The 72089-nt window shown below is 37.2% G+C and overlaps 2 pseudogenes; both read right to left on the reverse strand.

Annotated features, from left to right (window-relative positions):
* Positions 1 to 15594: 15594 nt before the first annotated feature.
* On the reverse strand, positions 15595 to 16503 carry LOC140663479 (uncharacterized; annotated as a pseudogene).
* A 22388-nt stretch (positions 16504 to 38891) lies between these two features.
* LOC140663649 (uncharacterized) lies at positions 38892 to 39634 on the reverse strand (annotated as a pseudogene).
* Positions 39635 to 72089: the final 32455 nt, after the last annotated feature.

Here is a 72089-nt window from a genome sequence, read left to right on the forward strand (position 1 = left end):
AAGATATAAAAATTTATAAAACTAAAAATCTGTTGGAGCAAGGCGGAGGGGGAACTCGTGACGGCTGCGTCTGTAAAGAAAAGAAAATGAACATTTTTTATTAGTACTTTTAAAAAAAATCTCTCTATACCGCGTTGCGAACGCCTATCGCGTCGTTACCATGGGGATATAAAAAATTTATTAATATTAATCTAATTATTTATTGCAAATATACATTATGAATAAACAAAGTGGGGTGAATATTTTATCTATAACAGTTGACATTCCTCTCTCTCACCATCAGACCTCCGCAATCAGTCGGAGAGAACACTTCCTCCACCTGCGGAGGCATATGTACCCCCTCCCTTCCCCTTCCCCCTCAATCTGGGGGACATTTGGTACCTCCCCGCCCATATCAGTACCGGAGGTAATCAGTTCCCCCGCTTACCTCACCCCCCTCAGATCCCAGTATTAGTACTCTCTTATTATATCTACTAACATAGATTCCTAAAATTAATTCTTCGTTCTTCTTTTTAAATAAGCATTGTTCACTTTTTAATTGTTGGAATCCTTTTTCTTTTAAAAAATTTGTAAATCTCAAATTCCATCTTAACGGTACTTGTTTAAGACCGTATAGCGTCTTTTTTAATTTAAATACTTTATTGTTACAACTATATCCTTCTGAAAGATACAAATATACTTCATCTTGTATGTCTCCATATAGAAAAGCAGTTTTTCACATCAAATGTTACTGTTTGATATTTATTCAATGTTGCAACAGCAAACAAGCTTCTTATTGCTGTTGTTCCTATCACTGAACTAAAAATTTCATTTTAATCTATTCCATGTTGTTCATAGCCCTTTACTACTAGTCTTGCTTTATACCTTCCATCTTGTTTTATTCTAAAAATCCACTTGCTATGTAATGGTTTTTCTCCTTTTAATTCTTTAATGTCCATAATTTCCCAAGTATTATTTTCTTTTAAAGATTCTTTTTCTTCATTTATTGCTTCAATCCATTTTTCTTTATCTAAACTATTGATTGCTTCTTTTTGTGTTAAATATGTATAGTCTGTATACCAATCTGGTTTAATACGTATTCTTTTAGATCTTTTTAATTCCTGTTCTTGATTTTCGTTTTCAATCTTTTCTTCTTCGATATCTATTTTTTCTGTATTTACAAATTCATCTTCTTCATTTTCTCTCTCTACGGAAGTTTGATCTTCTTCTTCTTCGTTTTCATCCTCGTTAAATAAATTTATTGTTTTTCTTTTGAAGGTTGTTTCAGATATATCTTCTTTAAATTTTATGTCTCTAGCTATTTTAATTTTACGTTTTTCTTTATCCCAAAATCTATATCCTGTTGGTGCATATCCTACAAGAATGTAAGTTTTACTTCTTTCATCTAATTTTTTTAATGGTTTTAATATTTTAGCATATGCATCACAACCAAATATTTGTAGATTTTTTAAATTTGGCCTTTTTTTCCCACATTTCGTAAGGTGTAGATTTTAATGTATCTGTAGGAGATCTATTTGTTAAATAAACAGCTATGTATAAAGCTTTTCCCCACATTTCTTTTTTTTTAATTTTGACTCGAATAACAGAGCTCTTGTTTTACTCATTAAGGTTCGATTTAATCTTTTCGCTTTTCCATTGAGTTGGGGTGTGTATGGTACAGTTCTATCGAGTTCTACACCTCTGTTCTTGCACCAAGTTATTACTTTTTCATTTATATACTCTCTTCCGTTGTCGCATTTCAATTTTGATACTCGTGTATTCCATTTTGCCTCTATTCTTTCTATGTATTCTTTAATTTTTTGAGGAATTTCTTCTTTACTCTTTACTGAGAAAGCTATTGTAAAGTGAGTGAAATCATCTAAGAAAGTGGTGAAGTATCTATTTCCATCCCATGTAGGCGGATTTATTGGGCCACACACATCACTATGTATTATTTGTAAAGGTCTTTTGGCTTTTATTCTTGATTCTTCAAATTTTGTCCTATTCTGCTTCGCCTTTTGGCAAATTTCACATACCTCTTCTAGTTCGGTTAGATTTTTGGAAGTTAAATTTATTCCATCGCTGATCTGAAAAAGAATCTTTAGATTTTCATTGTTTATGTGTCCGAGTTTTCTGTGCCAGTTTCTTGCAATATTACTTGATCCATCGGTTAGTAAGATTCATTTTGTTTTGCTGTTTTTAATTTTACCTGAAACAGACCATTTTGCTTTTTTGTCTTTTTATTATTACTTTATTATTATGTTTTATTAATACTTCATCTTTTGTGAATAATACTTCTCCGCTTTCCGTAATAGCATGAACTGATAAAAGATTTGTACTTAAATCTGGTACGTACAAAACTTCTTTTAATTTACAATTTTTGAATTCCATTGATTCTAATTCTTTTGATGTCATCGATTCGTTTACTTTAGCTACTCCAATCGACGATTGTTTTTCCGTAAATTCTTCCATATTCTTCACATGATCTTGTTTGTTAGTCATGTTAGAAGTAGTTCCTGAATCCACAATCCACGCTTCTTCTATTTTTGATGCATTTGCAAGAAATGCTACTTTATCTATTTTATCTTCTTTATTCTTCTTCTTTTTTCTGAAGAACCAATCTTACAGATGTTACATATTCTTTCGTTTTTAGTCTGTTTACCGTTGCAAGTTCTTGCTAAATGTCCTGTTTTGTTACATTTAAAACAGCGTATTTTTTTATTATTAATTTTTGATTTTGATTTACAATCCTTTGCTAAATTCCTAATTTATCACATTTATGACATTTTTTATTTGTTACCTTAAATGCTACTGCTTTCTCTTCAGATTATCTTTCAGAATTTCTCATTTCCTCCGTTATTAATCGTGCAGTTAGATTATCCAGTGTCTTTTCATTTCTGTTAGTTGATTCCCATGCGCTTGCGAAGTATTTATATTCTTCTGAAAAAGTTGCTAATATCTTTGAAATAATCATCTCATTTTCTATTTTAGTATTAAGAGCAGTTAATCTAGTGGAGTATCAATATTTTTTAATTTACTTACATAAGTTGCTATCTGTAGTTTTATCGAAATTCAAACTGTAGAACGTTTGAAGAAGATTGCATTTCTGTTGTTCATTGTCTCTTTCATAAATCGCATTGATCTTTGTCCATATCTCATATTCAGTGTTACAGTTCAATAGATACATCAGGGATTTTTTGTCGACTGTTGTAACAATTATTTTTTGTGCGATAGCATCCTTTTTCTTCCACGCGTTGTCTTTGTTGTTTACTGGAGTATCAACAGCTACGATATCGTATAATTCATTTGCTTTAAATAATATGCCTACTTGAAAGTCCCATAATTGAAAATTTTTAGTATCAGTAAGCTTCTCTACGTTAGCAGAATTTTCTGTTAGTGTTTTTGCCATTTTTTTAATTATGTTATTTGTTTTATCTGTTCGATATATGTAAGCTACGTGTTATACTAACCTATACATATATTTGCTTCGTGTCATCTAATCTTAAGTCTAATGTCTCATATAATTTTGTTAGTGTGTTTTTAATATGTTTTTACGCGACTGTCTTTACGTTTTGTATTTTTTTTTAATGTCTTTTGCAACTTTTTACGTTTCTTAATCTTTTACACTTATATGATATCTATGCCCGTTTCCTTTTTTTTAATATACTTATCTTGGTTTTGCTTTCTTTTTTATTATATATAATTTATTATTTTGTCTTTATTTACTATTATTATTACGACTTAAGTGAGCATCTGGGCCCATAACCTGTTAGAACGTATTTATATTTGACAGAATATCAATCAAACCATAACACGCTTTTGTACATAAAAGACTTCAACTATATTATGTCTCTTTAATAAATACCAACAATAAAACACATACAATTACTATTAAAGCAGAAATAAGCAAATTACAGAAACATAACCAATATTTAACTAATAACATAACTTGAAATAAACGTACGTGTCTCTTATATATTATGTAGTATTCAAATTAGTGTAATTACAATATATGTCTGTGTAGTGTTAATTTATCGAAATATAAATATGTAAATAACTTATCTGTAAATATATAATTAAGACGAAGCGCACAGGTCGACAGTCGCAGAAGGAAAGGGGACGAGTCCACAACGACGACGACCTATATTACGTTTCTCTTTTATTTTATTTTATGTATAGTGTGTATGGAATGTGTTCTTAAAAATGTAGTACAAAATTATATTAATACAATTTTGATTTTAACAAAAAGCATCTCAGATATCAATCTCTTATTATAAAATGGAACCTCCTCTAACACCTTAACTCGTTCCAACAAAAATCGTGATTCTGAGAAGATAGTCTATGATTAGTATGATAGAAAAGTTGCGGACATTTGTGTTGATCTGCGATTTATGTTTGGCTATTCTAATTTTTAACATTCTTGATGTTTGTCCAACATACGAGGCATCACAATCAGAACAATTAATTTTATAGACCACGTTAGTTTTACAATTGTTCGGAATAATACTTTTTTGCACCTTGATAAATCTATCTATTTTATTCATGCTACAGAATGATAATTTGACATCCGTATTTTTGAAAATGGTTTTAAATTGTTCCGTAATCTTTGGTAAATACGGAACGGTAAAGTAAGAAGGAGAACTCTTATGTGTAATATTAGTAACAGAATCAGGTTTGTTGATTAAGTATTAAATTCGTTGATGGATGACGTCAAAAGTCAATTTGAGCGAGTAGTTATTGTCTAGGAGTATTCTAATAATGATGTCAATATTTTTGCATGGAATTTTGGATGTGATGGAGTAAAAGCTCTATCGATAAGACCAATAATTGTGCCCTTCTTTTGACAAAGCGAATGTTGTGAATAAAAATTCAAGTATCTACCTGAAAAAGTCGATTTATGGTACCAGTCAAATGTTAAAAAATTGTTTTGTACTATAAGCGTTACATCAAAAAAACTGATTTTACGGTCATGTTCGATTTCTAAAGTAAACTGCAGTCGTTCATGAAATGAATTAAAACAAGAGAGGGTCAAATCTATAGAATCAAAAGGAACTGCCATTAAAATGTCATCCACATATCTAAAATAAAAAGGATAGAAAGATAAAGTATTCAGAGCATGATTTTCCAGATCCTGCAAAACAATATCGGCTATGATAGGGGACAATGGGGAAACCCATGGGGGTACCAAAAGATTTTCGGTATATGATGTTATTGAAAGTGAAGAATGTTGAATTTAGAACCAATTTAATTCCATTTGGGACATCACCTTCCGGCAGATTGCAGTTATCTTATACGAAGGCCTATCTATTTGAGACGCTTTCAATCGCTAAATTAATTGGAACATTAGTAAAAAAAGACACGACATCTAAAGAAATAAGTCGAAAATCTTCGTTTAATTTTATCTTTGATAGACTATTAACAAGTTCAAAGATATTGTTGATATGGCTCTGTGCTGTGGGAAGATTTTTCTTCAAGATCTTGTGTAGGAATAATGCAAGGGAACGAAATAAAGTGTTTATGGTGGAAACAATGAGAGTAGTAATGGGGCAGGTATGGCCCGTCAAAACAAACCCCCACCACCGCGCCCTCGGGCACCGCGGGGGGTGTCTGGTGTTTTCCCCCACCACCACCGGGACTGACAGAAAAAAAAGTTGGAGGGGCAAGGGTTAGCGCTCAGAAAAATTTATTTTTTGGAAAAATTTTCTGGTTTTCTCGGGACTTGAACCTAGGTTCTTCGTATTGCTGATCCTGGTCCTGGTGTGCTGGACTAAATAAGAACTTACTAGAGTAAAGGTTAGAAAAGGCATTTATGTTACGTAGTGGGGCAGGTATGGCTCTTGGGCCGATATCGGTTACGGTGCTGGTGAAGGGAGGAAAAAGCGCTTTGACGTTCTGCAAGCGGGACAGGTATGGCTCTTGGGGTGATATCGGTTACGGTGACGGTGGTGGAACAAAAAAGCGCCTTGGCGTTCTGCACGTGGGGCAGGAATGGCCCGTCAAAACAAATGACGTCACATGGTAGGCGACCGTGTATAACGTCATGCCTGTGAAGATAAAAAAAGGATAATAACACAGGAACGTGCAGGTTCTGTCAAACGCGACGGTATGACGCAACAAAAAAAATAGTATTATCGGTGGCTTATATTACGATGCGTGCCTATTGTTGAAAGAGGTTGCGGAACATCCTCTTTCAACAATAAATTAACGGAATTACTTATATGTAAAATAGGAAAGAGGAGTGGGTGAAAGAAATACACTACGCAAAAAAATTAAGGGATCACTTTAAAACTTGCAAATTTTGCCGATTTTTAAATAGCTATATCTCAGCTTCGAAAGGTCGTAGGACGGTGTTTCAAAGCGCATTTTAATGGGCGAAGTGTCAACTTTAAGATGTGTGAGGTCGCATTGCTCGCCTCATCGAATTGTATTATGTCTGAGGTCTAAAGTGAGATCATAAAAAAATTCTAAAAATTTCATGACTTTATGATCATGCACGGAAAAAGCAGGGATAGGATAAAATATGCCTCTACATTAGCTTTAAAGTGGGCACCTTCCCCTTTAAAATGCGACCAGGCGCAATGCTCTATCGTGTCTAGAAGTCGAGTTATCGAATTTTATATTTACCCCTGCATTTTACACGAATTTTGGCAATACCTTCAGCATTCGCGTTATCCAATGTGCACCGGGGAGGTTGCTCGGTCGAATTTTGCACATCATGTGTATGGTGTATGTGTGTGTTAAGTGCGTGTTAATTATGATGCGTGCGTATGTGTGACTTGCGTGAAATTGTATGTGTTGAGTGTTTCTTGTTGTCTTTTTCAATATGTGTAGTAATGTTGAATGCATGAATGAGAATGTTTGTGTGCGTGTCTGTTTGCGTGATTGTGGGGGTACTATTTAATTTAAAATGAGGTGTTGTCACCCTGTCGGTTAATTCTCATTTTAAACCTCATTTAATCTCTCATATTGATGCAGCTACTGATTTCTGCTTGAGGAATTTCCTGCCAGATCTCTTGGAGGACTCTTTCCAGCTCGGCTAATGTCGTTGGTTGTCTTGAACGATTTCTCAACTGCTGACCTATCAAATCTCAAACGTGTTCGATGGGATTCAAGTCCGGGCTCATCACTGGGTGATCGAGGACAGTGATGTTATGATCCCGCAAAAATTCTCTTGTCACCGCAGCAGTATGCGGACGAGCGTTATCATGCATCAGGATAAACTGACCTCCAATTCTTTCCCGGAATGGCAAAACCTGTGGACGGAGAATCTCATTAATGTATCGGATTGCTGTCATGCCTGGAGGAGGTATCAACACTAGGTCCGTACGTTGAGTTTGTGTCAGGCATCAACGTAAAGAAGGTATCGCATTAGCTCTCAAGTTTCTAGATTTTAATACGAGAGACGCAGTTCATTAAAAAAATGAGACGACATCTCAACGAAAATCAAGTGGCTCAAGTAATCGCTTTATTAGAAAATGGTAAATCTCAGCGATATGTTGCTAACAGATTTGATGTAAGTCAATCTGTCATAGCTCGTGCTTGGACTCGCTACCAAGAAACTGGGCTTTACCAACGAAGAGAAGGCCAGGGTTGTAGGCGTGCGACATCCGATCGAGAGGACCGTAACATTGTTAATGCAGCTCTGAGAGAACGTACAGTAAGTGCTCATTACATCAAAGCCAATGTGTTTCCAAATCGGTACATAACCGATTAAACCATCCAAAATCGTCTAAGAGAAGCTGGCCTAAGATCACGAAACAGAGCGCGTGTGCCAATGTTGACGGCTATTCATCGACGAGATCGTCTGGAATATGTCAGAGTTCACGTCAACTGGACTCAGAGGCAGTGGATTTGAGTCCTTTTCACAGATGAGTCTCGTTTTTCTCTCTTCACTAATGATATACGAATTTGTGTCTGGCGTCGACGTGGAGATAGATTCGACCGTGCCTGTGTAGCACCAGTTCGAGCGTTTAATGGAGGCTCAGTGATGGTTTGGGCAAGGATCACTATGACTCAACGTACGGACCTAGTTGTGATACCTCCTCCAGGCATGACAGCAATCCGATACATTAATGAGATTCTCCGTCCACAGGTTTTGCCATTCCGGGAAAGAATTGGAGGTCAGTTTATCCTGATGCATGATAACGCTCGTCCGCATACCGCTGCGGTGACAAGAGAATTTTTGCGGGATCATAACATCACTGTCCTCGATCACCCAGCGATGAGCCCGGACTTGAATCCCATCGAACACGTTTGGGATTTGATAGGTCGGCAGTTGAGAAATCGTTCAAGACAACCAACGACATTAGCCGAGCTGGAAAGAGTCCTCCAAGAGATCTGGCAGGAAATTCCTCAAGCAGAAATCAGTAGCTGCATCAATATGAGGGATAGATTAAATGAGGTTTAAAATGAGAATTAACCGACAGGGTGGCAACATCTCATTTTAAATTAAATAGCACCCCCACAATCACGCAAACAGACACGCACACAAACATTCTCATTCATGCATTCAACATTACTACACATATTGAAAAAGACAACAAGAAACACTCAACACATACAATTTCACGCAAGTCATACATACGCACGCATCATAATTAACACGCACTTAACACACACATACACCATACACATAATGTGCAAAATCCGACCGAGCAACCTCCCCGTGGTGCACATTGAATAACCCGAATGCCGGCGGTATTGCCAAAATTCGTGTAAAATGCAGGGGTGACTATAAAATTCGATAACTCGGCTTCTAAACACGATAGAGCATTGCGCCTTTATTGTCGCATTTTAAAGGGGAAGGTGCTCACTTTAAAGCTAATGTAGAGGCATATTTTATCCGATCCCTGCTTTCTCCGCGCATGATCATAAAGTCATGAAATTTTTAGAATTTTTTTATGATCTCACTTTAGACCTCTGACATAATACAATTCGATGAGGCGAGCAATGCGACCTCACACATCTTAAAGTTGACACTTCGCCCATTAAAATGCGCTTTGGAACACCGTCCTACGACCTTTCGAAGCTGAGATATAGCTATTTAAAAATCGGCAAAATTTGCAAGTTTTAAAGTGATCCCTTAATTTTTTTGCGTAGTGTAGATGATTAAAAATAAAATTGCTCAAATTTATTTATGCAGATTTTTACTACAAAAATCAATATTCTTATTACATATAATTGAGGTAATAATTAATTTTTATTAAGTAATAGTACAATGTATTTTTTTATATTTTATTACACAAAGATTTACATGTTTAAACATTACATGTCGGTATGTTTAATACGTTTTTCGTGAAAGAAAATTTTATTAAATGGACCATTTATTTTGAAAGTGGTGTAAGTCCATTTTTAAAAAAAATGAGATATGACGTATTTCATGCTTAATTTAATGTAAATTTTTTATGTATAACTAGTCCGTGTTTAATTTCTTTAAAAATTCCCATGTTTTGTACAACTTAAAATCGGTCGGTAAATGAAATTGCATACTCATCGATTATGAAAGTGGTGTAAGTCCAATTGACAGAGGTAGGTGGCTTAACAGGTGGTTGCCGATTAGTAGTCTGTTATTTTTAATTTCATTTGTTTTATCGTACGTGTCATCCTACGTGTCAAGAGTTGCTAATTTAGGTTGCTTATTCTATTTTTTTCTTAAAATGGATAACTTCATACTAACATCAGATAGTGATATAGGTAAGAACGAATGGTAAATCAATTGTTATTTTATAACGATTGAAAATATTTATTTTACTCAATTATAAATAAATTCACGCAGACATAAAGCCCATGAATATAAACAGAAGAATAATAAAAGATTCAGAGGATGAAAACAATTCCGCTATAAACAATAAATTAACGACCCGTAAAAAGAGAAGAAGAATAATAGAGGTAGGATCTTCATCAGATGAGGATATTGTTATTGAGAACTTAGATTCTGCAGAACCAAATAAAGAAAAATATTTGCAACAAGTAAACAAAATTAAGCGAAATAGTGGACAAAAGTATTATACAAAAAGAGGAAAATTCATTCTAGCAAAACAATTTGAATCCAAAAATTGTAATTGCTCAAAGAAATGTATTGAACGTATTAATGAAACACAACGTATAAAAATTTTTAATAAGTTTTGGAATATAGATGATTTTAATAAGCAAAATGTATTTCTATATGCTAGTGTTCAACGAGAATCTGTCAATAGAAGAAGGCCTAGAAATAATTCGGGCAGTAAAAGGGCATATGCTTATAAATTTTACCTAGTCACTTCTGGTGGAAACATTTTAGTATGTAAGAAGTTTTTCATAAACACTTTCCAAATATCTACTGGACGAATTGATCGTATCCTAAAATCGCATGAGAACATTCCGAAAGACATGCGTGGAAAAATGGTTGGCTCTTGCAGAAGAACTAGTGAGCTACTGACGAATACAGTGATAGACCACATAAAAAGCTTTCCGGCATTTGAAAGTCACTATACTCGATCACAAAATCCAGAACGGATGTTTTTAAATCCTGAATTAAATATAAGAAAAATGTATGATTTATACTTGGAAAAATGCAATGAAAATAACCTGAGTTCAGTAGTTAATGAATGGACATATAGGAAAATCTTTAAACGAGATTTCAAGTTACACTTCCATTTGCCACGTAAAGATACCTGTGCGAAATGCGATTTCTTAAACATGAAAATTAAGACAACAACTGATGACGAAGAGAAAACGATTCTTGTAGAAAGACATGATGTTCACTTGCAAAATGCTGAATTAGCAAGAAAAGCATTACAAGAAGATAAAATTCTGGCATCAGAAAATCCTGATACATACTTTGCCTTCTCTTTTGACCTACAAAAAGCCTTACCTTACCCGAAATTATCTGTCTCAATCGCATATTACAAGCGAAATATGTATGTTTTAAACGAGGGTTTTCACAATTTCCACGATAATAAAATTAATATGTATGTGTGGGACGAAACTGTTGCTTCGAGGGGATCACAAGAAGTAGCTTCTTGTTGTTTGAAACATTTAGAAAACGTATCGACCCAAAGCCATGTTATTGCCTACAGCGACATGTGTACTGGGCAAAATCGAAATTTACAGATGGCATTGATGTGGTTGAAGGTTACCCAGTCGAATGAAAATAACATTGATATAATTGACCACAAATTTTTACTTTCGGGGCATTCATATCTTCCGAACGATGCAGATTTTGGCATCATCGAAATGGTATTGCGAAAAAAAAATGTTCTGTACACACCACAGGATTATTATGAGGAAATAAAACAATGTAGAAAACATAACAAATTTATTTTACACGAAATGAAACGAGAGAATTTCGTTTCAACAAAAAACCTTCAAAATGCAATTAGAAAACAGATAAAAAAAAACACTAATGGCGAACAGGTCAACTGGTTGCAAATATGTTGGTTGAGGTTTCTCAGAAGTGCCCCATATACTATTTTATATAAAACATCAATGAAGGATCCAGAATTTAAAACTATAAATTTATTACCCACACGTCCTGGAAGACCGCTAAAGTTTGAAAAAATCGCCCTGGCGCCTTTGTACGAAAATGCCAGGCCTATTACTTACGAAAAATATAAAGACATGAAGCAGTTACTACCGTATATACCTCCGGTGCATCATGCATATTTCGAAACACTGCCACATGCAGAGCATAAATAAATACTATCAGTATCATGTAATTTTGACAACGTAATTAGTGTCTACAATTAAATTTTATGTCTTCTCATGAGTATTTGTAAACAAAATCGAATTAAAATGAAGTATATTTAAGTGCTTTTTCATTTTTTTAAATTGAAATTAAACGATATTTACAGTTGTCTAATTTTGAAAGTGGTATAAGTCCATTTACAGCCCATAAATATGTATTATTGTAGTCTAATTCGCCTAAAACAAATCTATATAATGAAATTAAATATTTATAAAACAATAGAGACATTGCCAGACTTAATACAATTTGCCTAAATTTTTGAATTGACAGATATGCTAACATCCAATTTTCTCCAAACATGAGAATATGGACTTACACCACTTTCAAAATAAACGGTCCAAATAATCATACAATCAAGCGATCGTTACGTTCGCAATCTTCGGTAAGAAGAGTAAGAAACTGATTAAGATCGTAACCACTACACATATAATATAAAATACGTAGCAGTATTGCCCGCAAGTTTGAGAAAAAATTCCTTGTAATTGCTGGGTATTCCAATGGATGGTGAAATTTCGCCACAGTCGGAGTAAAAATCCGGAATACAAAGAGGGTAATTCGTAGCTATCGAAGTAAGTGCCTATACTTATCGAGGAAGTACCGTATTTATCGAGGAAGAAAGCGACCCAATGTTCTCCAGGTCGAGTATTGTTGTCGGTGTTAGCAACAATGGCCATCGACCTCGTCCACACCCTCGGAACTCTGTCGGCATAATACACTCCCACATGTCTGGCATCGAGATGGTGGAGTGCTTGCAAAATTTCGCGAGAGTTCATTTTTTTCCAACAAAAGCGAACGAACATACGGTATTATTTGAATAACGTTTTTACCTCTTTTTTTTTTGATAATGCGATTTTATCAATATCGGCTTTCGGGTTTTCAATGTCGGTTTGCGTAGAAATGTTAACAATTTTGAACTTGTTTCCATCCAGTAACGTTTTTGATTTCATCAATTTCACGAATCCCTCTTCTTCTTCTTTTTCAATTAGATGTTCGATTTTTTGCAGGTTTTGTTTCTCTATTTCATTACTCGATTTAATATTTTCATTCATGTCACAAAAAACATAATCTTTGCTTTCGATTTTCTCGGCGATTTCGTCGTCTGTGTTCTCGGAGTATATTTCACAATCTTTCTCAGTACTACAACTAACTTGAGTACTAAACGTAACGTCGATATCACGATTATTTTGTGTAACTATCCAACATTTAGTTTATAGTATAAGCATTGTGTATGCGCAACGGAAGATTCCAAAATTCCAAAATCCGTGGTGAGAGCAATATCGTCTGTCTTCTTCTTTTGACGTTAGGTTTTTAAAGTAGGAAAGTATATTCCGCAAGTAGCTTGCTTTTTCGTTGCCTCTAACGTAAATGTAACGCACACGTCTTGTAATTTCGCGCAAATGTGAAATAAAATATTTCAGATTAGTTTCACCGTCGAACCACTCGATACCGTGATAATTTTGCGAGAGCCAATTGTTTTCTCGTCTTGCTTTTGCGGATAATTCTTCAAATGGATGTGGAGGCATCATAATCCAATGGTCAACGATTGGGGCGTCAGTCGAGACAATGGTGACTTCCTTTGGGATAAATTTATCGTTGACATCACGGAAGCTTTGTATGTCGATGACTATGTCCATATTGTGAAAATTTATGTGTTTACAATGACAAAGTATAACCTCTTCACGAAACGCTCGCGTTCACGTCTCGAATGAAACTAAATCTTCTTTTGTTGCAATACACGTTTTTGGAAAACACGGTGATATCGATATTTTATTCGAAAGTGGAGGGGGAATTTTTAACCGAGTATTACACTACGAGGCATAAATCGCGCATAGATAAACTAGCCGGAAAAATCGACGATGACTTGACGCGACGCGTCGATTTCTATCACATTTCTATCACATTATCACAACTCTGCGTAAACAATACAGTTAACGGTCTCGGCGAGAGCTCTCTCGAATCGCACTTCTAATCGCAAACTTCCATGTTTCACAAGATTCCAATGACCGGCACAATTAGCGGACAAATTGGGTGTAAGTTCAAAGGCAAATAACGTATATCTCTTGAAATAATCCTCTCTGGTTATAGAATTTCCTTCATTCAAAAAATGGATACCTGTTCCCGAATAAAGCATTTGATAAGTTTCAACATAAAGCAGTTCTTCAACTGAGAAAACCGGCTGTAACGGTCTACTGGGAATTTGCATACCATCGACATACATCGAGAAGAAATTTATATCCCAATTTTTAAAATTAAACGGATTTAATTTTCTATCACCATTAAATGTTTTATTATTGACGAAGCCGACTATTATTCGTTTCAGTAGTTGACCTAATATTGCATTATCTATTGATGCTATGTCGTAATATGAATCGTAAAAGTTTTAACCTCGACTCTCGTAAGTGGATACTTGGCAGTAACTTTACTCAACATTCTAGCATGTGCGAGTAACACCCCGGCGCTTATTTTTGCTCTTCTCACAAGTAAGCTCGCATCCAATATATGAATTTTCGATAAACTGTTACTTTCCATGAGACAAACTGAATCTTTCGAACGTACGAGTCGTAAGCGTACTTCTACTCCGTTAATTAAAAATTTGTCTTGATTGAAAACGTCGCAATGAAGATGTCCTATAAGATCTAGCGCTCGTTCTCCGTGAATGCATCGTGCTCCTCTCACGAGCGCGGCGTTGCCTTTTGATTCCAATAGATCGTCCATGTATCCGGGTGTATCCGCGTCCCACTGACTCGAGGTTAGATGGGTAGTTTTGCGGGTGAAGAGTAATTTAACAACGCCTCGATGTACGCGTAAGCGTTGTTCGGAGGGGACACGAGCTTTTGATTGAAATACACGTCGATCTGATTGAAGATGGAGTGGAGTAAATGATTTACGGGCCCTACTTTGACCTCTGCGGCGGCGGCGGTATCTCCCGTTCGCGGCGCGAGGTCGCCGTTGGTTTCCACGCGCACTCGAAGACTCAGCATGGTATGCGTGAGATCTAAATATTCTTCTCCATGGCCTGGGATGACGAATTCTATCGGCGAGTTGTCCGAGAGAGAGCTGACGGGTTTGTAATAGATCCATTGTGAACTTTCGATGCTAGTCTGCGTGGGCGGTAAAGAAAAAAATCGAGTTCACTTTTTAAACACTCGCTCGAATGCGTATGAAGAAAAGACATGATTATTTACCGTAAATTTTTTATCAATATCTTTTACCGATATTTTCGTTGTCTACTGTGTTTAGCGTGATATCGTTTAAGAAAATATATCGGATACGGTGTGCTTTCTAGAAGTTTTACGTCGTTTCGTGGACGAGTCAAGTCTTTTCTTTGACTTGCGATTTTTCTTTTTCCCCTTGCTTTTTAATGTTTTATTCCTTGCTTTGGTTTTCTTTGGTAATCTTTTCTTATTTGATCGCCGACGTTTACGTGACGACGTTACCGCGGATTTAACGATACGCGCGTTAAGCCCGGCGAAAGGAAACTGAGCTGCGTGCATTTTCGCATCTGTCTTATATCCCGAGCCTTTCATCAGACTATTTATTTTTTCTTTAGCTTTTCTCTTGAGATTGTCGCGCGATTCTTTAAAACGGTTTTCGGCCGACACCTTTAGCGGTATATTATTTTCAATATCACCGATTATATTAACACCGGCTTGTAAAGCTTCTTTCCCTACTGCACGCGCTCCTCTCCTTAGATAAGGTAGTATACGTCTAAATAATCCTCCTAGAAAACTTCCGATTCCATGACCGCGTTGATAAGGTGCGCCGACGAAAACTCTCGGAATTCCACCACCTGTGCCGCTTTGTAAATTGTAATACTCGTAGTAGTCTATCATGTTGCATTTGAGAACTTAATTTTTATCTTTTTCCCTATGATACCGACGTTCACAATACTAACGGGTTCGCCTAAAGTGTAACGTCACAGTCGATGTTCCGGATTCGAATGCTATTTTTTTTCCGAACTGATCTCATATCGATTTCAACCCTACTAAAATTTGTTCGTCGTAACAGGATATAATGCAGAGAAGAGAAATGTTTCACTTGATTCGTTCCGTACTCGTAATCGCGACCATGCCCCTCGACCGACACTATTCGGAGAAGAGGAGACTGCACATCGCCTGTTATATAAGGTTCGCAAATATCACAATAAACGAATAGTTTATCAGGAATACCGCGAGCCAAACTACAGGGTTCGTAACTATAGAATCCAAAGTGTCCCTTTTCAAAACCGAGTTTAACAAAAATTGATGTAGATTTTTTTTTTGAATCAGAATTATACGTCGTAAGCATAGTATAGTATCGACCTTCCCGCTTAGGAGCATTATAAAGTGCATCCCCTAAACCGAGTATTCGTAGAAGTTTATCGTAAAAGTTTACATAATGATTTAGTTTGCATTTATTTTCATCACACTCGAGGTAAAACTTTATACTATCGGCGGATAACTCCCGTCGATCCAGACGAAAATGCGAACCGGCTCCTTTACACGTCGTATTAATCGCGGCGAGAAGTTCGTCCATATTTTTATAAATGCCAGCCCGTATTTCGTCTTCCCTCAAAGTTATCACAGAATCTTTTTCCTCGTTACCTCGAATGTCAACATCAGCGAATGTGGGTATATTCTCACCGCATTGTATATGAAAAAAGTATTGGAGAATTGATTATCGCTGAGCGCGACTTCCCATTCGCCGTGTAACTGTATCGATTGAGGCAATTCCATAATAAATGACGAGGTAGTATTGTCCGGAAAATAACGCATACTGCTATTGCTCGGAAGAACCAGTAGAAATTGGTCTTTCTTCATCTCAAAGATTTGTTAAACTTGAAGCGGGAATCCAACTATCGAACTAGCTAGGATAACCACGCCAGCTAACTAACAGCTGTTTATTATCACCACGTCCTCTGCTCTTTATCACGCGATCGACGATAAATTCTTCCTCCTGTAAATTTTGTCAACTCGGGCTAATTCTTGCTCGTAAAAAATACCGTCTATGACCTCGCCGGCTAAGTCACTTAGTTCGTACACTCGCGGTTTTCGCCAATCAAGAACCCGATGAATTCGAAATATCTCCTCACTCCACTTCGCCTCGTATCCTTTCTCGAAGGTGACTTTTGCTCTACTGATCCGTACGAGTTCGCCAACGCAATATTTAGCCTTTTGTTTTTCCAACGAAGAGTTATATTTTCGCGCGCGATGCGGGCATTTTCCCGCGTAACGACCGCAGGTTGCATTTTGATACTGGAATGACGCGCGTGATTATAAGCGTGAACGATATCCTGCAAAACATTTATGTAACGTCGTGTATTTTTATGCGTAAAATAACGCCACATACGTTCCTTGAGTGTTCTATTAAAACGCTCCACTATAGCTGCTTTAATATCAGGATTGCGAGTTACGCGAAAGCGAATGTCTTTTTCTTTTAAGAATTTTTGTACAGGATGCGCAATAAATTCTTTACCCATGTCGGTCTATAGGTAAACCAGTAGACGACCATTGTTTCTCGAGAATATACGCTTAAAAGCTCGTATTACACAGATACCTGTTTTGTCACATTTCAATAGAGCGCGTGCTTTGTCACGATAAGATTTTGGCACGGAGACGACTATTTGTTTTATCATTTCCACCGATTGAGCGCGTTTTTTCCCGACTGCTACTAGCATTACTACCGCTAATGTTACCGTCGCTGCTAATTAAAGTTTGCGTTTCCAAAAGTTCATCGTTATCGTCATCATACATTACTTTCATGTCTTCGTTCTGCTTTTCATCTACCTCGCCATTATCTTTGCGTTTTCTCGCAGCTCGTACAAAGTGAAGATAACGTTGAAGTACTTCCTTATACATTTTCCATCTTTCCCCCTCGTCGCGGGGAGTCGCGAGATTAAGAATACGGCACATCTCAGTATCGAGTCGCGATAAAGTAGTTCCAGGCGTCTGCACCGAATTATTATTTTCGTTAACATTTTCCAGATTTTTTTTTTATCGAATTATCCGACGATGATGTGCTACTTCCGGATGTTGATGCGCTACATTCTCTCGAGATTTTCCGTAGAAATTAAAACCATTTTTTTAGCTCTTTCCATTATTCAAATATCATAATCGTTAATGCTTTACTTTTTATTCTGAAAAAAACAGATATAAAAAGTTGTATATTTTTTTCATTTCCCGATAATCCGTGATAATATAACTTCGAGTAAAGGAGCAATAAGATAGGGTAAGAATCCTCCCCGTTGTACCAGTAGCTTTCTTCTGCCTCTCTAATTACCTCGTTTTGTCGCGACGCATTGTAAGATGGTTTTATGCTTAGCTAATCGTCTTTTTTCGTTACTTCCAAGCGGTACGTTTCCTTTGAGCGTATTATAAGCGCACTTTTGTATGCACTTTATTAGTTTATTATCTGCACTGCGTAAGAAAGACACTCTTTGATTTTTTTCAGATAGCACAAAGTTTTCAAAAGACATGCGTGCTCCGTCCGACGAATTCCGCGACGTCAGTGACGAAGGATATTTATTCTCTTTTACCATTACGATATAATAGCGCGACTGGCAAGATGCGTATGTAATCACCTTCCTTTTATATACTCCCTCCTCTATTGCTCGATCTACGAGGGACGTAATGCAGTGAATCGTCGGGAAAGATACACGTCCGAAATCGATATTCGTCTGGAGTCGATTGTTTCAAATCAAGCAATAAATACCCATGCGGTCTCGAGGTTGCGTCTTAGTATGCTTCTTCCATAAACTTTGGGTCGTCGGGATATACTTGACGTGCTAAATGACGAATTTGGGCACGATTACGCGGATTTTTGGAAACAACTATATAGTTCGCATTGAGAGATATGTCACGCTGTCCACGCTCCTGATGAAACAGATTTTGCGAGATAAGAATAACACTGAGATTCTTATGACGGCTTCCTTTCGTAAACAGATCCACGATAGCACGATAATGATTCTCTCATAAGATCGTCGATTATTACCAATTTCGGAGAAAGTGGATCGTTGGAATAATCTTCCGGGCGCGACAATCCCTCTCGAAATTCGATTATATTTTTTTTCGCGTTTCTCAAAGTATTATTACCGCTGAAGAATCCGCTTCTTTGTGCGCTTTTCTCTTCTTCTTCTCTTTCACTCACAGCGTGTTGTAAGCGCTGATACACATCTTGCCACTCGGCGTAATAAAATAAAATTCTCTCGAATCGTACATCGGACATGATTGATAAACTTCGAAGGAAAGTTTCCACAAAAATTGTTTTTCCGCATCCCGTAGGACCGCAGACGATCGACGTCTAAGGATGTTTCCAGCGTACATCCATTTTGCAAAATGAGTGATTGCGCATTTACACACAAATTCATAAATGAAATAAGTTCAGCGTCACTCTTACAAATAATGATAAGCTTGTTAAAAATGCGCATGCGCAATAGATTTTTAATGTTAAACGTTGGAATGCAGAGGAATAAGCTTATTCACGCTTCGGGGCCCTCCACCCGCGGCGGTCGCGTGCTCGCGCTAGCGAATATCTCGGTGAGCGTAATGACGCCGTGATAATCTGTATCTTTAGTAAAAATGCTCTCACCAGCATATATATGCTCGCGATAACAAGTGATTGAGCGTACACGCTGTTTTTAAAAAAATTATTGTTTTACTAAATAAAAAATATACCGCTTAAAAACTAAATTAATAAAACTAAAAAATATAAAAAGTTGGGAGGAAATATGAGCAGTATTTTTATTAAAAATAAATTTTTTATTTTTATATTTGCATTTACATAGCATTTTTCTTATTAACTATATTTACATTTTTCAACTAAACTAAGATTTACATTTTATTATAAAAAAAAATTACAACTATATTTAAAACTAAAATTTTATTTTACAAAACTTTACATTTTTAAAATATTTATATTTTACGCAGGATGGGCGAAAAACGTGCGCAATTCTATATTTTTACACGCAAAGTTAGAGGAGTGAACAGGAAAGTATGCTAATATCTATTGTTACGTCAAACGGGGTCGCGGCTCCTAAGAGTGGTCGGACCTTTCGCCTGACCGGTCGCGTATTTCAGAAGCTAAGCTTCTGGGGATTCCTCGCGACTAGGCTTATCCGGACGATGGATGTTTTTCCTTACCAACGGCGAAGTAATAGGGATATGGCGATTACTGACTAAGGGAAGTCGCGTGATGTGAACTTTTTCGGTGAGCAGGTGGAATTCGTCGAAAGTTCGCACATTCTCTTGATGCTTTTGTCGGGCTTCTTCTAATTCCTTGGCTTGGCGCGCCAATGATTCTTCTTTTAGTTTTAGTCTAACTTGTATCGCTTCCAGTTCCTGACTACTCAGAACGGTGTCATTCCCACTCGATGCACTACTTTCCGGAGTTGTTGAAGCCTTCTTGGAGCGAGTTTCCATCGTGCCGGATTTTCTCGTATCCCACCGCTGTCACCAATTTTGTTACGTCAAACGGGGTCGCGGCTCCTAAGAGTGGTCGGACCTTTCGCCTGACCGGTCGCGTATTTCAGAAGCTAAGCTTCTGGGGATTCCTCGCGACTAGGCTTATCCGGACGATGGATGTTTTTCCTTACCAACGGCGAAGTAATAGGGATATGGCGATTACTGACTAAGGGAAGTCGCGTGATGTGAACTCCTCGGGGATGGTTCCGCTAACGAAGACTTTAATAGATGTTTCTATTTCTCAAATCTCTGAGGAAGTCGGCGTAGGTGTTAACGCACCGGTCGCAGTCGAACGGGAAAAACTCTGCTAGATTACGAGAGCAGACCGTGCAATACACGCCGGAATAGCGCGTGCTGTCGAGCGCGAGGTGTACGTTAAAGTACGCGCAAGAATCTCTATCAATGTCGTCGCAATTTACAAAGCAAGATGCGCAATACGGGGTAAGTTCTAATTTATGAGCGAATCCCGAGATGTAAGTGCAACGGACGTTTCCTAATCGGTGACGCGCTTCGACGGCGGGAGGGGAGGGGTGGCCCTCCCGTATGGGCGCAGTTGTCCGTAACACATGTAGGTGTATTGTCAATAGGTCATGGTTAAATAAGGAAGGAGTAAAAAATAATTGAATAACGAAAAATAGGTTTCCTATATTTATTCGGTTTAAATATTAATTGTTTACAAATTAATGAATAAAATAACACGCGCGTTATACAATATTTGAATCGAGTATTAACTTGGAAACAAGTATTGTCTTCGAGAAAATCTCGACGAGAGAGAGAACGGTCAACGCGAAGTGCAGGAAATAATAAAAAAAGGGTCGGTCGTAAACCGGTCTCTGCAGCGCGGGGCGAAAATACTATTTTGGAAGGGTTTAGCGGAGGGCGAGCTGGCCCAAGCGAAACGCAGGAAGCAAAAAAAAAGGGTCGGTCGTAAAAGTGCAGGCACGAGAAAACTCTAGGTTTTCCTAGCTTCGTATTTTGAGTGACGCTGCTACGAGATATCGTTATATTTCGTTCCGTGTAATATTAATCTATTACTATCGGTTGTTCCGCGGAACCCCAGTGCTCGGGGGTGGAACACCCGTAATTTAGGTATAATATTTCGTCGCGTATCTGGAGGTAGCGGGTCTTCCTCGGATCTCCCGGTACGTAATTCGGCAGAGGGGGGAACAGTAGCTGTGTGTCCAACTGTATCAGTTTGCGCGGCCACGGAAAATATCCCATAGACTTTATGCGGATGTCCGTCCTCAGAGGTTTGATCTGCTTTGTTCGTAGCGTCGGGTTAAAGTACGCCTCGTACTCTAAGTCAAAATATAGACGATCCGTCCCGAGGAATTCACTATCCGCTTCACTGACGGGGGCGTATTTGTATTCGTAATACAAACGTCGCGCGTGGAATTTGTGTCCGCCTCTTCTTATTTTTGGCATCTACAAAAAGATCAAGTTAATTTTGCGTGTTCGCTGGGTTCGACCATTGGTTTTGAGGTAGGGAGGTGGCATGTGCAGAATATTAGCACGATGCTTCCAGGAGAAGGTATAAGTTGGTCTTAGGGTAGGAGTACCGTATGTGCAGAGTATTAGCACGATATCGGCTGGGGAGAGGAGTAACGAGCGTGCAATTGTTTGCACCGCTACGTCGTTAATTTGGTTAATGGTCGAAACCAGATCGGTTGAGGGTCGGATTGGAACTTAATATGACGCCAAACGTAGAAAATGCGGACTGGGTTCAGGTACGTTTCGGTATTAATGCACAGTGAGATTTTGTAGATATATGTATATTTTGACTAAACTTACATTGAATGGTTACGGTGGTGACGCGTGAATATGAACCGGAGAGCTATCGGCGCGGAGAACTGACGCAGGGTGTACAGACGTAGTATAATAAAGTAACGATATAGCAGGCGCTCGCATGAAGTAGAATGACGTTGCAGAGGAACTGTATGAAATAGAATCGCGTACCGAAATGGAAACGAATGTGGATATGGAAAGCGTGCTGATTTGGAACAGTGTTTGGAAATGGAATCGCGTATGGAAATAGAATCGCAAGGATGAGGAGCACTTCTAGAGAGAGAAGTGCATCGCTCAGTTTGTGCGGGTCAGGGTTGAAAAGTGGGGTGGGCGCGTAGGAAGGGTTATCTAAGGGTTCGGAGTAGCGGGAGAGTCTTATGGTGGTGGGAGAGCAGCTATTTTATGATTAACGTTTCGTACTGTCGGTTAGAGTCGGTAACGGTTATAATGGGTAACTTGTCTTAGTGAATAACTTATCGGCTAAAATGTAGTCGGTAACTTGTCGTTTGGCTTTATATTATAAGTTTAGTATTTTTTAGAAGTAAATGAGAAAAATTTTGGTGCCGGGACGTAACACTATCAAGTTTCTGATAAATATCCGTACGGTAGAGAATATCGTTTTGTTTTTATAAATCTTCGTTTTAATAGCACAGGCGCACATCTTTTTGTTTCATCACACGTAATTATATCATGAAACACTGTGCGCCGAATGGCTTTAAACCAAAGATTTATCCTCGATTCAGGGGTTGTTTCTTCTACTTGTTTCTCTGCCTGTTCCCCTTTTTCTCTTTGTAATAATTGTTTTCTAATGCTAATAAAATTAACTAAGCGCGAGTTTTCGAAGTTCAGAGTTATACCCTTTATTTTACAAACTTCACGAGTGAGTCTATCGAGTGTACAAACCACATACGCGTAAAATTTCGGTCCACCGGATACGAACTTTATGTAGCTACCCTCGCTGTAGTTTGCGAGTTCATCCGTCATATCGGCTAAAAAATTACCCGTACGCGGTTCGTATTCCTGAGGATTGCCGGTACTCACGTATATACATGAATCGGTATCATAATACAAAACGCGGCTTTCTAATTTTTCTAAATATCCGTATAATTTTAATCTTGCTTGTGCCGTTGTGTAAGCTGCTATTACTACATTAGTAAGAGGTGATGGTACGATTGCTTCTTGTCGCATTTGTGACGAAACATATATTACCTCGTCGTTTACGGGCAATATATCGGTTATTTCATGTTGCAGGCTAGTGAGTAGGCTCATTAATTTCTGCTGCGTTTTAACGATGTCAGTATGTGGCAAGTTTTTGCGTTGACCAAATTTTTCCCAAAAAGAATTTAACGCTAGTTTCGCGACCGAACGTAAACCGCGGTTGTGTACGATGTTATTTTTCTCAAGAGTAATACCTTCTATTTCCTCGTACTTACAAAGATATCGCTCTTTAGCATCGTCATCCGTGCATTCGCTCGGCCAACCACTAACCTCCTGCTTTAATTGTAAAAATGTGTTTATATATCCGGCGAATAGACCTCCCTGGCGCGTGGTGTGATTATAACGAGTGACATTATACTGCCAAATCTCACTAACCTCTGTCACAAAATAACCTTTCTCAATAGCTTTCTTTAATTCGCATATCCATGTACCTTCGAATTCGCGTTCGGAAGGTTCATGAGCGCACGTGGATTGAGAAAATGTTTCGCAACAAGCACGACACAAGGCGAATAATAATTTACCCTGCACGCAATAGGGTAATACAGGGTGAAAAAAATTGCGGGGAGGAAGTACTCTGCAACGAACGATTCCTTCGACCGACTCGAAATTATATCCGGCGATATTCCGATTAATTCCACGCATTCCTCACCTACGTATATCGTTGGATGCCCGATCGGAAAAGCACCGGTTTTCAACACATACGAGTACAGTGAACATACATCAACATATCGTATCTTCTCCGTTCCCGTAATCTCGTAGCGCGTCACAATATTTTCCGTGCGCCCTCCGTAGAAGGAGTGTCGAGGATCGAGCGGTTTGTTGTCTAACATTTGATGATGTAAATATTTACGCATCTCAATATTTTCATTTATATCGTGATCAAAGTTGCACTCCCATTTCTCTATCACCCTGTATCCCCGTGTTTGAAGATAAGATGTTGCGACGGTATGCTTATAACGTAAATCGTTTGTATCTGTATGATCTGAAGAAAGCGGTTTATCGCGATTGACTCGAAAACATTTTGAACAACCAGAAACATCCGTGAAACTGTAACACGTAATATTGCGTTACTCCGTTTTCCACAAACTCGTAGTACCCATCGACAAGCGTGCCATCGGATAAACGATATTCCCTGCTTCGCCCTGCGTGGATAATGCGATGACCGAGCTCACGCTCCTTCCACACTAACCGCTGTAGAGCTTTGCGCGACTGAATATTTACACGTCTGTAACCACCCACAGGAATAACACCTATCTCTCTTTTGCGCAAGTTTTTTCTGAATACTCTCATGCACGTAGAAGCAATAGTTGTACATTCCTTGAATGGACACACATCCCCGTACTGTAAAAAGATCTTTTTAAAAGCCATGCACGCTTGTCTAAGAATATCTACGTCATTACGGCGATAATCCAATATTTCGCGTTGAAAATCAAACACATAGTTTGCACGCGTCATCTCGGAGTGCCATGCCAAAAATTTTTCGCGTTCTTTCACCTGTATGGAATCAGGTGAATAATATTGTACATTGGGCAGTGGACCGACATAAACTTGATTATCGATAGTATTAAATAAGTGAGGAAAAATACCTTTATTCGAAATATCCGTCAGACCGAAAGCCTTGGGTAATTCGGATAAACGCATCGGCATATAATTAACCCTATCGATAAATTTTGTACGTTTCACCGTTAATACAACTATTTTCGTTCCGTTTAAAATTACTCGCGGCTCTAACGAGATACGGTTTTCCACGATATGATGTAAAATAAATTGAGTATCAAACGATTTAGCGTTATGTGCGATACAAAATATTTGTTTAAAATATTTTGTCGGACGCATTACAAAATCTACAAATTCCTGTACGGGATTACGATGAAATATATATTCCCGAATCCCGCACCAACGACATCACACCGAGGTTTCATTTATTTTCGCGCATGACTCGCAATTTGATGAGCGACGCAGAGCGTAGGCACGTGAATTTTTACATTCGTGGTACCTTGGAGCGTTTCGTCTTGCCTCGTCTCAAAGTCGTAAAACACGAATGCTACGCGGCTTTTTTTACGTGCGGGTATACAATTATTTTCGCCGCCGTTCCTCCGTTGTTCTTGCTCCCTATTCTCTTCGATAAATTCCGCACAATAAGGATTGGAATTATCGTCGCGCCGAATAGGTAACATATAACAAAGGTGATTCAGCGATTGTAAAGAATGACACACGCCGCAATAAGCCATGTCGCATTCGTGTTATTTATTTCTTTGAATTAACCGACCGCAATCATTACAAAATCGTACAATTTCGCAAACGCTTTTTTGCGATTTTCCATCGTATGATTTCCGCGCACGGTGACGCTTCAAGCACTCACGATTAAAAAATCCCCGTCCACAATTATCGCATCTAATATGTGGCGTATCTGTTTGCTCGCACGGCGGCATCGCGTTACATCGCGGACATTTGTTAGAGCATCGATGGACCCCTTATCGGAGCGATAACTTAAATTACACGGAACGCAGTATCCTCGCCCACCCGCGACGGCCCTTAAATTTAAAATTACGTCGAAATGCTTTATATCCAGATGAAATAATATATTTAGGCACGTTCTTGTCTCTCGCTGTAGTGCGGCTAAGAATTCAACCCCATTGTACAACGGTTTACCGCCCCGACTAAAAGTAACGATATTATATATCACTATAGCAATATTATCCCCGGCGAGATATTGTTGAAAGCGCTCGATTTCGGGAATTCCGCTTCCTTCCTCTGGAATCGTGACACCTGCATTCCTCGTAAGTTACAACGCTAAGTCGCGTTGTAACACAGAGTTTTGTCGTCTCACTGCGTTCCATTTTTCATGTAACTCTCCCGTGCGCAAATTTCCACGCTCGTTAAAAATTTGAGCGGATACAAGCGCACGAGGGAGACAAAAATTGTCCGAATTGGAAATCGTTAAAATCGAACGCTTAACAATAATATTCCATGTAAGTGCCTTATGTCCGCGTTCCTGAGGAGGAGTAACTTTAGAAACGCGGATATTAAACGCTAGAGCTATATCATGATCGTCGCAACTTTGCGCTAACGAACTTACAAGATTCCAAATATTCTCGTTAATCAAGTCGCGAAATGGTCGGAACGATATACCTGCGGATCCACGCGTAAAATTTCCGGAATCAAAAGTCATCCCGACGTAATCACCTGGTACGCACGAACGCGTTACGTACGTGTGAAGTTCCCGAAACGCATTCTCTAGCCAGTTATATACATTAGCCCCCTCGGGTACGGGTTGGATACGAAAACTAATTTTGCGTCCCTCTATACCGAAATTTCTAAATTGGCGCACGTTTTCCGATAATAATACAATATTTCTAAAATTATTTTCTACCTGATCGCCAGTATATACACCCTCCTCTTCTCTTCTATCGGGCTCGTTTTCCACAGCGTCAAGTGTTTCCTTATCTGCATGCGACTGATTTTCTTCTTCTCCTACGCGTACTTACTGATGTTGATGTTGTTGACGTTGTATTACGCCTTCTTCCACTCCCGATCTGTACTGTGAAAAATAAGAATAATTAAATTATTTTGATGAAATATTTTGTAAAATATTTCTTTCTTACGTTTAAATTTTGTTAATAATGTAAAATTATTATGTTATTATTTATTTATGTTAAGCTAACTTACTCGTTTTAATATTCTCCCTTCTGTTACGTCGGTATATGTTTAGGGATCGTACACCGGCATGTATGAAATGTCGGAGACGATAATTGTTGAGTAAAAGTTTCTTAGTAAAATTTTTTCAATTAAAATAAAATTTAAACGTAAGAGAAGAACTAAAGAATGTGTTAAGTTATTACCTTCTTCTATCATCGACACGTCATTTATATCATTTTCTTTTTCTTCCTCCTCCTCGCTTTCCGCTTCTTCTTCCTCTTCTCTCATTTCTTCTTCTTCTTCTTCTTCTTTTTCTTCCTCAATCATTTCGCCCGATTCTATTTCTGACTCTTCATTTCCCTCCCTCAGGTCTTCATTCCGTACTTCTTCGTTTGCTGCGATGTAATCTAAAAAATATTGTATTATTTCTCTTGTTTAAAAAAATCTTTTGCGCTATTTTTTTTATTCGATGTAATATTTTTTACTTACTTGCAAACTGGGAGAATATGACCACTTTGTCAATCGAGCTAACTTCTCCGGAAAGCGGTTCCTCTGCGTCATTCTCATCCCCCTCCGTTAAATCGATAACAGGAGGTTCTGAAGTTAACACTATGCGAGCCCGTCCTGAAATGTACGGTATTTAAAAATTTGAAAAATAATATTTTGTTTTTCATCATCGCTATAAAATATGTGTTAAAACTTACGTGAAGGTCCTGCCTCTGGCGACGTGTCTGCTTGACGTCTCCTGCGTAAACTTAATCTACCGGTTCGATCTTCGTTTATTCGAGGATGACGATTTCCTTCGACTGTCGCGATCGCGATCGCGTTGGGTCTAAAAATTGTTTGATTTAAATAACATATTTTATAATTTTAAAACCGATAAAAGTAAAAATAAAAACTTACCATTCGAATTCTGGAGAAATCGATGAAAATGCAGCCGAAGAAATTCTATATGCCCACCAGCATTGCTCTCTTTTTCACCAAAACAGATCCGCGATTCGATAACTTCTTTGGCGATATTCAAAAGTTCGCGAAAATTGCAAAAATGCCCTAGGCGGAATAATACCGCGAGCACCACGCTAGGACACTCACCAGCGAACTTTCCGGAGACGCGATAATTTTTTTCGTCGTCGCTTGTTAATCCCGATAACAATTTGTCAAATTTCTTGCCGCACAAACTCTGTGCCAGTGAAAGGCAAATTTCTACAACGTTTTTAAGATTCGTCATGATAATTAATTATTTGCACTGTAACTCACGTGATGAATACAATTCAAATTCGGAACTTGAAATGTACTTTTTCCAATACGGAGAACCATATTTATACATTTTAAAGAAAACGCCTCTTTAGGAAGAGGGGAAAATTCTTTGATTTTGCATTGGTCAGGTTATTAAACAAAATGCAATAGGACAATACAATGCAAAACCTTCAAAAGAATGTTTTATTATTATATTTTCTTCTTTTATGATGGATTAACGGTAAGTTCAAAGAAAGTTTTGGAAATAATCTATTTCCCACGTTTACATTTCTTTTTTTGTTACGTACAGTAATAACGATTATTCCTTTTTTGTTACGTGAAGTAATCTTTATTATTTTCTTTATTTCCGCGGCGGCTCGTTATAAGAAATATGTCGTGAAAAAATTTCGGTAATGTTTATTATTTTCTTTATTTTCTCGTCGACTATTTATAAGAAATATATCGTGAAAAAAATTTCGGAAAAACCAACAAGCAATAAACACTTATTCCTTTTTTTTTGTTACGTGAAGTAATCTTTATTATTTTCTTTATTTTCCCGGCGGCACTTTATAAGAAATATGTCGTGAAAAAATTTCGGAAAAACCAGCAAGCAATAAACGATTATTCCTTTTTTGTTACGTGAAGTAATCTTTATTATTTTCTTTATTTCCGCGTCGGCTCGTTATAAGAAATATGTCGTGAAAAAATTTCGGTAATCTTTATTATTTTCTTTATTTTCTCGGCGGCTTGCTATAAGAAATGTGTCGTGAAAAAATTTTGGAAAAACCAACAAGCAATAAATAAATATCTTTTTTTTATAACTTTTATATGTGACGCAAGGTTTTGTTTTTTTTCTTGGCACGTTTTAGAAATTCTTTCTCTAAATTTATATTGAATACAATTTTATATATAAATATATATATATATATATATATATATATATATATATATATATATATGTGTATACCGGGTGTCCCAGAACAACCTTCCGTCCGTAAAATGACGTATTTCTGACACAATTCTAAGACAATTTTTCCTTTACCAAAATTTTATTTGAAGCTTAGTTTTTGAGTTAAATCAATTGTCATCGACATTGTCAACGACTTCAGACTGATCGATATATTGATTTTTCGGCTCAGCTGAGAGACACATCGCGTGTAGCAATCAGCTGATCGCAGCGTCCAATGTTATTTTAAGAAACACTTATTCCTGACGTAATTATAAGACATTTTCTTCTTTACCAAAATTTTATTTAAAGCATAATTTTATGCTATAAGATAAAATAGTTAGCAACTCATGCGGCGGTAATCACCCGTCGGACGGTCAGCTGCGGCCGCGCTCGCGGTGCGCCGCGCCGCGCCGCTCCTGCCTGCCTTCTATACTCGACGCGTGATTTGCTAGCTATTTTTGCTTATAACACAAAAACTACGCTTCAAATCAAATTTTGGTAAAGGAAAAATTGTCTTAGAATTGTGTCAGAAATACGTCATTTTACGGACGGAAGGTTGTTCTGGGACACCCTGTATATACATATACAGGGTGGACCATTTTAATCCATCCAGTCGAATATCTCAAAAACCAAGCCCGGGAGAAAAAAATGTTTCAGACAAAAGTTGTATGGTTTCGAGGGGGCCATAAAGTGGTACCATTGGTTTGACCTTGAAAAGTCATTTAAAGGTCACTTTAAGTTTTTTAAATGGAACACCCTATATATTTTTACATATTCTTGTAGCTCGTCTCGAGAGCTTTTCAAAACACTTATGACAAAGTATTTTTCATTAAGCATTTTTTGAGTTATAAGGCTTCAAAGTTGCAATATTTTGACATAAAATACAAAATATCTCATAAAATATTCATTTTTTTATTATCTTATTCTAATACTTTTATGCACAGAATAACGAGACGAATCAATTGGCATAATTAAAACACATAATTATGTTAAAGTAAAAATCTGAATTTGCAACTAACAGTTACACATTTTTACTTTAACATAATTATGTGTTTTCTTTACACCAATTGATTTGTCTCATTATTCTGTGCATAAAAGTATTAGAGTAAGATAATAAAAAAATGAATTTTTTATGAGATATTTTGTATTTTATGTCAAAATACTGCAACTTTGAAGCCTTATAACTCAAAAAATACTTTGTCATAAGTGTTTTGAAAAGCTCTCGAGATGAGCTACAAGAATATGTAAAAATATATAGGGTGTTCCATTTAAAAAACTTGGAGTGACCTTTAAATGACTTTTCAAGGTCAAACCAATGGTACCATCTTATGGCCCCCTCGAAACCATACAACTTTTGTCTGAAACATTTTTCTCTCCCGGGCTTGGTTTTCGAGATATTCAACTGGATGGATTAAAATAGTCCACCCTGTATATGAAAAATTTTCTTTTATTATATTTTTCACGATTTTTGTAAAACTACGTTATAAAAATATTATTCTCTGAACTTTACGCGACACAATGCAAACTATGGAAGGTAACGCACATTTTTATAATCTATTTTTTAAATTGATTTAAAATTCCATACACATAATTTTTTATTACTCAGCGCGCGCATTTTTCCCATCACTTTTCTATTTCATCTTTCTAATTTAAGTATTCGGGAAAATTAAGTTCAGTCGTTTCCTGCCATCCGAACTAGCAAGTTCAACTGTAAAAGTTCGTTGTTTTTGTTTGTACTCTGAGCGCGATTATTCGAACTTCGATTTTCTACGCAGAAGCAGCTATCATGGATAAACGTAAGGAAATTTCAAATTTCAAGAAATCCTTGTATTCAGTCAGCGCTTCTAAGTCAGAATGCAATTTCGTGGGAAAAATCGAACTGCAACGTATGTTGTTATCTACAACATATGGCCTGAAATCATCCTATACGAAGAAAATTCATGTGGGCCTTATGGCGATGGATGGAGAGGAACTGGATTTTCTACCGATTGTTAAATTATCATCTCATAGCGCTGAAGGAATTTGCTTCGATATGGAATCGTGGCAGAAATTTCAAGAAAACATGGAACAGATGTCTTTGTACTTAAACGGTGATAAAATTAAGCAGAGTACGATTATCATCGACAAAATAATTATAAATTTTACTACCGCATATGGTGCTAGAGCTGTGCTAGTAGCGTATCGCGAAAACGTACAAGAAGATCTTCCTTCCGAAAACATCGAAGATACGAACGCAAACGGACCTACACCGAAGAAACGGAAAACTTACAGCGTTGCGATAGTAATGCAGAGAGCAATCTTTCTGGGACTGGAAAATATAGTTGGATGTGTAAACGCTCGTTTGAATCAACTAAATTTAATTTCCAACAGTGTCAACGAATGTGCGCGATATTTAATGAACGAAATAGAGATAAATCTTTCTATCAATAGTAACATTAATAGCAGTATTATAAAACTTCTGATCAAGAGTAATAGCAAGGAAATAGAACGTAACGTTCGCATTCAGCTAAAAGATTTATCATTTCTCGATATATACTTTTGTAGTGTTAAAAGAGATTCTAACCCAGGTGCTTGAGGGGGGTGCGGGGGCGGGGGAAACCGCGGGCGCGGGGGATGACGTCACGCAGGTCCGCGGCGCGGTTTGTAGACGAGGGATACGCGGGGAGGGGGAGAGGTCCGCGACGCGGCCAGTAGGCGAGGGGTTTGCGGAGAGGAGGGAGAGGTCCGCAACACGGTCGTAGACGAGGGGTTTGCGGAGAGGGAAGAGAGGTCCGCGAGTAGGATGATGGATAGAGAGAGAGAGAGACAGCGCGATAGGCGTTCGCAACGCGGTAGAGAGAGACGGCGCGATAGGCGTTCGCAACGCGATAGACGGAAACGCGTAGTATAGGATAGGATAAGGAGAGCGCTATGCACATTGTACATAGCGTAGGACAATGAGAGCATGAGTGGTGGGAAAAGGAGAAGATTACAATAGAAAGATAGTGTGAGAGAGAAAGAAGAAGGATGAGGGGAAAGAATAGCGGGAGCGCGATAAGACGGAGGCTAAGGCGTACGCGAGAAAACAGATTAAATTTTTTATATATTATATTATTATATTATTATATTATTATTATTATTATTATTATTATTATTATATCTTATTTTTTATATATATTAAATATTATCTAATTAATCCTAAGAAGAGGAAGAAGGATGGGATAGATAATGAAGACGCAAAACTCAATACACATATTTACCATTAACAAAATTTTTAATCATAAAAAATGTGTATGTGTGTACATATAAAGTGTGTGTGTTTTTTTTAAATATAAAATATAAAAAGATATAAAATATAAAAAAATCTAAAATCTAATATATAAAATATAATAAAAAAGATATAAAATATAATATATATAAAATCTAAAATATAAAAAGATATAAAATATAAAATTTTAAATATAAAAAAGAAAAGATAAAATATAAAATATGAAAAATCTACGATCTAATATATGTATATATATATATATATATATATATATATATATAAAATTGAAAATTATAAAATATAAAATTTAATAAAAACTAAAAATCGGCGGGAGAGAGACGGAGGGGGAACTCGCGACGGCTGCTTTTGTAACAGAAAAGAAAATGTACATTTTTATTAACATTTTTTAAAAAATATTTAAAATTTGAGCATACTCACAGTATGAGGGGCTCCTCTCCGAACAATCTGCGGAGACAGAAAATGTCAACGTACATTTTCGGGTACTCCGCGTCTAAAAAGCGGGAGCAGGGGCTGTAACAGAAAAGAAAATGAACATTTTTATTAGTATTTTAAAATAAATATTTAAAATTTGAGCATACTTACGATAGGACTCCTCTCCGAACAGCCTGCGGAGACAGAAAATGTCGACGTACATGTGTAAATAGACCTCGTCTAACATTCGAGAGCGGGGGCCATCGCTCCACAAATTCTCCCACTCCGCGCACTCCTAGTGATAGGCCCGCACCCAGCGCACCTCCTCCATGTGCGCTATGCTAATGTATCCAAGCACAGGATAGCTTCTATTTCGAAAATCTATAAAAAAACATAAATATATTATAAATAAAAAAAGCGTATAAAAATAATAATAAAAACTACTTACATTTCTAAACAGGACCTCCAGTAGCGCCTGGAATAAGGCGCGGGCCATATTTCGCGCTTGCCGAAGTGCGCGGCGATGGTACCGGCGATAAGTAACCCACTCGGGTAGCCGTATGCGGCAGAATCCCGTCTCAAACATTGCATGCATAAATGAAACAATTTGTGACATGTTTAACTTTAAACTTTTTTTATTCACTCCACAAATGTACTCACTGGATCACGGTCAGATATTTTATGCTAGCTCCAGCGAGAGCTAGGTAACGTCTCGATGAAAAAAATGGGTAGGGGATGAGCATGACATAAGAATTAGTACGAATGCTTACTCTTCACAGCTGATAAAAAAATTAAAAGCTGACTGACGCGAACTGTCGCTCCACACGGCATTCATACAGATAATTCTAATTGAACAGCATAAAAAATATAAAATATACAATATAAAATAGATAATATTAAAGATAAAAATTAAAATAAGGGGAGGGAGGGAGAGCACCACAACGTCTTCTGAAAAAAAAACATCATTATTAGCATCTTTAAAATTTTATAAAAATGATAAATACACACACAAATCATGCAGAACTTCTTTGTTTACCACATGCGTGTATTAATTGCGTGAGAGGCAAGTCGCTTTCTTCTCTCTTCTAAAAAGTCTATCCTTCTTAATCTTTTTATCAGTAGCAGCCTCACTCTTCGAAGATACTTTATTTCCGGAACAACAGGATCTTCAAATTGTAAAAGTTCTACTACAGTATCCTCATTGATCACATCACATAAAATATCTATATTGTCACGGATCTCGAAAAACAGTTTTAGCGATTTTGTATAAGTCTTTGGTAAACCAATTTCACGATTTTGTAAAAACTGCACCATAGAAGTCACAGAGCCATCGAGGGCGTCGGAGTGTTCTCTCCACTGCATCTTATCGCAACACTTACACAATAATAGTTTTTATTTTTCATGCATTAGTCTTCTTTCGTACAAAACGGACAAAAATTGCACGGTATTAATTGATACAGCAGTCTCAGATATCCACCGCATTCATATAAATCATGGATCTGTTGATAAACTTCACTTTGATGTGTGCGCACCACATCACTACCAATCTGTGACCTTTCCGGCAATCGCATGAAACACGATATACAGTGTTTAACAGAAATCTCAGGTTTATAATAAAAAGATATAATGCACAGCCGTTTCATTTCATTATATGTACGAACTTGTACATCATCTAACGTACGAATAATAGGTTCCACAACATCACTGAAATCACTAGAATTACCGTCAAGAACACTATCGTGTAAAGATTCTACATCCAAACCAGAATGTTCGGACGAAAAGTCCATCGAATCGGACGACTCGGCAAACTCGAACAAATCAGACGAATCGGATGAATCGGATGAAATGTTCATCAAGAGTGAATCAGGCGACTCGGAAAAATCGGACAACTCGAACGAATCGGATGAAATGTCCATCAAGTCATCCATAAGCACAAAGTTTTTTTTATCAGTTCGCACCCCGACGAGTTCTCTCGAAAGTTATGAAGGCTCGAAGCTGTAGAACCAAGAACAAAAAAGTTATGACCATTTTTAGTTATACGCGTCCGAAAACTTCTAAGTCCCTAAGGGGGTGAAATTTTTTTCGCAATTCTAGCGTTCCAATGAGAGTTCCGTTCGCACCCCAACGAGTTCTCTTGAAAGTTATGAAGGCTCAAAACTGTAGAACCAAGAACAAAAAAGTTCTGACCATTTTTAGTTATACGCGTCCGAAAATTTCAAAGTCCCTAAGGGGGTGAAATTTTTTTCGCATTTCTGGCGTTCTGATGACAGTTCTGTTTGCACCTCGACGAGTTCTATCGAAAGTTATTAAAGCTCGAATCTGTAGAACCAAGAACAAAAAAGTTTTGACCACTTTTATCGAAAAATGAGGTGCCGTTTTCGAGTTAAAAAAAAATTTTTTTAATATTTAACGGTCAGAACTATTGTTAAAAAGTATCAGGAACTATAGAACTTCGAGAACTATAAGATAGTATGATTTAAATGCTATTTTTCGCATGTTGCGGTGCCACGAGAAGTTAGCACCTCATATTTTCAAAATGCCATTTTTATGGTATTTCGCCGGAACTATTTCTAAAACCTACCAAGAACTGTAGAACTATTTGGGGTGCAAACGGAACTCTCGCTGAAATTTACGATTTTAAAAAATGCGATGCCAACTTCACAGAGGTGTGACCGACAGGGTACGAGCGGTCCGCGCGAAGAGAGAGAGAGAGTCGTAATAGTCCGTTTTCTCTGGTTGTTTGTTGTCTTGTTGTGTGGAAAGATTTCTGCCTTTTTAAAGTATTGCAGGTTTGACGGTCGTCGACGCTGTCGCCGGTCTAGACCTCCTCGGTCCTCTCCTGGGAAGGGGGAGTTGTGACGTGACGTTTTCTTTCGTCCGTCACAAGGGCCGAAAGGCCCGATCGGGAAGGGTTTTCGCGGGGCCTGCGTCCTTGAATTATAGAGAGAGCGTCCTGCGAAATTTACTTTTTTATATTCGCGCGTTATTTGCGAGTTTGGCGACAACAACCTATAGTCGACAGCTGCGCGGGTCCGAGGAGCCTAGTGGTGATGGCGAGCGAAGGCCAAGGACTGCGGAGAGATCGCGCCCGGTAAAGACCGTACATTTTATTTAACAATTCATAAATCAGCGGAGACATCGGCTGCCGTTAAAAGGTTTATACCCGCAGAAGCGTACCGAGAGCGAAAGACCGGGAAAGAACGGTCAAGGGGATGGCCACTCCCGACGTATTGAGCATCGGAGCCCCGACTATGGAGCTGAAAGGTCGGACTCAACCATGGGGTTCGGGGAAGCCAAGGGCACGGACCGAGCCGACCGGAAGCTGCCAATAAGCCGCATCGGGAAGTTGCCTCGCGGAGACCGAAGGATCATAGGATCGATAACCCGAATCGAACGGGCCGCGATAAGGAGCGGCCGTGATTGGCCCTAAGGACCACGATAGCGCCGCAGGTGGCCTGATTATGTACGATGTCGTCGACGTGCCTCCCGCAAGCCTCACGCTTGTCACTGTTCGGTGAGCGATCGAGGACGACAGGCCTATCGACCCGATTAGCAAGGATCATCCTGTGAGAGATCGGACGACAGAGAGAAGGAAAGATTGTAAGGCCGCCAAACCGGTAACTCGTGCGATTCGGGCGAACGGATCCTGTGATAATTACCGTAATTTTAGTTGTCGCGATTAGCGGGGAGATTTTATTCCGCCGTCGCGTATTTGTTGCCGTACGGTTAATGAGATTCGCGAGGGCCACATTTCGTCCGAGTCGTAGAAGGGCATAACGTTTCTCTCAATACTCGCCGCCGATAGTCATTATTGTATTACCGTATCACGTACCGTTTAGTTGTCGAAATCTGTTACCGCGTGTTAAATTGTATCCGTCGGAAAGCGAGCTCGTATACCGCGTGTCGCGTGCGACTTCTCGCTCCGCGCTACTTATCGACTCGCGATCCGGGAACAATTACTGTACCGTCATTTTGTCTAATGTAAATTTGCGCACACGGACGTCGGATCTGCGTATTTCGCTTGTTAGAGGGACTTCCTACGCCGTATAGTACATGCCATTAATACCGTGGCGATCGATGGCGGAGATCGATGCGGGCCGACCGCACATGTTTACATATATTCCCGAAGTATTAGCGTAAATCGATTAGCGCGATCAACGGGCGATTCGTGGCCGAGATCTGATACCTATAATTGAATAAAATATTTCTACGATCGCCACGACCCTAACAAGTGAGCAATCTACGAAAAAGTCGGAATTCCTACGAAATCACGCGTAACTCGAGATCCCTCGGCCGCGACATCGCGCCGTCACGCGCCCTTCACATGTCTCGAGCGTGCGACGTATTTGTCTAGTTGTCGCATTTAAGATAACTCGCTCGGAAAGGCTTTCTCGCTCCACACCGAAAGTTTTCTTATGTACTACATTTATCCCCCTAATACTTGTCAAATATATTTATTCTTCCAAGTAATAATTGTGTCTGTTTTCCCGGGAGACTCTCCCTGACTAAATATCGATTCTCGATCCCGTTCAGCTCCTATGCAACCCCCCCTCTGCCGCTTGAGTTTCGACTAGCCGCGTTAGTTGTCGTTGCGATCGTAATTGCTTCTCGAGATTGAGCAACCTGCCAAAATTGTGTTAATTTGAGACGGCGCGGATTTTCGCGCCTGGCGCCCAAACGTTATCGTTTTAATAGAACCGAATCACGATCAATTAAGCGACCGCGCCGAAGGTGTGCCGTAGACCAGTCCATCGGCCAAGAACTGTATCAAGGAGCGTACACGAGTTTTAGCCAAAAATAAAATTTACGGTCACAATATATATATTCATTCATGTAAATTTATGTATATTTTTATTATGTTATATGTTTATATTAAATTCTTTTTATGTATCCAAGAGTTGTGCGATTTATCAAGTCCCAGCCATTTCACAAAAACTTCATCTCCTTTTTTACGTATCACCTTTTCCATGAGATACACGTCGGGGTTAGCAACACGTTGTAGTTCGTATTCGTAGAGTCCTCCGGCTACTGGATTTCCGCGCGAATCTTTTAATATATATATCGCGGAATTAGTATTTTGACAATTTTAAACACTTCGGTCGACCAATTTGATGTGTAACCTTTATCGAAAATGGTCTTGAATGTACTTACACGTATCGAATCACCCACTTTGAATCTCGCTGGAGCAGCAATTTTTACATTGTATACTGTATTTAAAAGTCTATCAGCGATTGTTGGAGTGACATCGATAGGTCTCATATTGATAGTGCGATGTTTTCGCGCGTTATATTCTGCAACGAGTTGGGATAAAACGTCGATCCACTTGTAATTACTATTTAGCGTAAACAATTTTCACATATTGTTCTTTAAAGTGCGGTTGAATCGTTCCACGATCGAGGCTTTCATAATGGAATACATTGAATAATGATTAATGTTATGTTTCTTCATGAGTTTTTGCACATTTGCATTATAAAATTCCTTTCCTCTGTCTGTTTGAAAATTTTTCGGACATCTTCCACCATCTCGAATTAGTTTCGCGATCGTTTCAGACATTTCGTTTCCGCTCTTACTTTTGAGCGGTATGGCCCACGCATACTTGCTCAGCACATCAATAACAGTGAGTATGTAATTGAAACCTTTGTTGACTCGTGCATAAGGACGCATCTCAACCACGTTTGCCTGCCACAGATCATCGTATCCGCATACTATGACGCGTCTACGCGGAAAATTTCTTCTCGCCGGAGCGTGCAATTCTTCCACGAGCAGTCACTTTTCAGAGTTGTTTTTCTTTTCTTGCATATTTGATCGTGGCATATTTCATAATAATGTAAAAGTTCATGTATAATTCTTTATGTATCTTTTCTTGAGTTGGATGTAGTTTGCACACGTGTCTGAAGTATTTTCTGCATTTCATGCATCATTATCTGAAGCGTTTGCACGTGCGTTTCGAGCGCAATAATTGTTTCCTCAATTTCTTTCAGCCTATTCCTCAAAAGTTCAACACTCATTTCAACGTACTGTTTGTTAGCAGCATCGTTATCATCTTCCGGTTGCACTACACGTCGTATCTTGCGCAACCTTGCGTCAAAGCCGGCGCTAGTCAGACACAGAGCGTTATCTCGCACATACGTTCTTAGTAATCCGTTCCATTCATAGTATGTATTATTCGACGTACCGAGCGATACTCCAAATTTATTGACATTTCAATACGAAATGTTTTGACTACTATCGTCAACATGTTGTTTAATTTATAATAAAACCCGCCTCGTGAAGCTCTTCGATAATTGACATGATTTCATTGCCATGAGCATTGTTACCTGCTCGACGCGAAGCTTCCAGCAGCCGCAAACGATCTACCAATTCGTTGGGATCGTTACAATGTACGTATTCAATTTTATTCTCACTCAGTGTTATAGTGCGTGGTAGGTTTATACCTTTTCTAATTTTTCTTTTGATAGGAAATAATGAAGCGATTATATATTTATATTTGTATTCTTTGTTACCTAATATTGGATTACGCACATTACTATCACGTCTATGCGGGTTTGTCGCCAGTAATATACTTTTATATTTATGCATATCGTTCTTTGTATATACAGCATCGTCGGGAATTCTCTTGAAAATTAATTCATAGAGACCCGGCGTCCCCGCATATTTTACACCATTGATGATTATATTATCATTCTTATCCACTTCGAAATGTTTATCGCCGAGCATCATTCCTTCGTCGGAAAATTTAACACCGTATACGTAATCCATCTCGTTATTTATCTTTTAGAGTTATCTTGGCTCAAAATTGCTCCGATATATCTTTGTCCGAGCGGACCAAGATGTTCTCGCAACATATTCTGACCCTCGGATGTTTGTAATTGACGTTGAACCGACGTCACAACCGCTTCGGGTGTGGTCTCAAAAATTTCTTCAACAGAAGGAGACGAGATTATTTGAGGTTGTTGTACAGCTTTTATCGGAGTCGATTGTTTCATTCGCTTTGATTGATTTGGTGTAGAAGTTATTAATGAATCGTTTGATCGTTTTTGTCCCCCATTTGATTTTTTTTCATAAATCAGTGAAATGTTTAATTGTTTCTGCTTTATGCTCTCTTGTTCTTCTTTGGGTATACCAAACGACTCCACTTTCGATGCATCAGATTCTACATCGATGGTATTCTCAACAATTTGTTTTAGAGGTTCAGTGATTAGCCTAAAATGTCTCTCCAAAGCGACATCTTCCTCAATTTTACCAGTTTTTAAAGCGTGATATTTTTTGCGAATTGATTCACTCGTTTTTGCAATCTCTTTCACAATCTTTTCATGTTCATCATCAGCATCATTTTGTTTATCATGATGGATATTTTGTAGACGTTGTTAGACTGATGTGTCGACAGCGACTAACCTCTCTACAGTATCGCAAATTCATTAAATCCTTTTCTATATCGTCCATTGGTCAGCGAGCTGTCTTTATCAATAACTATGAATCCATACTTGTGCTACCAGCATTTCTGGCATAATGCGTGAAAATCGTTGTATGACATGTCAGTATTTACATGATCATTGTACACATGTTTCAGGTTTGTACTATCTTGTTGAAATAAAATCAACAGATTCGCATTGTCGCGTATAAGATGCTTGGGTATCTTGGCATACGTTTGACAAAGATAGAAACAGTCGACGCTCGAGTGTCGACCCATTGCAAAGTACTCTCTTATCGTATCTTGTTTATTGCACGCCACGTCATCAAAGATAAAAATAGAATTCGGAAGCGCCTCGCTTGGAGCAACGACTTCACTATTATTAGAGAATGTGAAATAACCAATTTTGTCTATCGGTGTCAACAAATTTTCCAAATATTGATATTCCGGTTGTTGAAGCGATTTTGAGTATACGTACAGGTTCTCAAAGCGAACACCGTACGGATTTTCAATTAGACTTATCAATACATTAGTCTTACTACAATTTGAAGGCCCGCAAATAATACCGCGTATAGTAATTAGTAACATGTTTCCATGCTTGTGTATTCTTTTTCAAGCATTAGTCTATTATCAAAGTTTATAACTTTGATTATCGTCGCTTGCCGCACAAACCGCATTTTGAGAATGAGTCATGGGAGGACCTATTTATAGATGTGCATCGAATCGAAACCGCTCAGTATTGAAAATATTTTTTCATCTGTCAGACGACAGTCATATTCTCGAGCTTACCTCTGAACAGTTGCAATATATACCAAAGATTATTTTATTAAGACAGTTTAGCCGCTACGTGGAACGACTGTGGGACAAACTTCCCGAACATATAAAGGTTGATTCTGAAGTACAGCGGTATCGTAGATGTTTGCAACATTATAATTTACCGTGGCAGCAAACACATATCGACGGTCCAGCACCATTTATTAAAGATTGCTACGAATGTCAGCGAGAATTATAAGAGGTAGTGGTCTATTGAATCGTGCGATAAACGCGCTTCCTATCGAATTACATATTCCTGGATATCAGTTTTGCGGACCGGCAACTCGTTTAAAAGAACGATTGGCTAGAGGCGATCGAGGTATCAATCCATTGGACGCTGCATGTCGCGACCACGATATAGCTTACTCGCGAAGCAACGACCTCGGTGAACGACACGTTGCGGATCATATACTAGCTGTGAAGGCGCGGGAACGTATTACCGCCAGGGATTCGACTCTTGGTGAAAGAGCGGCTGCTACGGCTGTTTGGACGGCCATAAAGGCAAAAACGAAATTTGGTATGGGAATGAAGATGAAAAAATCACCGAAAAAGAAAAAGATGTTGAAAAAACGAATACTTCCAGTAGTGAAGCGTGGTGGTATTTTACCGATTTTACCATTGTTGGGAGTAGTCGGTTCTTTGGCTGGTGGAGCAGCGGGAATCGCAAAGGCTGTAAACGATAGCAAGGCCGCGCAACGCCAATTTCGAAGAAATACAACGTCACAATCGTGCTATGGAAGGTCGTGGACTTTATCTCTCTCCCTACGAGCGTGGACGGGGGTTCTCAACGACTGCTAAGAAAAAAAAACGTTAAAAAAACGTTAAAAATGCCTGCGAGTGTAACAACTAACGTACAATTGGAACAACTTGCAAGACGTATGCGCATACCTTTCTTTAGAGGCGTTTTCATGCGCAATAATTTACCCATAAGCGGCGTGCGACGAAATGAGAGCTGCATTGTCAATTTCGAAGACGTTGAGGGTCCTAGTACTCATTGGGTAGCATACGCAAAGAGGGGAGATAATGTTGTGTATTTTGACAGTTTTGGAAATCTTCGACCGCCCGAGGAATTGGTGCAATATTTTGGACAGAATGTAACAAAAATTGAATATAATCATGCGTCTTATCAAAGTTATAATCAGAGTATTTGCGGTGCCCGTGCCGTGAGGATAGGGTCTTCCGGGATATTCGCCCAAAGAGTTGGAACTCAGGCAGCTAATGAACGCACTCCGTACTTGTATAGTAAAAGAATATATTTCTGTCGTACTGTTACACTTATCTTATACTACTATTAACTCGCGTATTCGGTCGACGTGTAGACGAACCGTGCCGATGGGTAGATAACTTGTTTACGCGCGGCTCTCTTGCTAGCGACTTTCTTACGGCGACCGCGATGGATCTCGCGATCGGTTTATCACTTTAATTTCGAGGGCGGAAGGATGAGGTTTTCCGGGTCGAGCGCGGGACGTGCTCCGTGCTGGGGTGTCGTAATGCTTGTTCAGCTTGACCGTGACTTGCTTTCTTGTTGGTCACGTCTTATTTTTCTTTCTTAATCTTTCTATTTAATTCTTATTTAATTTTATTATTTAATTCTTTTTAATGCTTTGCTTTGCTCGCTTAATTTTAGTTTATTTCTTTATTTTATATATTTACTTTTCTCTTTCCAGGTAAGTGTGTCGGGTTACGACATCCTTCCCCCTGTGGGAAAAGAAAATTTACTAACGATAAATTTTCTTTGCCTTATTTTGGCTTCTTAGTCTATGTTTTTACATTTTGTGTTATTAATATAACATGGCTGTGTTGTTTCCGTTATTTAGTGTTGTATCTGGTTGGTATCTGTCATAAATTTTTTCTCTTTGTACTGGTGGTATGCTTATTTGGATTGTGCTTATTTTGTCCGGTTGTTCTTTTTTCGTTTGCTTCCTTCTTCTTACTAGGTGAGTTAACACTACAATACTGAGTATAATTATTGTTCCTGTGATACCTGATATCGCGGGATATATTACATGTTCTCGTATCTGTAGTCTGTCTTTACTTATCTGTCTGTCTGTCTCGGTCAGTGTGTTACTCAGTTTCATTACTTCGGATGGGTTCCGTATTATTTTTCGTAATTTTATTCTTTCTGCCTTGTCTTTTGGTTCGTTCGTCTGTATTTTCAGTATGCTTGTTAAGTTGTAGTCGAGTATCTTTGTATTTACATATGTTGTTATGGAGGGTTTGCTTGCTTTTATTATTATGTCGGGCGTTACTAATTTACATTTTTCTTTTATTGTTATTCGCCCTGACCTTTTGATTTCGGTTTTCTTTGTTACTCCGTTACTACATGTTATTTCTATTGGCTGTCTTTTCCTAGCGGAGTATATCCACGAGTTATCAGCGTTATCCATATCGTTGAGTTGGCGTGTATGTGCGTGTGTTGCAGCTGTTTATATGTGTGTCTGTTCGTACGTATGTCTGTACTTCGCATAACGCTTGGCTGTCTATGTGGTGTGTCAGATGACTTCTTTCGCATATATATTGGTTGTCGTTTCGCATACATTTTTCTAATTCACTTTCCATTGTTCTAAAATACGTTCGACTATCGGTGTCTATCGCTATTATCGGTTGGCTTACTTCTATACATATAAAAGTGTCGTCTTGTTTATGGACGGATAGAGGGATTGCTTTTATTATCTCGTATGTAGGGTACATTATTAATGAAAATCTTACTATCGTAATTATTCCTATACTATCGTAGTGTGCGCTTATTTTTATAAATTTCTCGATCTTTCCCCAATTTTCTGGTGCAATATTGAACGGAAAGTGAGTTCCTTGCGGATATCTGTGCCGCGATTTCCTTAAGATTATTTATTATGGTTTCGACCAATAGTAATCTTATGTTTATTATTCCGCTTTTCGCGCTATTTAAATGTTTTACGATATCGGTAATATCCGTAATTAATCTTCTGATGATCGCGTTCAATACGATGAAATGTTCGTCCATCTCTTTTCTGTGTCCGAATCCTATTTTCATCTGTATCCAGCTTTGTCGCATTTTCTCTGTCACATTTAAAAACTTGTCTTCATTTTCCTGTATTATTTTTTCTGATTCTTCTACGTGTGCAATGATTGCGTTTAACACCTTAATTTGATTCTTCAGAGCATGCTGTAGCGTTTGTTGATTTCCTTCCAGCATTTTCAATTGTTCGTTGATTATTTTTTCGTTGTCGGCGTCCATCGTGCCGAATAGCGTTTTGGTTATGGTTCCTAGTCCATCTACTAATCCTGTCCTTGTTTTCTTTGCTAACTGATAGGTCGTTCTTAAACGTGTTAATAAAATTATTGATTTTTCGTACTCTTGTTCTGTCAGTTACAGTAAGAGGCTGCAAGTTCCTTTCATTTTTTCTTCTAAAGGTTTGTCATAGCATAACGCTCTCGTTTGCGCCATGTATCCTGCTAACTGCTCTTGTCGGTGATCTATTGCGGCGATGTCTGTTTTGATACTATTTTCCATGTGGACTCTACTTGATTGGTTTTTCCTATCTTCTCGAAAAATATGCCTAGTTCCCGTGAGAATCTTTCTATCTTCCAGGCTTCGTCGGTGTCAGTTTTTTCTGTCCTGTCTGTGCTCCAGGTAATTAGACTCCTGTAATATAAATGGTATCATATTATATCACTGCGCTTTCTTAGAATGTTTCGTACATTCTTTATTCGCGTTGCGCTTTTGCACATGTAGCTGCTTTCGCTGTTCTTTCTTTGCTCTTAGTTAGTCTTCAGTCGCGATCCTGTGCGGTTCTTTTCGCTTTGTGTTGGATTGTTTATTGTCGAGCAAATTTCATAGCTCCCAACGCAGGTGACATTCAGTTTTCGAGTGACCAGCAGATTGTGCATGACACCGGTGAGTTGGTTTCTCGAAGAGCCCGCGGAAAACCATTTTTCCCGTACTTTCGTGTCTCGAGTGTCTGAAGTGATTTTCGAACCTATCCCGGACGCGCCGTTTACCTCGGTGCCATCTCACCGGTTTTGGTTGACAGGGCGCCACTTTTGAGACCGGGGTGTTTTTCGGTTTTACGGGAGTGTCTATCGTCCCGTTCGCGGCCGTGGCCACGGTCGTGGCGCTCCCTTTTAAGGTAAGATTTATTTTATTTACATTTACTTCTCTTTGCTTTCCTCTGCGCGCGTCGTCGTTTACTATTCTAATTTTCGATGAACGCTTTTAATCGGTTTACGTGTACGCGTATCGTCCTTCTTCCCATTTTTATCGTATAGTTTATGTCCGAATTCTTCTCGGTAATTAGATAGGGTCCGAGCCACAGGGAATCCAGCATCTTCGATCGTCCTCTACGAACTGTTTCGTCGTGTAGCAGAACTTTTTCTCCTACTTCGAATGTAGTTTCGCGTGTTTTCTTATTGTAATTTTCTTTCACTTTTATTTTTTTGTTGCGTAGGTGCTCCTTTGCGACTTGTTGCGTTGCGCGTAATTTTTCTTGCAGTTCGCTTGCGTAGTCTTCGTACGTGTATGTAGGTTTTAGCGGTTGCGATAGAGTTGTCGGTAGGGTTGCTCTGTGTCCGTAAATTAGTTCGAACGGTGTGAATCCTGTCGCTGTGTGCGGAGTAGTATTATACGTGAACATTGCGTATGGGATCCATTCGTCCCAGTCGGTTTGATCTGCGTTGATATAGTGTCGTAAATACTCGGCTAGTGTACGATGTGATCTTTCCAGCGCTCCGTTGCTCTCCGGATGATACGCTGTTATTTGTATCTTTTCGATTTTTAACAATTTGCAAGTGTTTTTAAACGTCTCGCTTAGGAAATTTGTTCCTTGGTCGGTTAGTATTTTTTCTGGAATACCATGCTCGAATATTATTTTCGTTGTAAATTCTCTTGCGATTGTTGCGGCTTCTTGGTTCGCTATTGGTATCGCTTTACTAAATATCGTTAAATTATCTTGGAAGGTTAAGATATATTTGTTTCCAGTAATTGTAGTTGTTAATGGTCCGACTATCTAGTGCACATTTTCCGAATGGCTTATCGGCAGTGTCCGTGATTATTAACGGTGCCTTATTTTTTCTTGACAGTTTATTTCGTTGGCATAGTTTGCATTTTGCTATATAATTTTCGACGTCTTTTGTTATTCCTTTCCAATTATGCATTAGTCGAATTCGATTTATTGTTCGTTCCTTGATGTCCTCCTAGGGAGGCGTCGTGGTATTCGTATAATATCTTTTGTTTCTCATCTTCCGTATATTCTTGCATTGTTCTCGCGTCGCGTGCCTCTTTCTCTTGAATTGCATTGATATCCGCTACGTGTCGACTCAGCGCGTCAGCGTTTTTGTTCGCTATTCCGGCTTTATGTATTATTACATAATCGTATTCTTCTAATTTAAGCCTCCATCGGATCAATCGAGATCCGGGGTCAGTGACATTAAATAACCACACTAACGATTTGTGATTCGTCACGACCGTGAATTTGGTTCCATATAAGTATGGTCGAAAATGTTTAACGGCCCATACTATAGCGAGTAACTCTTTCTCTGTCGTACTATAATTCTGTTCTGCCTTTGTTAGTCGACTCGCTACGGGTCGGTCTTGTCCTATCTGTCCTTGCGATAATATGGGTCCGATTGCATAGTCGGATGCATCTGTCGTCACTATAAATTCTTTTGTAAAATCTGGGTACTTCAGTACCGGTGTTGTCGTTAGTTTTTCTTTTAGTATTTCAAAGGCGTTCTGCTGCGCTTGCGTCCACTCGAACTTGTTTTCTTTCTTGGTTAATTTTGTGAGTGGTTTCGCTATTTTGAAAAAATTTTCAATAAATTTCCGATAAAATCCGGCCAATCCTATAAATGCTTGTGCATCCTTGACCTTTTTTGGCGTCGGAAAATTTTTTACAGCTTTTAATTTGGTTGGGTCGGGTGATATTCCGTTTTTCGTAATTAGGTGTCCGAGATATGTCACTTCCTTTCTTAGAAATTCACATTTGTCGGGCTGTAATTTTAATCGATTTTCCCGTAATCTTTTTAATACTTCGATTAATCTTTTGTTGTGTTCCTTTAAACTAGCTCCAAAAATTACAATATCGTCTAAATAAATTAGATATTTTATTTCTTGCAATCCGCTTAACACGGCGTTCATTAATCGCTGGAATGTGGCGGGTACGTTTTTTAATCCAAACGGCATTCTGTTAAATTAGTGTCCGTACGGCGTGGAAAACGCTGTTTTACTTTTGTCACTTTCTTCCATCTCGATCTAGTGATATCCTGATGCCAAGTCGAGGGTAGTAAAATATTTTGCATTTCCTAATTGATCTAATATGTCCGTAATAATATTCGGTAAAGGGAATGAGTCGCCTATGGTTAGGTCGTTCAATTTTTGAAAATCTACCACCACTCTAAATTTTTGTTTTCCGGATGCATCTAACTTCTTCGGAACGACTAGTAAGGGTGCGTTCCATTGGCTCACTTACCCTCATTATTCCATTATCCAGCATCTCCTGCATTTGTCGATTCGGTCTTATGTTTTTCGGGCAGTCGATATGATCGTACGTTAACCGGTGCGCTATCTGCTCGTGTTGCAATTTGATGTGTCACCGCGTTCGTATATGTGAGTGACTCTCCGTCGGTGTGGAACACGTCGCTGTATTCCTCGCAGATATCTCTTATCGTTTTTTTCCTCCTCCTTATTTAGGTGTCCGGTGCGGAGATCTTTTAATATTTTCTCGGTGTGTCGTAGGCTTTTCTCCTCCGTTGTCGAATGTGCGAGATTTATCTCTGTTGCGTCTTTGGCTTCAATTTTCTCAATTGTTATATGTGGCATTGTAATTTCGACTTCGTTTTTGTTTGTATTCATTACGTTCGCAGGGCATAAAAATTTTTCGGGTTTGACTAGACAGTTGCCTATAAATACGCCTGGTATTATTTCCTCTGCTCGGGTTACTCCCATCATGTTGATTATCGTTGCCACTTGTACTATCGTCTCGCTCCGAGGCTGTAACGTGATCTTTTGATAAGGGTATAGTCTCAGTATATTTCGTTCGATTCTTAGCTGTTTCGTTGAGTAGTTGCATATCGCTTCTTGTTTTTTAAGAAAATCTATTCCTATTATTCCCTCGTACTCAATCGGAAAATCGTCTTTTACGACATAAAATCTATGTTTTATTTTTTTCTCTTGTAACTTTATCGTCGCATTTATCCGTCCGATCGTATATACCTGGTGTCCCGTCATGCCCGTGAGGGTTATTTTGTCTTCGGTTATCATCGTTTCTCCTTTTAGATTTCTCACTTTGATAAGAGAAATGGCTGCTCCCGTATCGCATAATAAATTAATTTTTTCTCCTTTTGCCTCTTGATGGGTAATGCAACTAAGTCTAGGCCTGTGTGTGAGTGAGGCGTTCGTCTTACGTGTTATACGTGATACTCGGCGGCAGGTCGACGTTGCTTCTTATCTTCTTTCTCCTCCTCGTCGCTACTTCGAGCGGAATCAGATCTCTTTTTTCTTCTTTCATCGTTATTCCGATTTTTAATTTCCCGTGGCGGTTGATTTCGTTTCGTACGATTAGACTGGTCCTTATACGGTCGTCCGTGTAATATCCAGCATTCTTCTTGCCTATGTCCGGTCCTTTTGCAGTGGTTGCAATATTTATCAACGATATTTACGCGCGAGGGTCGCTCCGGTTTTGGTAATGAAAATCGCGTCGTGTATCGACTCGTTCGGCATTTTCGTTCGTAATGCCCCATTTTTCCGCATTTCTGACATTGTGCAGTTCTTTTATTATCATGATTATACGCGGGTGTTGCAGCGTTCTTTGGTCGTGCGCCGGCACATGCCGATCCCTTGACCTTCTCTTCCGCGCTCGCGGCTGATATCGCTTCTTGCAGTGTCATGTATCCTCGAGAACGTACCACGGTTTTAATGTCATCGTGTAATCCGATTTGGAAATTCTCTAAGGCTTGCTGCTGTATTATTTTAAAGATTATTCGCTTGTGCTCCGTCGCATAATTTTGTCCGTCTAGTATCGACTCGTATAGTTCTATTGCTAGTTTGTCTGTTCGAAGTCCGTATGCTCTCGCGCTTTTGCCGGTTTTCTGTTTTAGCGTATTGAACTCTATTTGCAAATGTGTCGTGCTCTTTCTACTAGCATAGCACGCTTTTAATTCTTGCTTTAATTGCACAAAATTTCGGATCTTTCGCGTCTGAAAATCTAGCATCGCTCTGCCTTTTAATTTGGTACATAGTACGCCACTTAACAGGGTGACTTCGTCTAATGGGTCAATATTTTCGACCACGTATGTTGTCGCGCTTAAAAATTCTTGTAATTTATTTGGCGATCCATCGAATTCTGGCATTAGGCTTCGTGCCTCTTTTAAGGGTAAACTTCCGCGTCCTCGACGGTATCGTACATCGTCGGAAGAGTAGTCCTCTTCAACTTCGCGTCTGTGATTTGCTGGCGTTAGGCTTCTGTTATTTCGCGTTTCCTGTCTTTCGTGAATATAATCTATTTATTAAGGTGCAAATCCCGAATTTCCTGCATCAGCATTTGTATCATCTCTCTACTATTACCGTTTGTTCCGGGTCTCGGCTCGACGTGTCTCTGTGCACGTGGTTCCGCCGATTCCTCGCCTATCTCGTTGTGTAAGCGTTCGATTTCTCTATCTATCTCGTCGGCAGTGACGTTCGGTTGAGCTACCGGAGGTGTTCGGATCATGTTTCTTCTCTCGCGGTATTCTAATTCCGGATTAAAAATGCTCGAGTCGTAGGACGTTAATGAAAATTCGCGTCGGTTTGTCACACGGCTTGGTGTGCTTATCGTTGACTCGGCGTCGGATAACTGACCCTCTTGATTCGCGATTATGCTACGATCTATTTCGTTGACCGAGAGTTCGCATTCTGCTATTACGTTTGCTCCGGGTTCGCTTTCGGGAGAACTTTCGCTCGAGTAATATGCCTCTAAATGTCTGCGCACTCTATTACTAATGTCTCTAAACGCGGTTTCCGCGATTCTTTGGAGTTTCTATAACTATGGCTCTTTCTGCTGATCCGCTGTGTAGCTACGATGCGTTCGCTCTGTTAATTGGTCTTTCGTTTCATCCTTCCGACATTCACGCGTTACAATAATAAATTTTTTCGTTCGACTTACATTAGTATGATGAATCGCATTTTATTTGATCGCTCGCTCTCGCTGTTGTCCGTAGTTGAGGTAGGTCGATGCCTTCTCAGGTTGCAATCCGGCTGTCGTCTCAGCGAATCGGATGTTCGGGAAGTTTCCTGGTTGTCTTCTCCGTTGTAGTGGGTGTGTTTTGGTCACAACGTCTTTTATTTCTTTTGCGTCACTTGTGCTGGCGAATCCCACCGCTGCCACCAATTAATGTTGTGCCCGTGCCATGAGAATAGGGTCTTCCGGGATATTCGCCCAAAGAGTTGGAACTCATGCAGCAAATGAACGCACTCCGTACTTGTATAATAAAAGAATATATTTCTGTCGTACTGTTACACTTATCTTACACTACTATTAACTCGCGTATTCGGTCGACGTGTAGACGAACCGTGTCGATGGGTAGATAACTTGTTTACGCGCGGCTCTCTTGCTAGCGACTTTCTTACGAGCGACCGCGATGGGTCTCGCGATCGGTTTATATATCACTTTAATTTCGAGGGCAAAAGGATGAGATTTTCCGGATTGGAGCGCGGGACATGCTCCGTGCTCGGGTGTTGTAATGCTTTTTCAGCTTGACCGTGACTTGCTTTCTTGTTGGTCACGTCTTATTTTTCTTTCTTAATCTTTCTATTTAATTCTTATTTAATTTTCTTATTTAATTCTTTTTAATGCTTTGCTTTGCTCGTTTAATTTTAGTTTATTTCTTTATTTTATATATTTACTTTTCTCTTTACAGGTAAGTGTATCGGGTTACAACAGCGGACAATTGTGTCTACAATTTCTTCGAACGATTAAATTTAAAGCCTAACACTCTACTGTCGTGACTCAGTATTCGACATGCTACTGACACTTACGTTGACTGGTAAGAGTAGCGTTCTTGCCGTAAGCTACTTTTCAGCCATAGATTTGAACGATGATGATTACGAACTTGGTTTAACGGATTTTGAAACTTATCATACGATACCGAACGTGAATTCCTCGAATAATAAATTTTACTTTGACATCGACGACAAGGAAATTACGATTCCCGAAGGATCGTACGAATTGCATGGTATAAATGAATATCTAACGCATGCAATTTTACAATACAATTCCCACAACATTGTTAATAACAATGATGAGAAATATCCAATAGTGACTCGCGCTAATCATAATACGTTGAAAAGTGAAATTAAATGCATATACAGAATAAATTTTAATAAGCCCAACAACATAGGATCGTTGTTGAGATTCTCGAATCGTGTATTGCAGCCGCGGAAATGGTACGAATCGGATGTACCGATAAATATTATTAACGTAAACATTATTTGTATAGAATGCAGTGTGACCGCTGGTGCATATAGCAATAGCAAGCGCGTACACACGATACATGAATTTTCTCCGAGCGTACCACCGGGATATAAGATATCGGAAACGCCCGCGCAAATCATTTATCTACCGATCGTCGTGCGAAGTATTACTGATTTAACGATACGTGTTGTGGATCAGGAGTGTCGACTGCTCGATTTTCGAGAAGAGGAAATTACCGTACGATTGCACGTACGACGACGTCAAAAATAGTATGCTCATGTTGAATGAAACGGAGCACGCGAGAGACAATATCTTTACGAGGGACAATACTTTTGCAAGGAGGCGAGCGGTGTCTGGTGACAACAATCAGGTGTCTGGTTACGCTAAAAAGAAGCTCAGCGCATTGAATCGTGAATTTTTAAAGTCTTTGGGATTTGTCGTACGAAATAATTGAAAAAACGATTGACATTTTGAACATTGGAAGCGAACCGATCTTTGACGACCGTATAGTAAAGATTGAAACTCTTACGTACAATCCATACGCAAATACAACACTTGGATATAGCGATGAGATACGGATAGCTATACAGCATCAGGATTTGTACACGTTGCCGTGCGAAAGCTTCCTTTACGTTGAAGGAAAATTGACGATAAGAAAAAAGGATGAACTAATGATGTTGGGAAATAATTGTGTTGCATTCATGTTTGATGAACTTCGATATGAACTTAACGGTGTGGAAATTGATCGCAACAGAAACGTTGGAATAACTTGTACGATTAAAAACTACATTTCCCTTACACACGAGAGAAGTAAAATTTTGCATAATGGTACGTGGAATATCGTCGCAAATAATGATGGCGAAGGTTACTTCAATTTTTGCGGGCCGCTCAACATGTGCTTGGATTTTGCGAGGATTATAAGCGCGTTGTGATTAACGCTCGTCATGAATTGATTCTAATACGTTCACGCAACAACAACAATTGTCTATTTGGAGCTCAGGCTGCTGAAGCTGCGATTGAATTACACAAAATACAATGGCCTATGCCTCACGTAATATTGAACGAAATTAGTAAACTGTCCTTGCTACGAGCGTTGGAGAGCGGTAGATACTTGAACATGAGTTTCCGCTCGTGGGATCTATACGAATTTCCTTTGCTACACAGTACGACCAAGCATTCGTGGACTGTGAAAACTGCCTCTCAGCTGGAGAAACTGCGATACGTAATCTTTGCACTACAGACTGATAGAAAAAATGTCGCGTCGAAAGATATTACCAAATTCGACGACTCCAAATTGACAAACGTTAAACTCTATCTAAACTCTGATTTTTATCCGTATGATGATTTAAATTTGGATTTTGATAAAAAGAGATACGCTATCCTATTCGACATGTATGCGCGTTTTCGTAAATCTTATTACGGATGCAATAATGATAATGTATTATTTACCATGGCAAAATTTCTAGAGTGCGGTCCTCTCACGGTCATTGACTGCTCGCGACAAAACGAGTCTGTCAAAAATGCTACCGTGGACGTAAGAATAGAATTTGAATGTAAGCTAGACGTACCCGCAAATACTACCGCATATTGCCTCATCTTGCACAATCGCATTGTCGAATATAACCCGTTGACAAATGTTGTCCGCAAAATTACATGAATCAGGAATAATCCCCTCCAATGTTATAACATTATAACATTATAAAACTAGCGATACTCGATGATCAACATCAGTCGTCCGTCGTGGTTCTCTTCAATATCATTTCATTATGGTTGTGCCAACGTTTGGATCTGCAAAGATTTATAGTTGGAGGAAAATTTATCGTGAATGAAATGCGATTCTGACAAAGGGTTCTGTACTCTCATTATATTTTTACGAATCTTACACCATTCCGTTTGCTCACGAGATCTGAGAGATCTCAAGTTGCATGGTTGATTGGAAAACATCACAATCTGCAATGGGAAGATGGAAACATTCCGTACTACAGGGCCAAACGTTTAATCACTGACGCCGTGACGTTGAAAGATGCATCTTCTCGAGTGTATGTCAAAGGACATGAAAAACGAGAATGGTTGGCAAATTTACTGGAAGACGATGAGAGAATCGGTCTTATTATCGAGACATTGGATAACGACTATGATGACGTTCCTGCTTTAAATAAATTAGATGCTACTCTGCGTTGCGATAGACATGTACGAAATTATGTTCTACAAAATGTATTTAAATTATTCAATTGGTGGTCGAATCATCATCATAAAGGTTCAATCAATCCATATTTATATTAAACTATTGTTACAATACATGTGTGTTATTATCTTTTTTTTATCCTCTCCTTGTAGCATGTATTATATTACAGTACGTGATGCATTTTTCTATTAGTCTGCATTTTAGCAGACAATGGGCGTAGAATATTTGACATCTTTAAACGCGAAAAAAAATATCAAAATTCATGTCGTTCATGGTTCGCTTGATGTTGATCAACGTTCGTTTGATGTACGGTAGTGGTTCAAACATCGTTCGATAGATGTTAATCGCGGTTCGATAGATATTCGTTTAATGTTGATCGACGTTCGTTTGATGTACGATAGTGGTTCAAACATGGTTCGATAGACGTTCATCGCGGTTCGATAGATGTTCGTTTAATGTTAATCGACGTTCGTTTGATGTACGATAGTGGTTCAAACATAGTTCGATAGATGTTTGTTTGATGTATGATAGTGGTTGGATCGATCTGTAGCAAGTATTATATCTCTTAGCCATGTATACATCTGTGTGGTGAATACTACGTTTCATGGTGCAGCTGCATCTGGTATTATATTTCAAGTCATGATATTAAGATATTTATTTCATGTATAATATGGTTCAAACATGTTTAGATCCATGTTGATCAATGTTTCAATAGATGTCTTATGACTGATGTTTATTTGATTGTGTCGCTATTTAATTAGAATTATCTGTATGAATGCTGTGTGGAGCGATAGTTCGCGTCAGCTTTTAATTCTTTATCAACTATAAAGAGTAAGCATTTGTTGCTAACTCTTATGTCATGCACATCCCCTACCCATTTTTTTTTACCGAGACGTTACCTAGCTCTCGCTGGAGCTGACATAAGGTGTCTGTCAATGATCCAGTGAAGTAAAGTTCTTTTGTGACGATTTTAAAATGTCGAGCATATTGTCTTTTCTTGACGCTATATTCGAAACGGGCTATCGTCGCGTGGAACTTCGCTGGGTCAAGAATTTGGCCCACGCTCTGTTCCGAGCGTTGGTGAATGTGCTGTTCGAGGATGTAAGTAGTTTTTCATTATATTATACGCTCTCATTTATAATATATTTATATTTATATTTATATTTATATTTATACGCTTTTATCTTTCACAGCATTACCAATATCGTTACTTCCACGTCCCAATCGATGATGTAAGTAATTTTATTATTATTTTATACGCTTTTTTATTTATAATATATTTGTTTTTTTCTTTTACAGAAATATCAATGTTACCACAACCTCATCCCGGGATATATCAACATTGCGCACATGAAAGAGGTGCGTCGGTGGCGGACCTTCAACCGCGATTATGCAGAAGTTGAGGATTTGTGGGGCGACGGCCCCCGTGCTCGCTTCTTAGACGAGTTCTTCCCATATTTGTACGTGAATATATTCTGTTTCCGCAGATTGTTCGGAGAGGAACCCTTCGTACTGTGAGTATGCTCAAATTTTAAATATTTTTTAAAAAATACTAATAAAAATGTTCATTTTCTTTTCTGTTACAGAAGCAGCCGTCGCGAGTACCTCCTCCGTCTCTCTCCCACCGATTTTTAGTTTTTATTAAATTTTATATTTTATAATTTTAAATTTTATATATATATATTAGATCTTAGATTTTTTATATTTTATATTTTATCTTTTCTTTTTTATATTTTAAATTTTATATTTTATATCTTTTTATATTTTTTTATATTTTAGATTTTATATATATTATATTTTATATCTTTTTTATTATATTTTATATATTAGATTTTAGATTTTTTATATTTTTATATCCTTTTATATTTTATATTTAAAAAAAACACACACACACACTTTATATGTACACACATACACATTTTTTATGATTAAAAATTTTGTTAATGGTAAATATGTGTATTGAGTTTTGCGCCTTCATTATCTATCCCATCCTTCTTCCTCCTCTTAGGATTAATTAGATAATATTTAATCTAAAGTATAAAATGTAAACGACGATAGAGAGCAAAAATGTGTCCTGACTAAGGTAAATACACTCAATCTATCATAAAATAAATAACAAAGTTTGAGTATAATGTATTATTTATCAACTAATCTTACATAAATCGTAACATGTTCAAGTAATAAATCATTTACAAAAAATTTTTTGGAAAAATCGCAACCCGCAAATTTACAAAATCGGAGACATTATAAAAGAATAGAATTAATTACTTAAAATGCGGACGTTTCGAGCTCAATTTTGAGTCCTGTTTAGCGCTATGATTACATACAATAATAAGAATTTTTATGGAACGGGAAATATAAACAATAAATTAAATATAAAGATGTAGTTAAGCTATCAACTTAATTATTCTGGATCGTCTCTGAAGGGTGTTTTTATAATGATTTTGGCAGTCACCATGAGTCAACTTTACATAAAAAATCACTAACCTGGTAATATTGCATAAGAATAAGCAGTGACCGTTGAAATCTGTGAAAATATTGAAGTTTTTCATGTAAAACGAAATAAAACACTCTGTATTAACACTATTCGATATATGTTGGGAAGTCACTCACTCTCATACGATATTCTGTGACGGTTGAAAATAATTAATTGACTCAAATCCGTGTACTGCGGAGGACGTTCGTATAATGTCAAAAAACGGTGCGAGTTTCGTGTTTATATAATGTTATTCCCACCACTATATTTTTGGAAGAGTGTTGACAATATCTTGATAGACACTCGGTAGATTTTCTGTGTCCGTTTGTAAATTTAGCCCATTCATTTGTCTTTTTATAAATAGCATCTCAGAGATAAGCCTCTTAGTATAAAATAAAGCCTCATCTAGTACCCTAACGTTTTCCTAGTCAAAATCATGTTTAAAATCTCTTTTGTGATTAGTGATTACCGAGTTCGTATTCGTATTAAGATGTATATGTCTTTTATGTTCATTAATTCTGGTTTTTAACTTCCGGGATGTTTGGCCAACATATGAGGCATCACAATGGCTACAGTTAATTTTATATATGACATTGGTTTTTAAATCTGTTGGTATGATGTCTTTGTGAGCTCTAATTAATTTATTCATTTTATTAAGACTGAACTGTGCGAGTTTCAAACTAGAATTTTTTGTTAAACAATTGAATTTCTTCGTTAAACCTTGTATATAAGAGAGCGTGAAATAAACTGGTTTCACTTCACTTGGGGTGTCACTTGTGAGAATTTTTTTGTTAATGATAGTTTTTAACCGTAGCCCAATGACATCAAATATCAGTTTTAAGAGGTAATTATTATCTAAAAGAATTCTGATGATCTTGTCTAAATTTTTTCTGTGATATCTGGGGTTTGAGAGGAAAATTACCTTGTCAACTAATCCGATGATTGTGCCCCTCTTTTGGTGGAGTGGGTGGTGCGAGAAGTAATTTAGGTACCTCCCTGAAAACGTGGGTTTGTGATACCAGTCGAATGTTAAAATATTATTTTCTGTCATGAATGTGATGTCAAGGAAATTAATTTTATGATCTTTCTCTACCTCAATGAACTGTAATCTATCATGTTGTGAATTGAACCTATTAAGTGTTTCGTCAATAGCGTCGGAGGGAACAGCCATAATTATGTCATCTACAAATCTGAAGTAAAATGGAGGAATAAATTGTAATGTGTTCAATGCTTTACTCTGTAAGTCCTGTAAAACTATCCGCTATGATAGGAGATAATGGTGAGCCCATGGGAGTCCCAAATGTTTGTCTGTATATAACGTTATTAAATGTAAAATACGTGCAGTTTAAAATCATCTTAATACCATTCAAAAACTCTGCCTTGGACAATTCACAGTTATTGCTTAAATATTCCCATCTATGAGAAATGCTGTCAAGCACTAAATTTGTAGGTATGTTTGTAAAAAGTGAGATCACGTCTAAAGAAACAAATTTCAAATCTTCATCTAAGTGGGTGTTATTCAACTTATTGACAATATTATAACTATTCTTCACATAGCTAGGAGGCGTCAGAAAATTCTTGATCATGAGCCTGTGTAAATAAATGCCTAAGGAGTGTAGTGGGCTATTTATGGAAGAAACTATTAATCTATAAGGTGTATTCGGTTTATGTATTTTTGGCAAACCATATGCACGTGGTAATGTGCCATCTGTAAATAGTAAGGATTTATACATGGCAGTGGAAATGTGTCCCTTGTTCTTCCATCTGACTAATAGGTCCCTAAGATCTGAAATTAATCTCTTTATCGGATCTTTTTTGACTCTTATGTATGTCGTTTCATCTCCAAGTAAATTCTCTATTTTAGTAATATACTCATTTTTATCGAGGGCTATTGTTACATTTCCCTTATCCGCTCTAGTGAGAATTACATTTTTGTTGTTATTTAGAAATTGTTTTGTGGAGGAATATAAACTAATTAACCAATCGTCTGACCTATTTTTTGGATAAACATAAGAAGGGATGGTTTTAATGATATATCTGGAAAAACCTCTCATGTGTATTCTCTCTTCTACAGGAAGTTTATTAATGCTATTCTCAATATTTTTTACACAACCCACGTTTTCAGGGAGGTACTTAAATTACTTCTCGCACCACCCACTCCACCAAAAGAGGGGCACAATGATTGTGCCCCTCTTTTGGTGGAGTGGGTGGTGCGAGAAGTAATTTAAGTACCTCCCTGAAAACGTGGGTTGTGTAAAAAATATTGAGAATAGCATTAATAAACTTCCTGTAGAAGAGAGAATACACATGAGAGGTTTTTCCAGATATATCATTAAAACCATCCCTTCTTATGTTTATCCAAAAAATAGGTCAGACGATTGGTTAATTAGTTTATATTCCTCCACAAAACAATTTCTAAATAACAACAAAAATGTAATTCTCACTAGAGCGGATAAGGGAAATGTAACAATAGCCCTCGATAAAAATGAGTATATTACTAAAATAGAGAATTTACTTGGAGATGAAACGACATACATAAGAGTCAAAAAAGATCCGATAAAGAGATTAATTTCAGATCTTAGGGACCTATTAGTCAGATGGAAGAACAAGGGACACATTTCCACTGCCATGTATAAATCCTTACTATTTACAGATGGCACATTACCACGTGCATATGGTTTGCCAAAAATACATAAACCGAATACACCTTATAGATTAATAGTTTCTTCCATAAATAGCCCACTACACTCCTTAGGCATTTATTTACACAGGCTCATGATCAAGAATTTTCTGACGCCTCCTAGCTATGTGAAGAATAGTTATAATATTGTCAATAAGTTGAATAACACCCACTTAGATGAAGATTTGAAATTTGTTTCTTTAGACGTGATCTCACTTTTTACAAACATACCTACAAATTTAGTGCTTGACAGCATTTCTCATAGATGGGAATATTTAAGCAATAACTGTGAATTGTCCAAGGCAGAGTTTTTGAATGGTATTAAGATGATTTTAAACTGCACGTATTTTACATTTAATAACGTTATATACAGACAAACATTTGGGACTCCCATGGGCTCACCATTATCTCCTATCATAGCGGATAGTTTTACAGGACTTACAGAGTAAAGCATTGAACACATTACAATTTATTCCTCCATTTTACTTCAGATTTGTAGATGACATAATTATGGCTGTTCCCTCCGACGCTATTGACGAAACACTTAATAGGTTCAATTCACAACATGATAGATTACAGTTCATTGAGGTAGAGAAAGATCATAAAATTAATTTCCTTGACATCACATTCATGACAGAAAATAATATTTTAACATTCGACTGGTATCACAAACCCACGTTTTCAGGGAGGTACCTAAATTACTTCTCGCACCACCCACTCCACCAAAAGAGGGGCACAATCATCGGATTAGTTGACAAGGTAATTTTCCTCTCAAACCCCAGATATCACAGAAAAAATTTAGACAAGATCATCAGAATTCTTTTAGATAATAATTACCTCTTAAAACTGATATTTGATGTCATTGGGCTACGGTTAAAAACTATCATTAACAAAAAAATTCTCACAAGTGACACCCCAAGTGAAGTGAAACCAGTTTATTTCACGCTCTCTTATATACAAGGTTTAACGAAGAAATTCAATTGTTTAACAAAAAATTCTAGTTTGAAACTCGCACAGTTCAGTCTTAATAAAATGAATAAATTAATTAGAGCTCACAAAGACATCATACCAACAGATTTAAAAACCAATGTCATATATAAAATTAACTGTAGCCATTGTGATGCCTCATATGTTGGCCAAACATCCCGGAAGTTAAAAACCAGAATTAATGAACATAAAAGACATATACATCTTAATACGAATACGAACTCGGTAATCACTAATCACAAAAGAGATTTTAAACATGATTTTGACTAGGAAAACGTTAGGGTACTAGATGAGGCTTTATTTTTACTAAGAGGCTTATCTCTGAGATGCTATTTATAAAAAGACAAATGAATGGGCTAAATTTACAAACGGACACAGAAAATCTACCGAGTGTCTATCAAGATATTGTCAACACTCTTCCAAAAATATAGTGGTGGGAATAACATTATATAAACACGAAACTCGCACCGTTTTTTGACATTATACGAACGTCCTCCGCAGTACACGGATTTGAGTCAATTAATTATTTTCAACCGTCACAGAATATCGTATGAGAGTGAGTGACTTCCCAACATATATCGAATAGTGTTAATACAGAGTGTTTTATTTCGTTTTACATGAAAAACTTCAATATTTTCACAGATTTCAACGGTCACTGCTTATTCTTATGCAATATTACCAGGTTAGTGATTTTTTATGTAAAGTTGACTCATGGTGACTGCCAAAATCATTATAAAAACACCCTTCAGAGACGATCCAGAATAATTAAGTTGATAGCTTAACTACATCTTTATATTTAATTTATTGTTTATATTTCCCGTTCCATAAAAATTCTTATTATTGTATGTAATCATAGCGCTAAACAGGACTCAAAATTGAGCTCGAAACGTCCGCATTTTAAGTAATTAATTCTATTCTTTTATAATGTCTCCGATTTTGTAAATTTGCGGGTTGCGATTTTTCCAAAAAATTTTTTGTAAATGATTTATTACTTGAACATGTTACGATTTATGTAAGATTAGTTGATAAATAATACATTATACTCAAACTTTGTTATTTATTTTATGATAGATTGAGTGTATTTACCTTAGTCAGGACACATTTTTGCTCTCTATCGCCGTTTACATTTTATACTTTAGTTTATATTTAAGAGAACACTGAATTTATTTATTTATTTATAATATTTAATATATATAAAAAATAAGATATAATAATAATAATAATAATAATAATATAATAATATAATAATATAATAATATATAAAAAATTTAATCTGCGTTCTCGCGTACGCTTTAGCCTCCGTCTTATCGCGCTCCCGCTATCCTTTCCCCTCATCCTCCTTCTTTTTCTCTCACAGTATCTTTCTATTGTAATCTTCTCCTTTTCCCACCACATCATGCTCTCATTGTCCTACGCTATGTACAATGTGCATAGCGCTCTCCTTTATCCTATCCTATACCACGCGTCTTCGTCTACCGCGTTGCGAACGCCTATCGCGCCATCTCTCTCTACCGCGTTGCGAACGCCTATCGCGCTGTCTCTCTCTCTCTATCCATCATCCTACTCGCGGACCCATCGGTTACGTCGTGGACCTCTCTTCCCGCTCCGCAAACCCCTCATCTACGGCCGTGTCGCAGACCTCTCCCTCCTCTCCGCAAACCCCTCGCCTACTGACCGTGTCGCAGACCTCTCCCTCCTCTCCGCAAACCCCTCGCCTACTGACCGCGTCGCGGACCTCTCTCTCCTCTCCGCAAATCTCTCGTCTACAAACCGCGTCGTGGACCTACAGCTGTATCGCGAACCTCTTCCCCTCCCCGCGTACCCCTCGTCTACAAACCGCGTCGCGGACCTACAGCTGTATCGCGGACCTCTCCCCCTCCCCGTGTACCTCTCATCAACAAACCGCATCGCGGACCTACAGCTGTGTCGCGAACCTCTCCTCCTGCCCGCGTACCCCTCGTCTACAAACCGCATCGCGGACCTACATCTGTGTCGCAGATCTTTCCCCCTCCCCGCGTACCCATCGTCTACAAACTGCGCCGCGGACCTGCGTGACGTCATCCCTCGCGCCCGCGGTTTCCCCCGCCCCCGCCTCGAGCACCTGGGTTAGAATCCCCTTTAACACACTACTTTCTTTGAAATAACATTTTTAGAAATAACCTCGCTTTACCTTAATCAAATTGTACATATGATAGTAACAAAACGAAAATTATAATCATTATCCCAGGAATATTTTCTTCAATTATTCATTTTATGAAAACTTCTTGAATAATTTTGATTTTGTAAAAAAATTTTAAATATAAATATACGTAAACATAAATATACGTTACATATTTGTACATTTAAATTTATTGTCGACTTCTTTCACCCACTCCTCTTTCCCGTTTTATAACATATAAGTAGTTCCGTTACTTTTATTGTTGAAAGAGGTTGTTCCGCCACCTCTTTCAACAATAGGCGCGCATCGTAATATAAGCCACCGATAATACTATTTCTTTCGTTGCGTCATACCGTCGCGTTTAACAGAACCTGCACGTTCCTGTGTTATTATCCTTTTTTCATCTTCACAGACATGACGTTATACACGGTCGCCTACCATGTGACGTCATTTGTTTTGACGGGTCATACCTGCCCCACGTGCAGAACGCCAAGGCGCTTTTCCGTCCCACCACCGTCACCGTAACCGATATCACCCCAAGAGCCATACCTGGCCCCACTACGTAACATAAATGCCTTATCTAACCTTTACTCTAGTAAGTTTTTATTTAGCCCAGCACACCAGGACCAGGATCAGCAATACGAAGGATCCAGGTTCAAGTCCCGAGAAAACCAGAAAATTTTTCCAAAAAATAAATTATTTTGACCTGAACGCTAACCCTTTCCCCTCTAACCACCACTTTTTTTCTGTCAGTCCCGGTAGTGATGGGGGAAAACACCAGACACCCCCCCGCGGTGCCTGAGGGCGCGGTAGTGGGGGTTTATTTTGACGAGCCATACCTGCCCTATTACTAGTAATAAGCCTGTAAGGAACATTGATTTTATGGACTTTAGATAGTCCATATGCTCGTATTCACATCTGTCAAGGGCCACGGTTACATTACCTTTGTCAGCTCTAATGCAGTTTACAAGTCATTTCTGTTTACGGACGGTAATTTATTAAGAGGACTACCTAAAGTCCATAAAATCAATGTTCCTTACAGGCTTATTGTTTCCACCATAAACACTCCATTTCATTCCCTTGCATTATTCCTGCACAAGATCTTGAAGAAAAATCTTCCCACAGCACAGAGCCATATCAACTATAGCTTTGAACTTGTTAATAGTCTATCAAAGATAAAATTAAACGAAGATTTTCGACTTATTTCTTTAGATGTCGTGTCTTTTTTTACTAATGTTCCAATTAATTTAGCGATTGAAAGCGTCTCAAATAGATAGGCCTTCGTATAAGATAACTGCAATCTGCCGGAAGGTGATGTCCCAAATGGAATTAAATTGGTTCTAAATTCAACATTCTTCACTTTCAATAACATCATATACCGAAAATCTTTTGGTACCCCCATGGGTTCCCCATTGTCCCCTATCATAGCCGATATTGTTTTGCAGGATCTGGAAAATCATGCTCTGAATACTTTATCTTTCTATCCTTTTTATTTTAGATATGTGGATGACATTTTAATGGCAGTTCCTTTTGATTCTATAGATTTGACCCTCTCTTGTTTTAATTCATTTCATGAACGACTGCAGTTTACTTTAGAAATCGAACGTGACTGTAAAATCAATTTTTTTGATGTAACGCTTATAGTAGAAAATAATTTTTTAACATTTGACTGGTACCATAAGTCGACTTTTTCAGGTAGATACTTGAATTTTTACTCGCAACATCCGCTTTGTCAAAAGAAGGGCACAATTATTGGTCTTATCAATAGAGCTTTTACTCCATCACATCCAAAATTCCATGCAAAAATATTGACATCATTATCAGAATACTCCTAGACAATAACTACTCGCTCAAATTGACTTTTGACGTCATCCATCAACGAATTTAATACTTAATCAACAAACCTGATTCTGTTACTAATACTACACATAAGAGTTCTCCTTCTTACTTTACCGTTCCGTATTTAGCAAAGATTACGGAACAATTTAAAAACATTTTCAAAAATACGGATGTCAAACTATCATTCTGTAGCATGAATAAATTAGATAAATTTATCAAGGTGCAAAAAAGTATTATTCCGAACAATTGTAAAACTAACGTGGTCTATAAAATTAATTGTTCTGATTGTGATGTCTCGTATATTGGACAAACATCAAGAATGTTAAAAATTAGAATAGCCGAACATAAATCGCAGATCAACAGAAATGTCTCCAACTTTTCTATCATTACTAATCATAGACTATCATCTCAGAATCACGATTTTCGTTGGAACGAGGTTAATGTGTTAGAGGAGGTTCTATTTTATAATAAGAGATTGGTATCTGAGATGCTTTTTATTAAGAAACATTTCTTATCAGAGTAATGTAAAAACTAAAAAATGTGATTTTCGAAAAAAAAATTGCAAAAAATGGTCTTAAAAAATCAAAGTTATTTGAATCCCCTCTTCGCTTATGGCTCAAAAATTTTGTATTTAAGTCTAAAATGTCATCAATTTAAAAAAAAAAATCAAAGGGGTCTCATTAAGGAAAAAAAATAATTTCGATTAAAATTGACTAAAACGATGTCAAATTATTTTTAAAAATTTTTTCAATATTTTTTTCGAAAACTAAATTCAAAATCAAAAAAATGACCACCTAATAAATGCCAATACCTTTATTCTGCTTAAAGTAATAACTATTTGAATTTTTTTTTATTAATTTCTTTTCTTAATTTATAACTCGAGTATGGATGGAGATAAAAATCTAAAAAAAATCGTGGAAACTACTTTCAATAAGTGTAAAAACATAAAAAAATGAAGCAAATAAAAAATGTTCGCGGAAAAAAGTGGTCGATTTTGTATAGAATGCCCCATACACTACCTCTAAGAATTTTGACAGTAACAGTTTGACAATTAAAACAGCGCTATCGCTTTCCATCTAATTTACTAATTTGCGGCCAAACATAATAACTTTTTAAGTAGATACTTATTTAATTGTACAGTTTGGTGACTCGACGTAATGGTAATTTTAAAATTAATTAACCATATCATTATAGGATTCAACCGGCATTGCAGTCTAGTCACGAATCTACTAAAAATACCTTTATTAATTCCTCGTGGTGCACAAACCATGGAGGACTATACCTTTCGGCAACAATAATTATTAGCGTTTCTGTTTTACCGTTTTTTACCGATTCTTACCGATTTTTATAATTTACACAATTTTCTGCGTTCTGTAATGATCAGTTCCGTTATTTGGAATTACCGATTCTTACCGTTTTTTTATAATTAACATAGTGTTCTGCGTTTTATTTCGATTTTATTTGTAGTATTATATCATGACTTTCACTATATTATTGCGCTGAAGAAGGCTCAAATTAGAGCTCAAAACGTTCACTTTTCTTGTTAACTTTAAAATTTTAATTTTTAATTTTATTTGCTGTTCTGTAATAATTTATTTATATGTAGCATTATGTTTATTGGATTATATTAATTTAATATTATCTTACTTCTTTTTATTATGTCTTTCGACCTTACTCTCTACAGCACTTAATGTTTAATTTATTACCAAGAAATAGATTCTCATTTTTGAGAATCCTATAACCTCTCTTTACCCTCCTAAAAAGGGGTTATAGAATTCTCAAAAATGAGAATCTATTTCTTGGTAAAATACACCAAATAAAAATGTGCCCTGTGCACGTTTCAATTTTGGCGGAAAGAATTAATTTCTAAGAAATTTACGCATTAACATCCGCGTATGGCTCTTATTTGCCAAGTTGATAGTTGCTTGTTTAAAAAATTATACTTATAATACTTACATTTTATAAAATAATATTGTTTTTGCTAATTGCTGCCTTGTACTTATACGTTTTCCAAAATAATTTTCAATCTTTGTTTATAAGATCGAATGCGGCATTTACCATAAGTTAATATTAATGATGGAAAAAACATGAATATATCTCGATTGAAGATTATCGGAAATTGTTGTTCAGCAAAGGAAATTTACCTAGAGCATATGGATTGCTAAAAATCCATAAAGATAACATCCCGTTCAGACTAATCGTTTTGTCTATCAATAGTCCATTATATTCCTTAGCGAAGTGGTTACACAAAATCATGTACGACAGCTTTCCGAAAGCGAAAAGTCACGTCACTAATAGTTTTGATCTAGTAAACAATCTTTCAGACATCTACATTGATAATGAATTTGAATTGTTCTCACTGGACGTGATTTCTCTTTTTACCAACATTCCTATTAACCTAGCAATGGAGAGTATTTCTAAGAGATGGCATTTAATTATACGGAATTGTGACATTCCGAAGTCCGAATTTTTGTCGGGAATTAACTTAGTCTTAAATTCGACTTTTTTTGTTTTTAACAGTAAATACTACCGACAAACATTTGGCACTCCAATGGGCTTCCCGATCTCTCCAATTATTGCAGACATTTTTCTTTAAAATTTGGAAGAACAAGCGATAACATTATTGAATTTTACACCACCCATATATGTTAGATATGTTGACGACATATTAATATCGGTACCTCCCAATTTTATTGACAAGACAGTGACCATTTTTAATTCCTTTCATAACAGAATACAATTTACAGTTGAAAGTAGTGACCACAATAAATTAAACTTTTTAGACTTGACTCTTATTTTAAAAAACAACTACATAATATTTAACTGGTACCGTAAGAACACTTTTTCTGGCAGATACTTGAATTTTCATTCACAACATCCATTAATTCATAAACGCGGCACAATAATAGGCTTAATAGATAGAGTGTTTCTATTATCAAACCCGACATTCCATGAAAAGAATCTTAAGCTAATAACAAAGATTTTGACTGAAAACTCTTACCCTATTGACTTGATATTTAAAACAATGAACGAACGCATAAAGTACTTAATTAATAAAACAGCAAATCTTACAGACACTCCTACCTCAAAAAGTACCTCATTTTTTACCATTCCGTATTTACCATCGATCACAGAACAAATGAAAAATGTTATAAAAGACGCGGATATTAAACTAGCCTATTATAGTATGAATAAAAACAATAAATTCATCGAAACTCATAAAGATCAGATCCCTATCCCCAAAAAAACAAATGTAGTATATAAAATCAATTGCTCTGATTGCAATGCCTCATATGTTGGTCAGACGGGTAGAAAACTCATAACTAGGATTAATGAACACAAACCAACATTAAGAAAATAAAAACTACCCATTCTGTCATTACTGACCATCGACTGACACATAATCATGAGTTTGACTGGGACAAAATACAAATTCTTGACGGTGAGCCTTTTTATGCTAAGACTGATATCGAAGATGTTACACATAAAACGACAAAAAATAGCATTAATCTACAAACAGACAGAATGTTTGCCAGCTATTTACGAAAACATTATAAACAAACTACCGAAGATATAATGCCACAGTAAGACGACCTCTGTTCAAATGTTTTTCTCCACGTAGCCGCAGTATCACTTAAGCTTCCAACATAACTACATGGATAATATCTGTACGACATAAGAAAAAATATGTGAAGTGACATATGACTGATGCAGCTACTACTAGTAAGCATTTCTCTGATTATCTTTATTATCTTGTTACTTAATTTCATTATCATGTGGTACACAATTTAACTAATTTATTATATATTTTTTACTATTTACAAATCCGCCAAAAAACATCAATTTAATGGCCAGTTATAGATTTAGTTCAATTAATTTTCAAACTAGAATCTCTTCATCCTCACCCACACAATGCACATCTCGTGGCTTGGAAACCTCAGAGAAATGCTTGAGGAAACATGAAAACATTTAAAAGAGGAATTAGGAATCTCATACATATAAGAAAGACATCACGCTTAGCTTAACGTTATTAACATTGTACTCAGGGAAAAAGACCAACTCTTTAATCCGGACTGATTAGTATTCCGACCGTATCCAATGTATATCTTTTATATTATATTTAAACCGATAGAACTCTACTTTTTGTTATGATTTATACTAGCGAATATGATGACCTCTATACCTTTCACTTAGCTATTACGTCGATTATTGTTTTTTCAAAATTGCGCTGAAGAAGATCCAAATCCGGATCGAAACGTTCGTATTTTTATTGCAATATTGTCAAATAATTCAGTATTGTACTAAACATCAATATAATCTTTGTAATACACTACGGGAATCATAAACACAACCCACATATCAAAAATTTTCCTTGCTCCTATTGCCTCTATACTTTCTTTATTCAATTACGAAGGAGCTCACACTTATTTCTTAATATTAATGCTTTGAATACCGGCAAATGTTAATTCTAAATTATCTTAAGAACATTTATAAACAAGAAACTACTTTAGAAGATTCTCTGTAAATAAATCTAATGCTAAGTTACAAAAACGTATCTACAATAAATCCTCAGCCAAATGTTTTTCTTTGGTGTTGTAAAATATCAATATTGTCAATTTTTAAATTTCAAATATAATGTCGATAAAAAACTTTATCAAAATATAGCAAATTGTTTAGAAAAATAGGTGATTTAAAATGTTTTCCATAAGAATTGCACATGTTTATTATGTCAAACAAATAATCAAATATTTAAATAAACTCAATTGTTGCTTTACTTCCAGTAAAGTTTTTATAATTTTGAGATTTTAAATACTTGATAACACTACTCCTAATTGTTTTACTTACGGAAAATATACTCAAATTTTGAGTGTTTATACTCAATTTTCAGTGTAAACATTCAATATTGAGAGTTCATCCTTAAATTTGAGTATATACACTTCAACATTGAGTGTTTATACTGAAAATTGAATGTTTATATTAAAAATTGAGTGTTTAGCCACACAGCACAAGTAAATTCTGAGGATATTCTGAAAATATTATAACAGTATATTGCGTATATTCTGAGAACATTCGAAATACATACTACGATATATTGAGTATGTACTAACAAGGAAAGTGTCCCCCTCCGATTTTAATGATCTTTGACTATGTTGTAGTCTAGGTCAAAATAGGAGACACGTATTTTTTTATAAGTGCCCATACGCCCGTTAAGGGAGTGAAACACCCTTTTGAGAAAAATCGATTTTTACATTTCTGAGCGAATACCGTTGAAACAATAAGATATAAAAAAATGTTTCAAATAAAAGTTTTAAAGTTTTTCATATACTTTAAAACCGTGCAATAAAATTTTTCAAAAATGTTATATTTTTCGAAATCCTTCCCCCTTTCTTTCAATTTTTGAAAATTTTAAAATTTGTCTTATGTAATAGCAAAACTTATAGCTCATTTAAAGACAAATTCAACTATATATGATAAAGTTGTATTCCGAAGTCGCATTTTTCAGAAATAAGCTAAAAATCTCTATATATCACTATCTCTACAGGATGTCCCATAATTCGCGAACCACCCGTTACGTGCAGGTAGAGTAGGTTAAACTGAGTAAAAAAATTATCTACCATTTTGCAATTTTCACAATAGTTAATGAGATAATAATTATAAGAGATCAGCCAATCGGCGCCCGGCAGGAGCGCGCGGCACAAAGAAGCCTCCCACTGTTACTTGATACTAGGCGCGCCGATATGCGTGTGACTATGTGTGTGACTCTTCAAGTTGTCAATGCAGAGGGTTTCTCCCACCGCTTCGTCGGTGGTCGCGAATTATGGGACACCCTGTAGAGATAGTGATATATAGAGATTTTTAGCTTATTTCTGAAAAATGCGACTTCGGAATACAACTTTATCATATATGGTTGAATTTGTCTTTAAATGAGCTATAAGTTTTGCTATAAGACAAATTTTAAAATTTTCAAAAATTAAAAGAGAGAGGGAGGGATTTAAAAAAATATAACATTTTTGAAAAATCTAATTGCACGGTTTTAAAGTACATAAAAAACCATAAAACTTTTATTTGAAACATTTTTTTTATATCTTATTGTTTCGACGATATTCGCTCAGGAAACAAAAATGTAAAAATCAATTTTTTTCAAGAGGGTGTTTCACCCCCTTAACGGGTGTATGGGCACTTATAAAAAAATACGTGTCTCCTATTTTGACCTACACTACAACATAGTCAAAACTCATTAAAATCGGAGAGGGACACTTTCAACCCTTTCCTTGTTAAATAATTGTTTAGTTTGCTTAATGGCAAATAATTCAGTAAATTCTAGAGAAGAAGACTTTAGAATTACAGATACACTTTCCTTTTCTTTTGAGATCGTTTACCTCGACCATTTTGGTCCATTAAAAAAAGCTCCTGATAGTTCAAAACATATTTTAATAGCAGTTGATGTATTTACAAAATTTACGCATCTTTTTGCAGTAAAAATGGTAAAAATGCTGAATAGGGGACCCAGACAGCTCCAATGACCTTGGCTTTGACATATGTTGTCAAGGTCTGACTCTGAATAACATGCAAAAGCCGTCGCTTATTGTTTATTAAAAAGTTATAAACAAAAGAAGTTTCATAAATAGGACATAATTTTCTCACATCATGTATATTTAGTGAAGCATACTTTTAATGGATCTATTTATTTAAATGTGATACATTGAATGCGTGGGCGAGAGAGGGACAAAGCTACTCCTAAACCCCCTCCCCACAAAATAACTAACCCAACCCAATCTGCGTCTGAGGTATAAAATAGTTTTTGTTTCGTAACACAGGTTGGGTTGGGTTAGTTTTATTGTGGCGTGGGGAAGTCCCTCTCCCGCGCACATTCAATGTATCACATTTAAATAAATAGATCCATTAAAAGAACAAAAATATGCTTTTGATTAATTGAAAATTATGTCCTATTTATAAAACTCTCTTTCTTTATAACTTTTTAAAAAACAACGAGCAACGGCTAAAACCCTTTGCATGTTACTCAAGGTCATGTCCTTGACAATATATGTCAAGATCAAAGTCATTGGAGCTGAGTCTCTTATTCGGCATTTTTACCGTAAAAATAATTAATGTCAAAAAAATTATTAAAAATCTTAGAAGCATATTTCTTACTTTCAGAAATCCTTTCAAATGTAACGATGGTTCTCTCGAGGAGGCGCGGGATAGCTCTTGTCGGAATCAAGGCTCGAGAGGAGGAGATCACGAGATGTATACTTGAAAATAAATGTCTTTATTTAGAATAAACTACTTTTGATGAGAGCGAGTTTACAAATATGTGAGAAGATATTGATGCGTCTGTTTGCTAGAATAATAGTGTACAAATGTGCATTCGTATATCGTGCGATATGTACACGCATAAATGTGTATGTACGTACGTGTATGACAACCGAAAGCGTCACATACACATGCAGCGCGTTCGTGTCGTTTGCAGCGCGGCGGAGTTCAAGCAGCGGAGGAGAAAAAAGTGGGAGGCAATCCGATGTTGCATCCTTAGCGCAAGCTGCACGATCGAGAAAGAAAGCATGACAAGACGTGATGCCGATTAGTGGTGTCCTATAGCTCTGCCTCATTCACTCTACGCTTGAATGCAGGAGGAATGAGCGAGAGAGCTATAGGATACCGCGTTGTCTCTATATGCGTCTCGCACTTGTGTCATGCTTTCTTTTTTATTCCTTCAAGAAACATAGCTGAGCCTTGCGCATCGAATGCCGACATTCATAAAATTTTAATTATATCATATTAATATTAGAAATTGATCGGCTTTATATATAGCAAAAAAACATATGCTTATTCTAATTAATTATTAATTTATTTATGAGTGTAATTTTTTTCTATTATGTAAAAAAATTTGATAAAAAATTATACATGTATCATTATGAGTAATTTTGAGATTCACTAGAATAGTAATTATAAACTTGCACCTGTTTGTAATTAAATTCACATTAAATATAAATAAATATATAGAAATCATAATTCATGATATAAAATATTTTTCCTAATTGTATTATTAGAAAACTCAAATTTTTTATTTATAACACAATATCGATATCTGATCGAATTCATGGTTTGTCACAAATGAGCCAACGAGCTTTTAACTGTAAATTTACAATACTTATATAAAAATATAACTATTTTATGGAAGATTACGTTATGCTGCGTAATATTACAAAAATTTAGATATCTTTATAAAATTTTTTAAATATTAATATCATTTATGTACGTAATTTTCTATATAAAATAAAAAAATATATTTACATATTATATATTTACATTATTACATTAATTATGTAATCTTTTTACATCTATTATTATTTGTCTAAATTCACAAAATTTTTTTTTACAGTGAAACAATATAATTAGTGATAATTTGGAACTCATACAATGCAAATCACTTGAAGTTTTGTGCAATAAATAGCCTATTATTTTTT

This window comes from Anoplolepis gracilipes, chromosome 3, assembly GCF_047496725.1.
Source record: "Anoplolepis gracilipes chromosome 3, ASM4749672v1, whole genome shotgun sequence".
NCBI lineage: Eukaryota > Metazoa > Arthropoda > Insecta > Hymenoptera > Formicidae > Anoplolepis > Anoplolepis gracilipes.